The following is a 72,089-nucleotide window of genomic DNA, read 5'->3' on the forward strand; positions in this document are numbered from 1 at the left end:
ACAATAGTGTAACATCACAACTTAGAAAAACACACTATAAAATATCAACTGAAATGGCTTAACTCAATCAAAAGATATGGGTGCTTAGCAGAGAAGCTGCAAACACCAGTTAACAAGTCCGTGTTCTGACCTTGTAGGGGGTTAAATCCTTAACCTCCAAAAATTGATTTTACTAGTTGATAAAAGTACAAAAGCTTACAGGGTCAATCTGAATCTTTAAGATAAAATGAACAACTTAAGAGCATAAGATTATTATTATTGTAAAAATCTATCTCATAAAATTACAAAGCAGTCTACTGAAAGTGAGACGATCTCGTCTACTTCATCAACAATTCTGGGAATCATTTATCTCACATAAAAGTATTTTAATCTTTGGACTTGTTCACAAATATATTCCTGGTCATAATCAACATTTATTAAAATAAAGTCATCCGGACACCTCCACAGGTACAGTTTGCCTTTTCGAAGGCCAGTACAGTACATATATAGTCAACTGAATCTGCATGTAATAACCCTACTTCCTTTGACTTTAATTAGATAATGTCCTTCTGGGGTTTTAATTACATCATATTTCCCACCATTTATCAGTTCTTCAAGTGCATTCCACTTTGTTGGAACTGGACATTTAACTTCAAGTAATGTGTCACCATTTAAAATTCCATCTGGACTACTAGAAAGCCACTGTTCCTCAATTGAGACATACATGCCGGTATCTAAAATAATATTACCTAGTGACCGTAGCTGCTCTTTAGCCACAGGTTTTTGCTGAGTGCCATGTCTTGTATATTTGTTCCCTGTAAATTTGGGATGCAAATTGTCCCGGATGAATGATGTTGCATCAGTTGTGTCTTTAATTGGCACTTAAGTTGCAATGCTTGCAGTTATGCGCAATTTCCTTGCATCTTTCCATAAAACACTGCTACTTTGACCTTTTGTTCCAAGTTCCAAGTTTTTCATTTTTGTGTCATTAAGTTCAATAAATTTGTTGAAAAAGGCATAACATTTCCTACATGAACTAACAGAAATATGTTCACCACGCTCATAAATAGACAGTCACTAATAATGTAAAATCGTGAGATGAGAGTATGCATTGTCCCTGTGGTGTTATGAAGAAAAAATGATATCATTTATACCAGGCTTGATATAAATATAATATAATATAATTCCTGAAAACTGGATTTAAAATTAAAAACATACAGACTTAAAATGATTTATGATAAATATACGGACGAAAAATATCTTTGGAATATTACTCTATAAGAAATATTGTACAAAAAAATGCATTCAATTATTATAATCCAATTGTTAACCATAATAGTTTAACGTTACCAGTTATGTAAATACTACAAGCCCTTGAGAAGAAGTGAAAATTGATCGATCGATGATGTGACCGTGATAACTAGTGATGCGAGTACTTAGATATTATTAAAAAGGTAGATAACTCTGTATAAGTACGTCCGTCATATTGTCATGACTTTTTTACTGATATCTATATTTATATATATTTCTCACGAAAAAACATGTTAATACAAATAAATGTTCTTAATACAACATTTTCATGAAATTTCTTTGATACTATTAATATATATATGAAGCGATAACGAATGATATTTTTCACTCGATAACGTAATCGTATTTAAACGCAGTAAAGAACGAATTGGTAGAACATTACAAAGAATAACTATAATTAAGCTATCTAAGATGTAAGAGTACGCTCTATAAGAACTGCCTCTCAAATACAATTAACTAATTTTCTATCTCCTTCAAAATTAACACAAAATATAAAATGGGTGTAAAGTTTGCAAGATTCTCTAAGAAAAAGGAATGTATAAGATAACGATATATATTTTTTTTATTTTATGGATATTTGAGAGTCCGCAAATCTTTTAGGTATATTGTTGAAGCTGTGTTATATCTAAATACCAAGTTCATTAACTTAATAGGTGAAAGAAATAGATTGGAAACCGGTCCTACTTCCGAGTTTGGTTTAGATTTTGTGATAATTATTTCAAAAGTCCTGTCACATCTGCATATCAATCTGTGTAGAACATAGCATATATCAAACACGGATACATTTCTAGTACAGTTAATACACTTTCTTGTTGTGATTTCTTCTATTCTATTGCTCAACCCATCCCCTAGTCTTGGACAGTGGAACAACAATAGAAAAACACCCTGTTTAGATTAGTTGAAAAGGGACGTTACTCGTCAGATGGGTAATTACACAAAATAAAACAATTAACAAAATTACAAAAACACAAAGTATACCCACTTAACAGTACTCGCAATTACTAAAAGCTATTTCAACGTCCATGTTCAGCTTATAAATAGACTTTGTTTCCATACAGGCTATATCTAACAATTATAATGTTCTTTTCAAAGCCAGTGATTGGTTATATTCTATTCTCGTTCATCATTCAAACTTAAATTAGGTATGGGTCTTCGTGCTATCTTTCAAGCTACAAGGCGTTGAAAATTGCCAAATTTTGCATAGTTTATTTATGAAAAAAACTTTTTTGTGAATAAAATAAATCTATGAGATAGAATTTTAAAATAAAATATATGAGAAGATAGGTTTTATAATATGCCTCAAGAAAATAAAAAGGTCACGGATTTTTTTTTTCCTTCTTCAAGAAAAAAATAAAAATTTCCTTAATATTCCTTAATAAAAATTTTCACTATTATAGAGTTAACTTCCCTTAAATGGCTAAGTTGAAAAATTTAATCCAACAAAAACAAATTAAAAGACGTTCTACAGGATCACCAGTCCTTCACCTTTCATTTTATTCCAAAATTACCAAAATACATTCTAAATAGTTTGATATTTACACCTATGCGTAGGAACTAATTTGTTTTAAATATGTACTACTTTCCAGTATGTTCTTTTTGACTGGACCCGAGATGGTGAGGTTACATCTTACAAAGTCTTACCCGAATTATTTTTGCAAAGATTCCGCTTAAACCGGTGCTAGGGGCCGTCATAAACTTGCAGTGAGATGCGAGTTATTTTGCTCCGTGTTGAGGGCCTCATTGTGACTTTGAGATGAAGAACGGCAATAAAAGCGCTGTTCCTGTGCTTTTTGTGTTTGTTGCTGTGCATATACAGATTTTGTGTCGGGGATGGTTACCCCATATCCTTTCCATGTTTCCTATTTTGGTATTGTTTGAACAGTGTTAATAATGTAAAAAATTACTTATTGTTCTATATTCAAACAAACAGTTTTACACATTAAGTGTCAATCTGTGTCAAAATTTGCAGATTTAAGCAAAGAACTAGACCGCTTGTGTACTGCTATTTTACAACACAAGATGGCCGCATACAGTTCATCTACCTTAAATATCTTCAACACAACTGCCCTTAACTTTCTCAGCTGGAAGAACTGACAATCACAAATCCTGGTCGTGTTTATTTCACTTTTCTATTTCAGTTGACGAATGTTTAATAATTTTGTTATTACAAAATTTAATTAATTCGCGCAAACGTAGTAACTTTACAACAGGTAAACTTCGCGCAAACGTAGTGCGTTTTGTCGCACAAACGTGGAAAATTGTTCGGGCATACGTAGAAAAAATTTGTGCAAACGTAACGCGCCGAGATACAGATTTACGTCTAAACATGAGACAACTTTATGACAGACTTTCTTAAACCCTGCTGACTGCCATTGGCGATTGCTAAATAAATTGATCACCAGATCTAACAAAATGGATCTTAATATTAATTAAATACCAAACAGAAAACAATAAACTCGTGGAAAAGATGGTATACCACAAACATGAGGTGCAAAAATTTGTACACCATATCCGGATTTCGACAATAAATGTCTCTTCAGTGATGTTAGGGATCGAAACGGTATTTGGAAGGCCATATGATTTACCTCAATTTAGGATAGACTCTTGAATTTTAAAGAGTCGAAATAGGATGAACGGATCATATAAACCCGAAGGAAAATATAATACAAGCCCAAACGAAAAAATATAAAAAGTCTAAATTGAAAACAAAGTTCAAACCTATGATTGCGTTGGATAAAAACCGCAATTTTTATACGTGTGCATGCAAAACAAATTTCTTGGTAGAGGGGTCTAAATACAGCACAAACAACAATTTCCAAAAGACCAAAAAAAAGTGAAAAAGTCTATTTTAACAAAACGCATTTGACTAGCAGGTCGAACAACTGATGTTCTTAAACCCTGCTGACTGCCATTGGCGATTGCCAAATAAATTGATTACCAGATCTAACAAAATGGATCTTAATATTAATTAAATACCAAACAGAAAACAATAAACTTGTGGAAAAGATGGTATACCACAAACATGAGGTGCAAAAATTTGTACACCATATCCGGATTTCGACAATAAATGTCTCTTCAGTGATGTTAGGGATCGAAACGGTATTTGGAAGGCCATATGATTTACCTCAATTTAGGATAGACTCTTGAATTTTAAAGAGTCGAAATAGGATGAACAGATCATATAAACCCGAAGGAAAATATAATACAAGCCCAAACGAAAAAATATAAAAAGTCTAAATTGAAAACAACGTTCAAACCTATGATTGCGTTGGATAAAAACCGCAATTTTTATACGTGTGCATGCAAAACAAATTTCTTGGTAGAGGGGTCTAAAAACAGCACAAACAACAATTTCCAAAAGACCAAAAAAAAGTGAAAAAGTCTATTTTAACAAAACGCATTTGACCAGCAGGTCGAACAACTGATGTTCTTTAACCCTGCTGACTGCCATTGGCGATTGCCAAATAAATTGATCACCAGATCTAACAAAATGGATCTTAATATTAATTAAATACCAAACAGAAAACAATAAACTTGTGGAAAAGATGGTATACCACAAACATGAGGTGCAAAAATTTGTACACCATATCCGGATTTCGACAATAAATGTCTCTTCAGTGATGTTAGGGATCGAAACGGTATTTGGAAGGCCATATGATTTACCTCAATTTAGGATAGACTCTTGAATTTTAAAGAGTCGAAATAGGATGAACGGATCATATAAACCCGAAGGAAAATATAATACAAGCCCAAACGAAAAAATATAAAAAGTCTAAATTGAAAACAAAGTTCAAACCTATGATTGCGTTGGATAAAACCCGCAATTTTTATACGTGTGCATGCAAAACAAATTTCTTGGTAGAGGGGTCTAAATACAGCACAAACAACAATTTCCAAAAGACCAAAAAAAAGTGAAAAAGTCTATTTTAACAAAACGCATTTGACTAGCAGGTCGAACAACTGATGTTCTTAAACCCTGCTGACTGCCATTGGCGATTGCCAAATAAATTGATTACCAGATCTAACAAAATGGATCTTAATATTAATTAAATACCAAACAGAAAACAATAAACTTGTGGAAAAGATGGTATACCACAAACATGAGGTGCAAAAATTTGTACACCATATCCGGATTTCGACAATAAATGTCTCTTCAGTGATGTTAGGGATCGAAACGGTATTTGGAAGGCCATATGATTTACCTCAATTTAGGATAGACTCTTGAATTTTAAAGAGTCGAAATAGGATGAACAGATCATATAAACCCGAAGGAAAATATAATACAAGCCCAAACGAAAAAATATAAAAAGTCTAAATTGAAAACAACGTTCAAACCTATGATTGCGTTGGATAAAAACCGCAATTTTTATACGTGTGCATGCAAAACAAATTTCTTGGTAGAGGGGTCTAAAAACAGCACAAACAACAATTTCCAAAAGACCAAAAAAAAGTGAAAAAGTCTATTTTAACAAAACGCATTTGACCAGCAGGTCGAACAACTGATGTTCTTTAACCCTGCTGACTGCCATTGGCGATTGCCAAATAAATTGATCACCAGATCTAACAAAATGGATCTTAATATTAATTAAATACCAAACAGAAAACAATAAACTTGTGGAAAAGATGGTATACCACAAACATGAGGTGCAAAAATTTGTACACCATATCCGGATTTCGACAATAAATGTCTCTTCAGTGATGTTAGGGATCGAAACGGTATTTGGAAGGCCATATGATTTACCTCAATTTAGGATAGACTCTTGAATTTTAAAGAGTCGAAATAGGATGAACGGATCATATAAACCCGAAGGAAAATATAATACAAGCCCAAACGAAAAAATATAAAAAGTCTAAATTGAAAACAAAGTTCAAACCTATGATTGCGTTGGATAAAACCCGCAATTTTTATACGTGTGCATGCAAAACAAATTTCTTGGTAGAGGGGTCTAAATACAGCACAAACAACAATTTCCAAAAGACCAAAAAAAAGTGAAAAAGTCTATTTTAACAAAACGCATTTGACTAGCAGGTCGAACAACTGATGTTCTTAAACCCTGCTGACTGCCATTGGCGATTGCCAAATAAATTGATTACCAGATCTAACAAAATGGATCTTAATATTAATTAAATACCAAACAGAAAACAATAAACTTGTGGAAAAGATGGTATACCACAAACATGAGGTGCAAAAATTTGTACACCATATCCGGATTTCGACAATAAATGTCTCTTCAGTGATGTTAGGGATCGAAACGGTATTTGGAAGGCCATATGATTTACCTCAATTTAGGATAGACTCTTGAATTTTAAAGAGTCGAAATAGGATGAACGGATCATATAAACCCGAAGGAAAATATAATACAAGCCCAAACGAAAAAATATAAAAAGTCTAAATTGAAAACAACGTTCAAACCTATGATTGCGTTGGATAAAAACCGCAATTTTTATACGTGTGCATGCAAAACAAATTTCTTGGTAGAGGGGTCTAAATACAGCACAAACAACAATTTCCAAAAGACAAAAAAAAAAGTGAAAAAGTCTATTTTAACAAAACGCATTTGACCAGCAGGTCGAACAACTGATGTTCTTAAACCCTGCTGACTGCCATTGGCGATTGCCAAATAAATTGATCACCAGATCTAACAAAATGGATCCTAATATTAATTAAATACCAAACAGAAAACAATAAACTTGTGGAAAAGATGGTATACCACAAACATGAGGTGCAAAAATTTGTACACCATATCCGGATTTCGACAATAAATGTCTCTTCAGTGATGTTAGGGATCGAAACGGTAGTCAAATGCGTTTTGTTAAAATAGACTTTTTCACTTTTTTTTGGTCTTTTGGAAATTGTTGTTTGTGCTGTATTTAGACCCCTCTACCAAGAAATTTGTTTTGCATGCACACGTATAAAAATTGCGGGTTTTATCCAACGCAATCATAGGTTTGAACTTTGTTTTCAATTTAGACATTTTATATTTTTTCGTTTGGGCTTGTATTATATTTTCCTTCGGGTTTATATGATCCGTTCATCCTATTTCGAATCTTTAAAATTCAAGAGTCTATCCTAAATTGAGGTAAATCATATGGCCTTCCAAATATCGTTTCGATCCCTAACATCACTGAAGAGACATTTATTGTCGAAATCCGGATATGGTGTACAAATTTTTGCACCTCATGTTTGTGGTATACCATCTTTTCCACAAGTTTATTGTTTTCTGTTTGGTATTTAATTAATATTAAGATCCATTTTGTTAGATCTGGTGATCAATTTATTTGGCAATCGCCAATGGCAGTCAGCAGGGTTTAAGAACATCAGTTGTTCGACCTGCTAGTCAAATGCGTTTTGTTAAAATAGACTTTTTCACTTTTTTTTGGTCTTTTGGAAATTGTTGTTTGTGCTGTATTTAGACCCCTCTACCAAGAAATTTGTTTTGCATGCACACGTATAAAAATTGCGGGTTTTATCCAACGCAATCATAGGTTTGACCTTTGTTTTCAATTTAGACTTTTTATATTTTTTCGTTTGGGCTTGTATTATATTTTCCTTCGGGTTTATATGATCCGTTCATCCTATTTCGACTCTTTAAAATTCAAGAGTCTATCCTAAATTGAGGTAAATCATATGGCCTTCCAAATACCGTTTCGATCCCTAACATCACTGAAGAGACATTTATTGTCGAAATCCGGATATGGTGTACAAATTTTTGCACCTCATGTTTGTGGTATACCATCTTTTCCACAAGTTTATTGTTTTCTGTTTGGTATTTAATTAATATTAAGATCCATTTTGTTAGATCTGGTGATCAATTTATTTGGCAATCGCCAATGGCAGTCAGCAGGGTTTAAGAACATCAGTTGTTCGACCTGCTAGTCAAATGCGTTTTGTTAAAATAGACTTTTTCACTTTTTTTTGGTCTTTTGGAAATTGTTGTTTGTGCTGTATTTAGACCCCTCTACCAAGAAATTTGTTTTGCATGCACACGTATAAAAATTGCGGGTTTTATCCAACGCAATCATAGGTTTGAACTTTGTTTTCAATTTAGACTTTTTATATTTTTTCGTTTGGGCTTGTATTATATTTTCCTTCGGGTTTATATGATCCGTTCATCCTATTTCGACTCTTTAAAATTCAAGAGTCTATCCTAAATTGAGGTAAATCATATGGCCTTCCAAATACCGTTTCGATCCCTAACATCACTGAAGAGACATTTATTGTCGAAATCCGGATATGGTGTACAAATTTTTGCACCTCATGTTTGTGGTATACCATCTTTTTCCACAAGTTTATTGTTTTCTGTTTGGTATTTAATTAATATTAAGATCCATTTTGTTAGATCTGGTGATCAATTTATTTGGCAATCGCCAATGGCAGTCAGCAGGGTTTAAGAACATCAGTTGTTCGACCTGCTGGTCAAATGCGTTTTGTTAAAATAGACTTTTTCACTTTTTTTTGGTCTTTTGGAAATTGTTGTTTGTGCTGTATTTAGACCCCTCTACCAAGAAATTTGTTTTGCATGCACACGTATAAAAATTGCGGTTTTTATCCAACGCAATCATAGGTTTGAACGTTGTTTTCAATTTAGACTTTTTATATTTTTTCGTTTGGGCTTGTATTATATTTTCCTTCGGGTTTATATGATCCGTTCATCCTATTTCGACTCTTTAAAATTCAAGAGTCTATCCTAAATTGAGGTAAATCATATGGCCTTCCAAATACCGTTTCGATCCCTAACATCACTGAAGAGACATTTATTGTCGAAATCCGGATATGGTGTACAAATTTTTGCACCTCATGTTTGTGGTATACCATCTTTTCCACAAGTTTATTGTTTTCTGTTTGGTATTTAATTAATATTAAGATCCATTTTGTTAGATCTGGTGATCAATTTATTTGGCAATCGCCAATGGCAGTCAGCAGGGTTTAAGAACATCAGTTGTTCGACCTGCTAGTCAAATGCGTTTTGTTAAAATAGACTTTTTCACTTTTTTTTGGTCTTTTGGAAATTGTTGTTTGTGCTGTATTTAGACCTCTCTACCAAGAAATTTGTTTTGCATGCACACGTATAAAAATTGCGGTTTTTATCCAACGCAATCATAGGTTTGAACGTTGTTTTCAATTTAGACTTTTTATATTTTTACGTTTGGGCTTGTATTATATTTTCCTTCGGGTTTATATGATCCGTTCATCCTATTTCGACTCTTTAAAATTCAAGAGTCTATCCTAAATTGAGGTAAATCATATGGCCTTCCAAATACCGTTTCGATCCCTAACATCACTGAAGAGACATTTATTGTCGAAATCCGGATATGGTGTACAAATTTTTTCACCTCATGTTTGTGGTATACCATCTTTTCCACAAGTTTATTGTTTTCTGTTTGGTATTTAATTAATATTAAGATCCATTTTGTTAGATCTGGTGATCAATTTATTTGGCAATCGCCAATGGCAGTCAGCAGGGTTTAAGAACATCAGTTGTTCGACCTGCTAGTCAAATGCGTTTTGTTAAAATAGACTTTTCACTTTTTTTTGGTCTTTTGGAAATTGTTGTTTGTGCTGTATTTAGACCTCTCTACCAAGAAATTTGTTTTGCATGCACACGTATAAAAATTGCGGTTTTTATCCAACGCAATCATAGGTTTGAACGTTGTTTTCAATTTAGACTTTTTATATATTTATATATATATATTTATTTGCATTCCTTTAACAATCATTATAATGAGATTCAAATATTGCGCCCAAATAAAAGTCGCAAGGAGCTGTCAAATCTTGGACTAGTATAATAGTCCCAGGTCAAATATAATGTTTTGTAGTTTTTGTCAAGCGGAAAGCTGTTTGATTTCCCCTTTACATAATAGGCCGACAATAATTACAACTCAAGACAAATGTTTTGCGTCTTTTGCAATTTAATTGAATCAATTTCGTTTCCGATTTGGCATATCATCCGGTTATAATCGCCATACATTTCACTTTCCGCTAGACAAATGATGGCCAATATACGTCTGTTGGATAAATTGTATTGCCAATTTTCCAATAATTGACTACTAACAAAAACCCCATTAATTCTTAAAATTAGCCTTGCTCATAACCTACCGTTTTGAATTGAATGGCGTAAACTATGAACAACGTAAAGGGTAAAATACAATTAATAAGAACGAGATTTTGATTGTTATAGACAAAATCAAATTTGTGATACAAGTATATGGATATTAAGTTAGTTGCTGGTCCACTTCCTTTATCTTTTTGAGAGTAAATAACCAGAATAAAACTATTGTGTTGGAAATTAAATTCTCATTCATCGGGAAAATGTCCTCCATCATAAAATTTTCCGCTTTAGTTCATATAATCTGTTCATTTCTTTAAATAGCCGTTTTTCAGTGAAATAAATTAAATAGAACCTAATGGCTCTTATTAGCGTATAATCATTGTCCAAATAGCAATAGTGTCGTGAAAAGGCAAATCCAATTACAGAATCTTTACGTCGTATGTTATCTAAACTTAATAATCAAAGAATAAAAACTAATGGGATTCAAAAATTGAGAATCACAAAACTTTCCATGATTACCCATATATATTGTATAGAATTTGAGATGCGCTTTTTAACAAGTCATTTGAAGAGGGACAATTTACTTTGACGAATATCTGTACCTTTTTTTTTTTGTACTAATTCGGCTTTAAAAGTTTTTGAAAGTTAAATACCTTTATTAAGTGTTCATATAATATATATTAATATGCGGATCAAAAACTTAAAAAAAAAAAATTGTTAAGGACCATCCAAAGCTCGATCCTATGCTATATTATATAGAGAATATCATATGGCTTTTTCAATATCACATCCGTATCAACCCAAGACACCAATACACCTTATCGCTATTTGTCCGCCATTACTTGACATCACACAAGTTCCCGTAAAATTTTGACGTCATAATAGAAAATATCTGACGCCACAATGAAAAAGTGATTGTTGTATGACGTCAAAAGTTCGAGCGGGACTGATTCTCGGGTCAAGCGGGATTAGCGATAAGGTGTATATAATCCCAAGAGCTCTGCTCGAGGGATTATATTGGTTGAGGGTTGATACGGTGTGTGATATTGAAAAAGCCATATCATATACACTTTATTATATACATATACCTCACGTAGATGTGTTTTATGTGACATGACGTCATACAGATAAGGGGGGTTGAAATGACGTCATACAGGTTAGAGGTTTGACATGACGTCCTACAGATTAGGGGTTTGATAAAGCATTTGCAACAGTGACTGCAATCGATGACGTGACGTCATACAGATTAAAGGTGTGATAAAGCCTTTGCAACCGTGCTGATATCGATATCATCATATCAACACGGTTGGTTGATACAGCACACTTGCCAATGATTGTATTACACATACAATTTATCTGTATTCACTACTAAGTATATAATAAAAAAATGTATATACATTTAAAGTTTTAAAAAACATTTATTTATTTATATATTGATATATAGTTCATAACCTATCCTAATTGGAACTTTCTGATTAATTATGCCATTTAAGACTCAATTTTTTTCATCAAAATTAATGTGCATACAGAAAATTTGTTATTGTTTCTATGTAATTAAGCCTTAAAGTTCGATGTAAATTGTTCTACTGTCAGCAGGTATGTGCAAGTTATAATTCAGTACATATCGTGTTTCAATAATCTTCATCTTCAAAGTAATAAAAGTTAAGAATTCAAGTTGAATTAACGACACATAAATTCCGTATTGTTAATTTCTATATTAGAGTTTTATTGTCTGTATGAGTGAAATAATATATTCAAAGTACCATTGAATGAGTTCTGAATGAAGTTGTTATTAATATTATGTTTGGTGTCTTGGGACTACTTTCACTAACAAGCTTTCTAGTAGTGTGTCACTTAAAGCAAATGATAACATTTTGCAATTTAACGACTGATAAATTCAATAAATGATCCCGGTATACAAATATTCACTTTTAAAATTGATGGAGCGTGACCGCGTTTGATATTGCATTCATTAACGACATTTTAGTTGTATGTGATACGTATTTTAAAAGCATTAGACAAATTAAGACATCAAAGAGAGTTGATGTTGATGCGCTGACTAAATTAACTAATGATTCCAACATATTTATTCGTACAATAGCATGGGTATAACTAAGTTGCTTTTTAATGGTAAATGCTTTTGATATACCGGATAGTTTTGACACGGACCATTTACCTCGTGCTAAAGCACATAATCGGACGCAATTTACAAAATATTAATATCTGTTAGGTAGTACTCGTACCATGCAGAACCAATTGGTACGCTTATATCAAAGAATAACAAATGATGCAATTTACTTTTCATCAGTTTCATCCATGACATTAAAATTTATTTAATAATGAGACTGGTTTAGTTTTTTTTGAAACATTAAAAGTGGTTTGTGTGATAGGCATTAAAATCGAGCGCTCAGAGTAGCTTTTTAAGTTTTAAACATATTCCCGACAAAATGATCTGGGAATTCTAATTTTATAGTTTTGCGGCTGAAAATGTCACAAAATTTGATAATTAAATGATACAGATCTCTTTAGAGCTCATGTTCATTTGGTTACATAATAAGTTATTTAACAGTACGTTGAAAAATCGGATTCTGCAATTAGAATTACATGGTTTTGCATGGATTATGTGTAGGAAAATGCTTCCCATGCAATTGTAGATTCTGAAAAATAAAACATTATAGTGCATAGTTTTTCAAAATCTACAAATTATGAGACATCCTCCTCTTGAAATCTGTTCCGGACCATATACGCATTTGGACCTTACGCGTATGGTTATAACCACATTGTGTTGTTTTGTATTACATGTTGATTGGGCAGCATTGGTGACATATAGTTCCCATTGAAACCGTACGGAAAATCATGTCAGGTTTTCGATGGACTTTTTAATTTTATTATTTTAATCGTGGCAAATATGACAAAACTTGTAACATATAATCACCATAAATACTCTTTTAAAAGTCACATCTTCAACTTTTTGATTGTAATTAATATAGGCTAATTTTAACCATATGTATCAGAAAGGATTCTACAAGGAACCTCATTAAAACTATATCCATGTAGCATTCAGTCGTGGTTATTTGTTATATTGATTTTATTCATATAGTAATATTCATTTGAAGAAAACACATTTTTTATACATTTTGTTATATATTTTTTTCTTTGAATAATGCCAAGGATGAGTTGATGAAATTAATATACTAAAACAATCATTTTACGTATCTTCCAACGCCTTAAGTTTCACCCCTAACGTTTAGCTGGCAAATATTTTGTATTCATTCTTACAATGATATACTGGTACACGGCAACAATGCTCCTCGAGCTGGAGCCATAATGACCTGCTATTTCTATGAATTTTATTTAACGCCATCTTGTTCCTGTGGCTAGAAGGTCAATGTCGTGATCCCTATAATCAAATAAATAATAACACTGTATAAGAAATAATAGTACTAATGACGAAATAAATAAAACCAACTAACAAAATAAATATATCCTACCCCTTAAAAAAACCCACAAAAACAGTACCAACGTAAACATAAACCAACCAAGACAAACAGTCTTGAACACAGGTGCTCAACAAGTGTAAGCATTTTTTTTACTAAGACAGTCATACTATAAATATCGAAAATAGGTGTGTATTCATTCTTGCTAACAATGAAACAAACAAACATACAAAAACTATATTGTTATGCTAATCCATTATGCTATACTTCAACTTTGTAATATCAAAGCAGGAATGCAGAACAATTTTTCACTTCAAAATATGACAATTTGTTATACTAGATTCTTTTGAAAATTGGTTATGGTCTTCTTGGCATTTAATCCAAAGCTTTTCTAACCTATACATGTAGGTATGCCTATTACTTGTAGCAAAGGGCAGGGTTAAAGGCAAAATTATCCGTGTTTAAATGAATACCTCATCCTCGTGAGATGCGGAATCTGCCAGCCCTTGCGACACATTACATTTGCGATGAAAAATTACTTTAAAACATGGGCATTTTTACAGGGAAGCTGGCATTAGGTCTACTTATATGATATGAATGCATTTATATATAATTACATTTCATGTATGTGTCATAAGAATACGTACTTTTGATTGGGTGACAACAATCTCGAAGCATCGCAAAATCATATTTTGTTTCTCAATAGAATGCAACGTTTATGACTGCACGTGCTTTCCATGCCAATGTCATAACCATGCATAGGAAAAGCATGATATATCTCTTAACTTTATGGTTTTAGAATATAAGTGTAATTATAAGAACTGAATGCTTCTTTTTGTAATTTCATAGGGTTGTAAAGCGTCGATCTTTCGCACATTTTTAGTATGAAAATGTGCTTCGGTCTATGCTTTTCATATACACTAATACCCTAATAAATTATAAAAAGACGCATTCAGTTCGCCGAAAAGTAGTTTGTATCCTGAAACTTGCATTTAAGTCTAAAAATATGAGACACAGAAAACTGAGGATCGAGGGTGTTTGAGAAGATAGAGCACTGGGGACATTTGCTTCTGCTTGGTGGAAATAGATTATAGGTCGTGCAATACATGTGGAGCTTACAATTCTCATAAAAAGAAAATTTGATACATTTGGTTAACTTGATCGTTTTTTCTTCGCTTCGAAGCCGCCACCCCGTGCAATGCAAAGCCAGCACCTCTCGTGTGGGCGTTCTACACGGCGAATCTTTTGTTGTAGAATATTACAATTGGGATAAAGCTATCGAGGGTCTCGGAATTTTAAAAAATAGCGTACATTTTTTGCACGTCGTACATGTATGCATGTATTCAGCACATATCCTCCTTTCATGGTAAATACATGTACTAACAACTCTTTATTACATGTACATATACTTAACCGTTAGATGAATTCATGGAAGACATGTATGTATTTACGATAATTTCATGGGAATACATTTAACGGACAATGAAATTGAAAATGGAAACGGGCAATGTGCCAAAGAGACACCAACCCGACCTCAGAGCAAAAAAACTGCCGAAGGCCACCAATGCGTCTTCAACACAGCGAGAAAATCCCGCACGCGGAGGCGGGCTTCAGCTGGCCCCTAAATGTATATTTCTTAAATTATCGTTGACAGTATTAAAATTCTTATTTTCAATACAATGTATAATTCAACTACACCTTTGAAGCACGAAAAGGATGAGAGTAGCAAATTGTGTGTGTTATCGATGCAATTTTAAAAGAAAAAATTCCTGACTACCATCATGAGACCATCTTAAGACATGGATTTTGATTTTGTCCAAACTTTACGATTCATTTTGAATTTATCTTAACTTAAGACACTTTCAAAAACATCACATAGGACTAAGATATGTCCGGAGAATATCTTAGGAAGTCTTAGTGCTAAAACAATTATCGAAAACCAGGACGCAGAGTTCATTACAAAAATCGTTGAAAATACTTAAAACCATCAATTTGACGTTTGAATCATTTACAGACGAGCTTTAAGATCTTATTCGGTAAATCTAAACATTTTTTTACTATTTAGTACTAATTGGTAGTTTTAAAAGGACATAAAAGTTTTAAACCTATTTCAGTAATTTTAACATTTTAAACAGCTACTGAAAATTCGTTTTTATTTCTTAAGAGGCTAATTGCATTGCTGCTTTCAAAGTTAAGTGTGGTTTTACATCTTAAACGGTTTTATTTAAAATAAAGTAATCATGAATTATTTTGATTTGTGATATTAAAACTTGAAGGATGTTTGCAAGATTTAATTTTGATTGAAATTAACATGGTTGAAAACTTTCTGGTGTAAATCATATAAATGTGACAAATTATAGTGTCTGTGGATTTTAACTAACAGGATTATATAAAAGCAGAAAATGAAGAAATGATCTTTTAAAATGTATCATATTTTAATAACTTAATCAAGGTAGACTTAAAGTGAATTTTGCGAAAGTACAAAGTGACAATTAGATACAAAAGAATGATTCTGCCTTTGAACATTCGTGAAGTAATGTCGCAGAAAAGTACCAAAAAGGATTCTAAAACGATTTATTAACTGTTTAAGTGGCGAGCTTGTAAACACAGCAGACTCTAAGTCTGCACAGAGACTTGTTATCGCCGACATCATCCATAATATTACTTAACATATGCAGAATGAGTTTAATCATTAAAACACTTTAAAGAAATTTGAAAATCTAAATTAGGCATAGCTTTTACAAACTGGTTATGCTGCTTACATTAGGCGGGATCTGCTTTAATTAATCTTAATTCATAAACATATAAAAATTTCCATATAGATATTAATATTTTAAATCCAATATGTCATTTCACCATTTTATTGACAGAGACTACCAATGATCTGACACCAACACTGGATTCCTTTATGGACAAAAAAGTAAGTTAGAAACCAGCAATTGAATATAGAGTCGAATACACATTTAAAACTGATATATAAGCAATCAGATCGTATTCGATTTTGCATGTCAGTAAATATAATCAAAGTACTGACGTACTATTAGCTCGGATGACCAAAATATATGCAATGAATATGTACAAACAAACAAAATATCCATAGTCCATTATCAGAGTTTAAAAGTGAAACATTATAAAAGAATGCAGCTCTCCTGACAGAAATAACAACTTTATGTACAGCTTTTTTAATTAAACTAAAAGTTGCCCAAATCGTATTTGACTACCAAATCACACTTTGGAATTTTAGGTTCAAAAACAATTGAAATGTGACAGTACATTTCGCTCAACTTCTTTTTACTCAAACAGTCCATAGTTTTACTAATACAGGGATCAACTTGATAAAAATAATCCCCGATCAGTATTTGGATTTTATCGTATGAGGATTCTGTGAAGCAGAGGCCTGGAAAGGTATAAATAGAACTAAAAGACGAAAACAACACCTTATAAATTGCATGCGTCAAAAGCGCTTTTCTGGATTTACCTTCATCAGGAACGCGCAAAGCCGAATTTTCGAAAGCCAATGATGTATAAGAACCGAAACAGTTGAAGAGCTATATGACCTTAAAGAACCTTAAAAAAATAGCCCATTCATCCAAGCCTGCATGAGGGAGTTGAAACCAAGGTATTCATTGATATCAGTAGAATATTAATTTCGTATTAAAGAATATTTTGAACACTCAAGTACTGTGGGAACTCTGGGATTCTGGCGTTATCGACGTTATATCTGAAACAGTGCAGTTTTGGCAAATGCTTTCTTCCAAATACTAAAAACCAATAGCTGTACCTCCACACAAACCCTTTCAAAATTATATCAAGCGAAAACCAGTACTCCACAGCTTCATCGTCTTCTATAATTTTACGACAAAACAGTGGATGAAGTCCGATTTTGATGATTCTTTATTACGTTGGTCATGTTAACGTTAATAATTTTTGGTCGTATTTTAACAAACACATTGCACTTAGGAACATTTCACTATTTTCACGCTCAAATAAATAAATAAAAAAACATTAGATATTTAGCATGTTTATGCCCTAAATCGTTTAAGACAGGTATAAAGTCAAAATAAAAGTACATTGACTTCAAATTTATCGAAAAATCGAGACTTTTGTGGAAAATTTCGTACTTTTTACCAGTCCCATTCAATTCTACACACAAACATATATCAAGTTATGTCTGCCGTTTACAAAGATTCATTTCATACTAAAAGCGCTTCTCATTTTAAGATTTGCATGGTTATCCTCAAATAATGAAATATTTGTATCATGATTACGTCATGTCAATTTCGAATATTTCAGGAAAGCATCGTGCTAACCTTACTAAGAACAATAAGTTATGGCATGTGAATCAACAGCTTGATATACAAGCTTTGAGCGCAGTTTTTTTTTAATAAAACATGTTTGATCATGTTTCGCATTTTTGGACTTATATAGAATTGATTTATATACATTTATGATCACTAATTTTATGTAGTGATGAAACACTGTTCGAGAAATAATACGGCGTTGTTACTTACTTTTCCTATGATATAAAATAGGCAATAAAGAAATTGCGTCTTTGTGATTTGCCTTTTTTTTAAACTTTTTTCCAACTTTCGTTTTAAAGCTATAGAAACTTTATCAAAATAGTATTGTGGTAGCCCTTTTTGTACTGTGCGTAAATTTGGAAATTTGTGCATGCTTTTTGTAATGCGTATGCTGAATACAAACAATGCTATCATAATATAAAATGTGAGTTTTAATTTTTGTGAAACTTACCTCGTTGTTATTATCGCAACAATTCAAACGAGAAATTTATGTACAAAATAATGAACGAAAAACAAATATTTTACACAGCAACAAACGACAACCACTGTATTACAGGCGCCTGACTTGGGACAGGCACAAGAATGTGGCGGGGTTAAACATGTTTGTTGGCGCCAAACCCTCCCCCTAACCTGGGACAGTGGTGTAATAGTACAACATAAGAACAAACTATAAAAATCAGTTAAAAAAGGCTTAACTCATTAGATGAATACAAATAGAAATACATCTAACAAAAACACTGAGTAGACGTGGACGGGTACTTATACATCCACACAACAGAAAGACACTAAGTACAGATCTGAGAGTTCTCGCAGTTACTAACAGCTAGTTCAAAGCCAATAACAACTAATGAAAATCAAAGTACTGAAGTACTGAACATCGGATGACCGCAAGTTCTTGTGGATGGTCAAAAGCACTTGTCTCAGAAAAAAATCACATCTCTTTACCTAAAACTGAGGTTAATGTACAGAGATATATTTTTTTCTGAGACAAGTTCGTGCATGGATGATGAATAAATGACAGGAAATTCAACCTCTCCGTAATAACTATTATATTGTAGTGATACAAATTATTATACACTGGTTTGTTGTTATATATTATATTAACATAACAGTTACATGTATATATAATTTTCATCCATTTGTACATCATTCTATTCTACTATTCTAATAATAGTGTAGTGCAAGTGCCTGGTGGACACTCTTCTGTAAAAATTCGATTTTTCTAAAGATCGGATATGAGAAGCCACTCATATTTTTCCGCAAAAACAAACTTCCATACAGAGTTACCGGTCCTTGCGGGGATTGCCGCAAAACGTTCTTGATATATTCTTCCGCATGCGTTAACACAATTTTTCGGTACGTGTGCATAGATATTATCAATGATTTTTTACTTATACATATATATCTAACGACAAAACATTTTCATATTATTAATTTATGTTCTAAACAAAAAATATTTTTGTCAGTATTCATTGAAGGGATGTATTTATAACAAACGATAAGGAATGTTACTTTTGCACTCCTTAATGTCTGCGTATTTATCATGTTTATAGATAGGTTACAAACCCGAAACGAAAGTTACGTAATGGAAATCTAGGCGATAGCAATACATCGGAATGCCCTCACGGTCATCGTGATGTAAAAATCATGCATCTTAGACTAAAATATCAATCAGTACACATCCAACATCCATTGGATTTAGTGTAAAGACGTCATAAACAGTCAGAGAAAAACATGACCTTGTGCAATGCCAAGATACAGGTATCGACAGAATGTAGAGCCATGAATGTGCATATGTATATACAAATAATATTTAGTTTACTTTTAATTTACTGATAACAAAATCAATATTAAAACCAATGAAAACAATATTCAAAGATCTAATTACAGTGTTGAATTGGTAACCTTTTAGAATAAGTTTATTTAAAGGATCGATAAGTGTACCCGGATCGTTCCCAAATTTCCGGGCTTGGTAAACAACATCTCCGTAAAAATGAGGATGTGCTATCCCGTTTGAAATAAGTTTTCTACAGGTACAAACAAACTTCAAAACCAAATATTTATATCTATGGTAAAATTAAGTAAAGGTTTTAAGTAATTTGTGGTAACGAAATTCCTGCCTTAATAATTTACCAGTAGTACATAGATTACGTTCATTGAAATCCAAAACGTAACAACAGACACGGGAATAGCGAACGAGGTGTGATATATAAACACCGTAAGATGGTGCCAAAGGAACATCACCATCTAAAAAAGGAAAATTAACAATAGGGAACGAAAATTCGTCCCTTTTGTCGTAAATTTTAGTGTTGAATTTCTCGTGTAAAACTGAAATCCCTAAATCTAGGAAAGGACAGTTATTACTGTTTATATTTGATTTAATTAAAGTAAGTTCCTTTTGGTAAATTTCGGCAGTATATTTAGAAAATTCTTTGATTATTTAACGAAAAAATATCATCAAGATAACGGTAAGTGTTGTTGAATTTATCAATTAAATGCAAATTAAGGCCGTGTCAATGTGAACTAACTAACGACAAATATAAGTTGAATTTATGTACGTAATGGTTATAATTCATTAAAGTTACAGGTAGACGAATGTCCAGTGGTTAATTTAATACAGGTGTATTAAAATTTAAAGGGCAAATGTCCATAGTGTTTGGAGCACAAACGTCCTATCGTGTTACAGGTAAAAAGCGCAAACGTCCTGTGTCCATATAAACTCAATAGTCATGTAATTTGGCCAATTATGATTGGCATTGAAGAGGAGGGGTCTATATACAATTCCAATTATTGCCCCACCTTTTGCGTTTAATTATTCCGTGATCATGAAAGTTGTCACTGACTTTCTAATATAATACTGTTACTTAATTTAAAAGACAAAACTAGCCAGTAAAATAAAAAAAAAGTAATAACTATTAATCGTGAAAAAATGCTCTAAATTAAGATGTAACCAAATTTTTTACAGTTCATTTTTGCATATGTACCCAGACATGAGAATAATTGGGAACTATATGTCAGTGTGTATAGATTACTAATTTAGTAGATTGTCTGTCTACTTTCAGTTTGGGAGGTCGGTGCCTTAGGAAAGAATTGAAACTGTAGTTCCAATCTTTCCTAAAAACAAAAACAAAAACAAGAGGCTCTCGAGAGCCTGAATCGCTCACCTGTATTTCAGAGGAGAAGATTTTTAAATGTTAGCAAACTTGATGAACAAATTGTGTAAAATTGTCTTTAAAGGGCAATAACTCCTTAAGGGGTCAATGGACAATTATGGTCATATTAACTTTTTTGTAGATCTTACTTTGCTGAACATTATTGCTGCTTACAGTTTATATATATCTATAATAATATTCAAAATAATAACAAAAAACTGCAAAATTTTGTTAAAACTACCAATTCGGTGGCAGCAACCCAACAATGGGTTTTTCAATTCGTCTGAAAATTTTAGAGCTGATAGATCTTGACCAATTGAACAATTTTACTCAATCCGATTTGCTGTAAAAGCTTTAGTTTTTGAGATATAAGCTAAAAACTGCATTTGACCCCTATGTTCTATTTTTAGCCATGGCGGCCATGTTTGTCGATGGATCAAAACTTTGGATACAATTTATAAACTAGATACCCTAAGGAACATTTAGTTAAAGTTTGAAGGTATTTGGCCCAGTAGTTTCAGAGGAGAAGATTTTTGAAATAGTTTACGACAACAGACGACGACAGACGACAGCAGACGACGATGACAGACGACGACAGACGACGGACGACGACGGACGCCAAGTGATGGCATAAGCTCACATGGGGCCCTTCGGGCCCCGGTGAGCTAAAAACGGACGCAACTTGGAATATAGATAACAACATTGAGATATATAAAAACCTTTGTACAAAATAAATGCATGCATGTATCATCTAAAAATTAAAAAGTTTAACGTTATCAGTTATATTAATACCACAAGCCCCTGATATTAATCGATGTATATTCACCTTCATCCTCACGCATGATGAATTATGTTTTACTATATAATTATGATTATTTTCTCAACAACTTATGATATGTAATTTGAGCTCTAACAGAAGTACAATTAAGTGGTGAAAATAAGCCTGGATTCATTTAGCAAATACGTTATCGATAAATCGTGAAATATATAAGATGTCAATTTATTTTATTTTCAAACTTCATGCTTGGGTAGGTGCTGATTCCTAAGTCACTAGACAAATAACACACTCAGTATAAGCATTACACTTGTTTGTCGAAAACTAATACAGTTAGTCTTATATAACCGATTATTATCCAACATCTTTTACTTATATTTTAGCATTGCACAATGTTATTCGTTTCTCAGTCTGTTTATGAAGTATTTACACTAAATCCCCTAGATGTGTACTGATTGATACTTTAGTCTGGGAGAACATGATTTATTAATTAATTGTAATTGCCCTTGAACTAGCTTTCAAAAATCGTTCTTTGTAAAAAATTACTCTGATTAAAAACAAAAATTATCTGAAACTGACATTATCAAGATGCTTGATTTCTTGATTGACAACATATTTGTTGCGTTTGGAGGACGTGTTTTTCAACAAACAATCGGCATTCCTACGGGAACCAACTGTGCTCCTCTTCTTGCCGAATTGTTCGTGTACTCATATGAGGCTGACTTCATACAGGAACTTCTTAGGAAGAAGAAAAAAAAGAAGTTGGCAGTATCCCTTAACTTCACTTTCCGCTATATAGATGATGTTCTCTCACTAAATAATTCAAAATTTGGTGACTATGTTGAACGCATCTATCCCATCGAATTTGAGATAAAGGATACAACAGATACAGTTAAGTCTGCTTCATATCTTGACTTACATCTAGAAATTGACAATGGGGGTCGGTTGAAAACAAAACTTTACGACAAAAGAGACGATTTCAGCTTCCCAATTGTGAACTTCCCATTTCTATGTAACAACATTCTAGCAGCACCTGGGTTTGTACTAACATGAGCAACACGACGGGTGCCACATGTGGAGCCGGATCTGCTTACCCTTTCGGAGCACCTGAGATCACACCCGGTTTTTGGTGGGGTTCTTGTTGCTCAGTCTTTGGTTTTCGATGTTATGTTTTGTGTGCTATTGTTTGTCTGTTTTTTTTTTTTTTCCTTTTTAGCCATGGCGTTGTCAGTTTATTTTTCGACTTATGAGTTTGAATGTCCCTTTGGTATCATTCGCCTCTCTTTCAGTAACTGCGAGTATTCTTATTTCGGTGCTTGTTCCTTTTATTTTTATGTCAGTTGGTTTTTTTTGCCTCGTACCGATCTTTTGAGTTCAGCCAATTGATACTGATTTTTACAATTTATTTTTACGTTGTGCTGCTACAACACTGTCTCGGGTTTTGAGAGGGTTGAGCGCTTACAAACACGTGTGAACCCGTCACAATCTTTAAGTGCCTGTCCCAAGTCAGGAGCCTGTAGTGCAGTGGTTGTCGTTGGTTCATATCTGTCATATTTGTTTTTTTCGTAAAAGTTTTGTTATAAATTAGGCCGTTGGTGTTCTCGTTTAAATTGTTTCACATATTTCATGTCGGGGCCTTTTATAGCCGACTATAGGTATGGTGTTTTCTCAGTGTTGAAGGCCGTACGGTTTCTTATAATTGCTTACATCCACTTCATTTAAACTCTGGTAGTTGTTTAATTAGCAATCATACCACATCTTCTAATTTAATTTGATCTATTTCCGGGATTTTATACAATCATCACAAGTAACACGGCAGATTAGTGTTGGCGCAGTTTTTGACTGGGTCCGTTGTTTTCTTCCGTATTCATTTAATGCTTCTAAAGGACATAAAATTATAAGATGCTACTTCTATTTGGTACGATAAGTACTTCATAAGTCTGTATGTAGATTGTTTCTTCTTCGTGGTTCTGCTAAGTTTTGCCCACAAAAATGTGCTTTATGGCTATAATGGGTATCGTTTTAGAGGGTATTGCAAAACAATTTAATAATGTGTTTAGGGCCTAAACATTATTCTAAACACGTATTTTGTAACAAGTTTTAAGTTTAAACTTACATAGGAATGTGTTTTGTAGCTACATGTATACATGCATATCTTGTATGTGCACATAACAAATTTTGTATTGCTGGTATAATTGAATAGTAATGGCTATTTTTCTGTAGTAACAATGATAATAAGATGGCACCAATAACAAATTAATTTGAGATATGGGTTTCTGTAATGTACCAACAAATTAATATGTAGAAAAGTTATAAAATTTTTATAACACAACTGAGTGAATTTCACATTTATTTCCATTGAAAACATATTGTAGTCTTAAGTGTAGCAACATACACATTTGTCCATGTTTATTTCCATCAGTTTTTTTTTTCTTCAAATTGACAATAGTTCATAAATACACAGTTTATTCAAATAATTGTTCCCAGTTCTATGATATCTGATAATATTTTCTATCTAAAATTCTGATATGTTGCAAGATTACAGTCGTAGTCTCTTCCTTTTGTATTGTTTTTTTTTAGATTGGCCATCCTGACCACCAAAACTCAGGTAGAGTATAGTGTCGGTCCTTTAGGCTGTCTAGTATTTTAGTATAGCTTCTGATTACAATCTATATCACTATTTGATATGCAACCATATAGTTATTTACGATCAGTGTAAATTGGCTTAATCTTATATGTAGACCTACATGTATGGAAATAATTGGAAGCAAAAGAGAGGACTTTAATAGGACATTTTTAGCGAAAGTATAACACATTTAAGCGCAAGATTTTCAACCTATTTTAGCGAAAAGTGAAATAAGCAATACTCATTTTAGCGACAGAAATGAATTATAGTAAAATGATGAATATATATAGCACCAAGATAGCAGCACAACATACACAATATCGTGTCCATTTAAATACAACACTTAAGGTCTGAAAAGTTAATAGAAATGTGATAAGTCAGTTCTAGCCTGGAATCTATATCCCAGCGAACGTACGTAGTGGGCTCTTGATATATAACCAGTAAAATGATGTTCAAACAAGAATGTGTCCATACTACATGGATGCCCCATTCGCACTGTCATTTTCTGTGTTCAGTGGACCGTGAAATTGGGGTCAAATCTCTAATTTGGCATTAAAATTAGAAAGATCATATCATAGGGAACATGTGTACTAAGTTTCAAGTTGATTGGACTTCAACTTCATCAAAAACTACCTTGACCAAAAACTTTAACCTACCTTGACCAAAAACTTTAATCTGAAGCTGGACAGACGGACGAACGGACGGACGCACAGACCGAAAAACATAATGCCCCTCTACTATCGTAGATGGGGCATAAAAATTTGCGATAGGAACTGTTCTTTCTCTATATCTTGTCTAGATGAAGGTGCAGCTTCATCGGTACTTCTTATTCTAAGATATGTTATTGTTGGTATTTGCTGATAGTACCAAGAAAAAACTATCACACTTTACTCTTTTATTCCCTGTTCGTTTCAACATTTATTCTTATGCTTAACTAAATTGTAAATGCAAATAACTTAATATTTAGCTAGTATAAATTACTGTTTACGGTTTTAGTGTTATGATTATAATTCAACCGGTAAGTTTTCGCTAAAATGAGTTATCGAAATTACAGGTGAACGAATTATTCTGGCGCTAAAATGGGCTATAATATCTGCGCTAAAATGTTCTCTAGTAGTTTTAAATTTACCCTAAAATGTCTTGCGCCCATACAGGACCTCCAAATTTTCACTGGGACCACCAATTTTTGATGCATTACATTTGGGCTTAAATAAAAATCATAACGTTAGTGCGCAGCTTTTTATTATACATTTGCGCGCATATATTTCACTCTATGCTTGCGCGTTGACGCAACTTCACAAAACATAACTTATTTATACTAAAGCGTTCACTATTATTTAAAATCAGGAAACAGAATACTATAGGAAACAGAATACTATTCACACCTCAACATTCGCAATTAAGTTACAGCTTACGGGATTTCTCAGATCACTTTATATATATATTTTTTAAGTCCCTCTCAATATGATTTTGAATTGCCGTTTCTAATGCCTGCGTCACGCTGTCACGAAATTGACGCCAGATGGACACACGGTAAAGGAAATGTTCAAATTCGGGTCTGATCGTTAAAAAATCGGGGCATTCGTGACGGCATTTTAAGCTATCGTATGACCGCCAGTGTCCTTTAGCCATTCCCCCCCCCCCCCCCCCCATGCTAATTTTTCCGGGGGGAAGAACTGGATCGATCCCATTTTCCCCCCCGGAAAAATTGACATGATCCAACTTTTCCCCCTCAGCGTGATTGGAGAAAGCTAGGATCAAGCCAACTCTTCCCCCTAGTAACACGAGAAGCTAATTTCCCCTGGTAGTAACGTCGGCGACGTCAGTTGGAAATTAATTATCCATCAAGGATAGCAACTTTCTTTTAAATATTTTTGCGTTACAACACAATTATCGTGAACACATAAACATACCAGTGAACATGCTCACAGACTGGTGGACCCAAAAAAATATTAGTGGACACACACAAAGACTGGTGGATGTGAAGACAGGCTGTATGTGGACATGTTAACAGACTGGTGGACTCATAGACAGACTTGTAGACATGTCGACAGACTAGTGGACACATAGCTAGACTGGTGGCTGAACATGCTAACTGATTGCTGGACATGTAGACAAACTGGCGGACACTTAGATAGACTTGCAGACACGCACAGACTGGTTGGACATGTAGACAGACTTGTATGCCTGTAGACAGCCTGGTAAGTATATACACAATATTGTGAACATGTAAACGGATTTGTGGACAAATACACAAATTGGTGGACATGTTAACAGACTACTGGACATGAAGACAGACTAATGGACATTTTGACAGACGAGAGGCCATGCAGAAATGAACTCAGATTTGTGGATATGTGGTGAAACCACCATACTATCTGGCATGCACTCGCTAATGGACATTGACGGCTGTACAAACATAAAGTTCAATGTTTAATGTATAGGGTGACTCCCTAAAAATAAGTTGTATACCGATGTCCGTTTTTCAGAATGTTAAATATATGAATGGATTGAGATTTTCAGCCTTTAGTATATCAATGGGTGGCAATTTTATTAAACAATACATCAATGAGTCAAAATATCTTTATGGATATTAAATAAATTTATTCCTGCTGTGAAAGTGGTAATCTCCAATTTTGACAGTAGCATTTTATCATCCACAGTAAATATGAATAAATCGAATTTTTGGACATAGTCTATATATGAATAGGGGTATTCTTTCGAATGCAAACGGCACCCTTGTAACAAAATATAGGTGCCCCAACCCCACTCCCCGATCCCACACCTTTCTAGTGACACACGTGTCGACAAAACGAACACAATTTGTACCCAACATTTCTTCTACGTAACCCACGCCGAAACACAGATTATTTTAGCATTCCATAGAGCATTCATTCTTTAAGAAAATATGGAAAATATATGCAATAAATGAACGTGCAATTTTAATGTTTATCAATTTTTGTTGGGGAAATAGTGGCATGGGGGGGGGGGGGAGTGGCTATATGTATACGTATTGTCAACTTTCCGCCGGGTAAGAATTGCAATGATCCAAAAATTTCCAAGGGGAAAAATTAGATCATGACAGTTTTCTCCCCTGGGTAGGGGGGACAGGCATGGGGGGAAAAATCGCTATATAACACCGGTTGAGTTTTTCACACAACGTCGTGAGCGGTGACTTAATCTTTGGCATGCCAAACTATTTCCGAAAGGCCTTGTGAATGTTCATTTTCGTGTTGAATTCGTATGTTCATTTTGCACTTTGTAAGGCCATCGTGAGGGCATCTTGTCAAATCGTGTCATCTCCGTCTTTACTTCGTGTGGTCATCGGTGCCATCGGGCATTTTTCGCCTCATGATGCACGAAGACAATACGAAGGAAACAAGAAGCTGCCCAATTTTCTTACGAAGGCAACAAGACTACGCGAAGCCCTCGTATTATAATACGATGACATCGAAATGGGACCCCGGTGTCGGCGAAGACAGCTAAATTTGAGTCACATGTGTTATATAACGTCGACATTAAAAAGGCCAGCCTCAGAGCATCTTCCTAAGAAATCCTGAGCAACTATACAGAACAGAGGCGTGTATAACTCCAACAACTTCAATCACAATTATAATCACAGTTTATTCCCTGCAGAATGGCATACTTTGATGATGAGACAACAAGGAAAAAGAAGGCAGCAACATTGCTTTTTTATGCATCTCAGAGAACATGATGAGCAACTCTTACAGGCACAGTACCTCCTCTTACAGATAAAAATTGTCTTATTTCACTTTATCATTTCTTACCATTTGCCTTTCTAACATTCGATAATGTACTTATCTTGTTTTGCTTTTTATTTTCCAGGGCAGGGGCAAACCGAGGCGAGGGAGGAATGTTGGTCAGGGAATGGCTGTCTGACAAAAGAAGAGAACTACTACTAAAGGAGCTGAAGACAGAAGATGGCAAGGCCCCCTACAACTAAACAAGACTCCCCAGAGGCCTCTACGATGAGGTCCTGCGAAAAGTAGAATGAAGAATGGAGAAGGACACATGGTACAGATAATCTCTCCCTCCTGGATTCAAGCTGGCCATCACTCTACGACACCTGGCCTGCGGTAACAAGTATCCAAGCCTGTCCTTCAACTTCAGAGTTGCTCAAAACAAGCATGTGGCGATCATCTGTGCTTGGAATACTGGCTCTGTACATGTGTACAGAAACAACAAGGGCTTCTTCTCCATTGTAATCATGGCCCTGGTCGACACTGACTACAAGTTTATCTGGATTGATGCCGGTCCTGATGGTTCCAACAACGATGCCAGAATCTACAATTGGTCAGAACTGAACAACAAGCGCTTGATGAACCCGTTTTCCATCAGAAACATGGATCACCACGAGAAAATATTTGATTACAGACTCTTCAGATCCTGGCGTGTAGAGGAGAATATCTTTGGTATTTTGTCACACAAGTTCAGAGTTTTGCTGAAGACCATTACCTAAAGGATTTGACATGTAGAAAAACCATAACAACTAGTGTGATCCTTCACAATCTCATTAGACTTAGATATCCAGCCACCCACTACAACCTGATGGACTTGCAGGACCAGAACCAGAATGTCATCCCAAGGGCATGGAGAAATGACAAAGTTCTTCTTGATGTTTACCATGAGAGGACAAGGTTCACTCGAACCCAGGAGGGGAAGCAAATTAGAAGATACGTGGGTCACTGCTTTGCCTCAAAGACTGGTTCGGTGCGATGGCAGGACAGGATGATCCCGTAATTTCTCCCACAAAATCAATACGTAGACTCTGACTTTGATTGAAAATTACTTTAATATAGAAATAAAAATAACTTGTAAAATAAGGATAAAGAAACAACACATTAAGCAATTAAATTAAATTTGCCACGTTCGGTCGAAGGTTTTATACCATCGGGAGGTCTCGTGACGCCTTCGTGACCTAGTTCGAACGTATCGCACTCTCAATATGAAGTCGTGTAGCCATCGAGTGTCCTTCGTGTGTCCTGCGGATAAACATCTTAATAAAAATTCACATCTTTGTGTAGCCTTCGTGTCGGTGGTTAAGGTACCACCGTGTGACCTTCTGTAGTCATCGTACTTGCTTCGGGCTGATGATTGGCTGTTGACCAAGTTCGGGACCATCTTCGCGTTAAATTCAAAATTACATATTCGTATATATAGCCATCTGGTGTCAATTTCGGGACAGTATGACGCCTGCGTCCAGTTTGCGTCCAGATCTTGCCGAATGCGAACCGTCATGTTTTAACACGAGAGGGGTTCACGCTTATATATTGGCGAGTTTTGGAAGCTTCTATGGGCCATTCGATATCCTCAGAAACAAGAAACCCGGAACGTCTCGAAAATTTTCTATCATTTATATAGGTAGTTATCTATGTCTTTGATAAGGCCCCCTATTGATATGTTACCACGTGACATTGTAAAGTTCATTTGTAGATCGGAAAATAAAAAATTAAAGAATAGATTGCAGTAAGAAAGCCATTTATATATGCTTTTGACTGCATATGCGTTTTTATTTGAAAGTGTTTATAATTCATGTTTTGAAACGGTCCCTGTACGCATTGTTTGTGTAGTATTACAACGTGCTACTAGTATTGTCCATTGTGACAAAACACATAGGAATAATATACTGACATTAAATTATGTCCCAGAATAAACTGATTATTTCTGAACGTTTAACATGTCATATTTGTAATTCCACCATAGCCTGAGCAAATGTCGGAATACAAGAAGAAAATGAACAAAACGATATTACTGTTAAAAATATTTATCTTAGGTCGGAAAACAGAAAGATAATTAAACAAAACGGTCTTGTGTCTAAAATAGTTATTTTCATTAATAGATACTAACATTAAAATTATTAAAGTTTAACATGAAACTAAATTTATCATTAATAGAATATAATTAATGTTACATTATCATCCTGCGGGTTTTAACAGTGAATACATTTATGAAAATCATATGCAACATATCAGTAAAGAACACAAATAAATTAGTATCTAATGTTTAAACCGTAGGGAATGAAAAAAAATGTTGCATGGTTATAATTCACAAGAATTTTTAATCCTTGCATTTCACAACAAACGTAATTAATATTTTACAATAATCATAATTACTACCTAACGTTACTAATTTTATACCATTTACGTATGGTTTGATAAGTCTCTGCTTATATTTTGTATAGAAACAAAATATAAAGTTAGAATTGATGAAGAGATTGATTTCATAAAAAATTGCCATTAGTAAATACTTGACGTTTGTGTTTATTGATAGTATATTTTAAATTTCTGGAAAAGATTTATTAACAGTTAGGAATGTATGTTAACAGGAGGGATTGTGCCTGATATTCATATGATGAAGACATAATCTTTCAATCAGTTTAATTGAGGTCTGGAGCTGGCATGTCAGTAACTGCTAGTAGTCTGTTGTTATTTATGTATTATTGTCATTTTGTTTATTTTCTTTTGTTTCCTATTCTGACATCGGACTCAGACTTCTCTTGAACTGAGTTTTACTGTGCGTACTGTTGTACGTTTGTTTTTTCTACATTGGCTAGAGGTATAGGGGGAGGGTTGAGATCTCAAAAAACATGTTTAACCCCGCCGCATTTTTGCGCCTGTCCCAAGCCAGGAGCCTCTGGCCTTTGTTAGTCTTGTATCATTTTTAATTTTAGTTTCTTGTGTATAATGTGGAGTTTAGTATGGCGTCCATTATCACTGAACTAGTATACATATTTGTTTAGGGGCCAGCTGAAGGACGCCTCCGAGTGCGGGAGTTTCTCGTTGCATTGAAGACCCATTGGTGGCCTTCGGCTGTTGTCTGCTCTATGGTCGGGTTGTTGTCCCTTTGACACATTCCCCATTTCCATTCTCAATTTTAATTGAATTTTAATTCTTTTTTTGTTTTTAATAGTTCAAATTTATAGCATCTAAATCTTTGCAATGATTGTGCGATTTTGAAAATTGTATGCATTGTGTTGACCAGCTACCCTTCAAACGTCTTGCCGTTTATTTACATAATATTACTTATTATTACACCCTGTCCACACGACACAATAAAATTGGATTTAAAATCTGGTTTGACAACAATATTGGTTTGCGTTGACACAAATTCCGGATTTAATGGCAAAGAATCCGGAGTCAAACCACTTGAGGTAGGCGGTTTGCCACCTGAATTCAACTAACATTAGATTTGAACCTAGAATAAATATACGTGATGACGCAAATGCATATTCTTATCCGGAATATCAGTGCGTATGCTTGCCATTTACCATTTCTTGCGCAAGAAAAGTACGTGCATGCGTAAACATTGATTTCACACGTGGTAGGTGATTATTTGTTTTTCTTATCTAAATCTAGGACTAGGCAGTAAGAGCTTAACGTGATTTTGAAGCGTGCTCATCATTGAGGTACTCCGACATCTAGTTGTTTTTCTAATCGTTTTCTTTCTTTTTGAGTGACTATCCTATTATAAACTTTGTGAAATTTTCGAAATACTAAGGATAACCCGAGGAATAGATTACCTTAGCTGTATTTGGCAAAACCTTTCGGAATTTTGGGTCCTCAATGCTCCTAAACTGTGTTCTATATTTGGCCTTTTTTAATGTTTTGTAGTCGTAACGCGCGTCTGGCTTACGAAACTTTAATCCTGACCACGTGTCCATGATTAGTTTATTGACTTTTACCAAATATAGATTGGTTCTTTTGAGTGCATGTTCGGGTATTCACAAGACTTATGAAAACAAGATATTTTTTTCAAAACGAAGTCTTCCTGTCGAATTTTTGAATTGATTTAAGTTACTTCAGGAAATCCTTAAAATTTGAAATGTTTTATCTGACCAAATAATTGTCAGTATATAAGAGGTCCTAATAAAGCTGGTGTGTTACTCTCAAGAACAAAATACGAAATATTCTTATAATTTGTGTCACAGAGTTACACTTCACATGGAAATTGGACTTTCAATTTCTCTATACAACCTCTTCCATGAGTACAGACAGCTTCAATGAGTATAGGAATAATTTAAATCATCCAGGAAACAAAATATGAAGATATGAAAAATGAAATAAACGCATCCAGATTATGAAGCAAACTGAGTGCTGAACTTTATATCTTGATCGATCTGTGCAATTTGCTTTAGACATCTATAATGTTCTAACATGAAATTTCTTGCATCCACCTAATTAAAACTCAATAAGTGTTAGAAGTCAAAATTCAGATTAACATCAGAGTTCAGAGACATAATTCTGAGGAATATAAGTTACACAATTCCATATATATATATATATATATATATATATATATATATATTAGTCAACAAAAGCAACGATACAAGCCACTAAATTCTTCATATATAATGATATTGTATACACGGTACTTAGCTAGAAAAAAATCGCCCAATTGTTCTAATAATTACACAGTGATATTTTTTTTTCAAAACCATTGATTTAAGGCAAAAAAGGGAAATTTTATACTCGCACTTTTAATGACTAAATTTTTTTTTCAAAAACCTATATCAGAACTGAAAACTTGAAACTAAACGTAGTTTGATTACAATTTTGAATGCCTTCGCAGACATTGGAGTACTTAATTCTTATCTTCGAAATTCAGTGCCGATTTTTTTGTTATCATATCCCGCAAAATGAATTGGATCCCTGTGTTCAATAACACGTATTTTTTTTAATTTTCCAACCTATTCAGGTTTTCTGAATCATATGCATGTGCCTTTTTTTGTCTTTTTTGTCTTATTTGTTTCTTATTATGAAGGATTTAACAGTTTTACCTACTTATTATATGTGGTAAATTGGAGTCCAAAATTATCAACGAATATCATATTCGTAACATGACAGGTGTCACATGTGAATCAGCGATCCCCAACGTTTTTGTTTTTTTAATTTTTTTATGTGTCTTGTTGAGCAGTCTTTAATTTTCTATGTTCTGTTTTCTGGACTTGTTTGTCTTTGATTTTGAAACTACCTGTAGTATCGCAGCAGTTTATTTCCTTCACTAAACAACCAGTTTTTTCTAATGATTTTTTATCTTAGAAAATCCTACACTTTACATGACCATTATGCTTAACGACAATGTACATGTAGTTGAATGACTTTTTATGAAGAGTTTCGTCATTTGAGTAATGGTGGTATGGGAAATCTTATAGAGACAGATTTCAACTATCTGAAAGTTTTACTTATCAGAAGTGGAAACGTTCCCGCTCTAATGTACGGCTACGAAATATGGGTAATGGTAACGTGATGAATTAAATCATCGAAAGGGTTCACTTTTAAGTTTTGTAAGATGCTTTTCCAAACTTAAATCATCAACATCGTCTTTACTTGTATGGTGTATGGCAAACTTGGAATGTTTTTTCTTGAAATACAAATATAAATTAGAATTGTATCCTTTTGGACAAAATTAATTGTGGGTAAAAGTTTTAAATTATCTTCAATAACATGTAAACTAATTTATCATTTGAGAATTGTCAATACTGTGATATCTCATTGGTTATCAAATATAATAGAATAAACTCAACACTTATATATATGGTTTAACGTCTATATAAGGAACACACAGACTTTTATTAACAAAAAATTGGTTTGTAAAAATTATTGTTCAAAGTATCAAAGATCAGTTTGAACAATATTGGCATAGTGAAATGGAAAACTCACCAAAATCTATTTGTTACAGGCTTTTCAAACAAAAACTGAAATTTAAGAGTTCTTTTAAAACTTTAGATCCCAGAGAAATTATTAAATTCTCTAAAAATCTGGATAACAAATCACAAGCTTCCTAGTGAGCATTGAAGATGGCAAACCATGCAACGTGAAAATATAATTTGCATATTGTGCAACTGGAATTAAATTGGAGACGAATTCTAGTATACGTAATATATATTTCTTTATTATTGTAAACCCAATTACAGTGGTATAGAATATACATATACACATGAAATTACATAAATAGTATAAAATATAAATTCAAATGTGAAGAAGATGCATAAAGATGTTACTCAGGAGCCTCTAAGACATTCAATAATTATTCGCATAAATTTACACAACGTGTTTAATTCATACGAGTTGTTGCTATTCATAAGATCTTGAAATTTTAATATATTTGGTCTGTTTACAAAATGATGCTTTAAAGGCGTTTGTCTGGTTTAGGAATTTTGTGTTCAAAGTTTTAAATCTACTAAAGGAAGCAATATTTTTGTCATCTAGAATATTGAAGTAGAATTCCAAATTTAGACTGCTTTTAGAGCTTTTGGAGAGTTCTGAGGGTCAGTTAATCTTGATTTAACAGTATTATACAACCAGTTCCTTATATTTAGTGTTTCATATATTTGATAGCCCACAATTTCTATTCTTTTTACATTCTTACACCAAGCTATGCTTCAACTATAGCTATCAGTAACAAGATTGTAAAGGGTAACAGGAAGTTTCTTTTCTTCTCGAGTTACAAGCTTTGCCCAATAATTATTAGTTTGAAATTTGATAAAAATATCCAGTGGGTATCAACCAAATTCCCCATATATCATGAAGTCAGGTGTGGATTTTTTTTTATAGATTGAGTAGTAGTTTCCAAATTTAAGATAAACACGTTTTATAATAGAGGTATTACATATCCCCAGACTTCACATCCATACAGTAATACCGACTTAACTTCATTTGAACTTTGGTGGATAGTTGTATTATTGGCAATCATTCCACATCTCCTAATTTTTATATTAACTAATTTATCAAATAGTTCTAGTTGACATTTAATGTTCAAATTATGTAACCTCCCCTTTTTTCAAATATCGTACATAGCCCTTGTTGCTTTCTCAGCTTGTGCCTTTTTTGCTTTTGTGAAACTTCCGTGTGAAAACATCAAGATATGTAGATTTTTCAACAATATCTAACTCAATATCATCATATTAAAAAAAAAAAACATTCTGAAGTGGTCTATCTTTAGAAAAAACTACTATATTGCTTTTTTTACATTAAATATGCATGCATGTGTGGATTGTGTATATATTTGGGGTGTAATATTTTGTTATTCCCTTTCTTTACATCAATTTCTAGTAACGTCAATGGTGTTTGTTGTTTCACAGAAACAACGAATATAAATCTTCAATCAAGAAGTCAGAAACGTTCGGAAAGTTTTTAACAAGTAAATAGAAGAAAAACAATTGTAAGCGGCCGGAAAGGCGATGGTTTCCAAGTGATTGCAGTGGATCACACTCACTCTGTACATGAGGTTATAATGGAAAATGAGGTTAAAAATTAATAATAAAAAAAAAGTTATCTTTAGCAAATATGGGTTATTTTCTTGGTGATTCGACTATTTTACAAATGGTGGTCTATTGGATAAAGCTAAACTGTGGTAAAATCTGATAGTATTACTTGACTTATCTGGACACCAACGGTTTTGTTGTGAAAGGTTGGCATACACCACTTCACATATCCAATTACAAATAAAATCAAAAATAAATTAACCATGAAGAAAACTTGTTAAAGGGATTAAAAGTTATCTTCCTAATAAAATTGTTATTATCTCTTATTCGAACACGATCAGCAACCAAGTGTTCGTTTCAGACCCTTACTTAATGACAATAATCCCGGAATTTCATCCACTTTTCTTTCATTTTGTAACTTCCTCATTTTCCAATTATTTGATTGATATCAACACAATGAAATTGACACTTTAATTAAAGTTGTTATAGGGTTGAATCTGTTCACAATTTGTGTTTATTGTCATTTCGTCTTGGAACGAAGATTTTAAATCAAAGCTATAAAAGAAGCTAATGTTGCATTCTAAAACTCATTAATGAACAATAACAACGATAAACACTCGAAAACATCACAAATGTTTACAAACATTAACCAAAGAGTAAATGGGTGAAATGTTCTCTCTGGTGACTTCATTTTTACAATAGAAACATATTATAGATCACTCTGTGTTATGGGAGGGATTCAACCAGACACCTGTCAAATAGTGCTGCTCACAGTGAAATATCACCTATCATCGAATTGAATTACAATTGAATTAAATGTTACAGTAATCTTATTTGCTTATCTATTAGGTTCTTGGGGGGTTACAAAATTTGAGTTTTTCCATTCGCTGAATTGCAAACTAAAATGTTTTGATCATAGTACATATTTAATTTCATTGATATAAATGTATGTATCATTTTATTTTAAAAATGTTCGAAATAGATAAGACTTTGAGGTCAACTTTAATGAAACTTGTCAACAGAGAACGTTTTGAATAGATTAAAAACTCATATTTTGTTTCGGTAAAGTGACTCAAATTATTAAATATTAGAATGTATTCTATTGTCCGTTTAATTTAGTAGAGCACTTTATTTGGCCCGAAAATGTTCATAAGACACTATTCATATGTCAAGATTTCAAGAATTTTTTCAAGATTTTATTCATAACCTCAGACACATACAGGTGTACAAGAGGACAATATAATTACAAACATAAAATAATACATAGCGAGACAGGACAGACAAAACACAAATACATATAACAGCAGACCAGTAAATTTGTTCATGCTTGAATTAATTACATAATAATATGGTATAAACTTTGATCTAAGAGTAGAAATATCATCATTTTTACAGGTTAACAATACATGAAACTCATCACCTATTCCCTCATTACATTAAGTACATATATTTTCTCGCGGAATTCCTTCCCATCTCCCCGTCTCAATAGGTAACTCCAAGTTCGAACATCGAAGTTTAGAAGTATAATATCTGTCTCTAGATAACAATCGTAATAAGTATGGTTTCAAACAAAAGAATAGTATTCCCCTCTGGGTGCATTGTGTATCTGTGAGAACCAATGATGATAGTACTGATCTGTTTAACCATACTCTTTAACCAATCATTATTTACAACTAATTGATCGTTCCATATAAAACATAGACCTGTATCTTCAAAAAATAGATTCTACATATTAAATCCACTTGAATTTGGAAGGATTATTTCCATGTAATTTAATCATAAGTCTAAGAAGGATATTTGACAGTTTGCTCTCTGCTTTAATAGTTCCGCACCATAATGATGCCATCCTAAGTTTTATAGAGATATCCAAAGGAACCCGACCTAATTCCCCGTTAGCCATAAAATTTGGTGTACTATTCCGAACACCGAGAAGATTTTTACAGAACTGCAGATGCATTTTATCAATATTCTGTTTATTTTCAAACCCACAAACCTCTGATGAATATAATAATATAGGTGCGATTACAGCATCGAAAAGTTGTAACTGAATATCAATTGGTAATGATATATGTTTTATCTTTCTGTAGAGAACAAACATTGCTTTTTGTGCTTGATCAAAAATCCTTTTTCTAGCAGTACAAAAATTACCGTTGTAACTAAACGTTATTGTTGTGTTTATCAAACGAAAGGTACGACACAAATTTGATTTTTATGTATACGGTAATGCTATAGAAGTTGTAGATTCTTACAATTACTTAGGAATTTTTGTTATATCTATATTAACGTGGAGTTTTCATATGTTACAATATTGTTCAAAAACATCAAGTGCATGTTGTAGTTCTTCTTTACTATCAGACATAATAACCGTGCCATCTGCGTACAAATGACAAAGACTCTAACGAATACTTGTCACAATTCTTCACACTTTTTTTATACATATTCTAAACCTTTGACTTTGTCAGATAGTTGGGAATTTGGACTCACATATCGGTATCAGGGCTTCAAAATTCTTGCATTTAGTGCACAACAGCAAATACTGCCAAAATAGTCTCATTTTGAATATCTCTTCATTAATATCAAATATATGATTGTGTGGATTGGGTTTACAGAATAGAGAATAATGGACAAAAAGTGCAAAAGAAAAGGGCAATAAAAATACAGAATACAGAAAAATAGGTTGAAAATAAAGAATAGAGAATAATGAGGTGTTGATATATAAAAAATAGAGAATAAGGAGGTGTTAAAATATAAAGAATGGAGAATAATGGGCAAAATAGATGAAGAATAGAGAAAAATATAAGTCAAGGCGAACTATACTCCACAGAATTTTTAAAAAATTTACATGTGGATTCTGCTTGTAAAAATACATCAGACAATACAAATAAAAAAGGGGGTAACCGTTTTCGTTTTTCAGATACAAGCTGTTGAAATTAACAGCATGATACGCCAAAAATACAAAGGATATATAGGGAAAATCATAAAAATCGGCAGATATTTTTACTTTATCAAGATTTTCTAATTCGTTGGTCCACAGAATTTCTTAAAAATTGATATGCGATTCAAAAAATGAACGACGAATCCATTGGTGCAAAGAAAGTCCTTAGCATTTCTTATATTTCGGAGTTATTAATGAAAAGCAATTCTCTCATCGAATTTTAGCCAATTCTATCGTTTAATGTTTCCTCAAGAAGGAAAACTTAAGTTTCCCCTATATTAACAATATAAAGTAATTTCGTTAATTTCAATGTGTTATTACGAAAAAACAAGGTCCGTGATCCCCAGTTTTTATATTGAAATTTGAAATTACATTGACCCAGAAGTCTTTTACAGAAGTTTAAGAAAAATCTATCGTCCAACATTTAGACACCCCAGCTACCTTAAATGATGTCGATGTAAGCAATTATTATAGGCAAACATACGGCCTTCAACAATGAGAAACATATATACCGTATATAGTCGGTTGTAAAAAGCCCCGACATTGTAGACATTATTTTCTTCACCCCTCCCCCTTCTTCCCCTACCTTATACTACTGCTGAATGATAAACAAAAGAACAACAAAAGAAAACAAATTTCGCTATCCCGTCGAAATTGGAATTTGATAAAGAAAAAAATAACACGTTCTATTTTTATCATACATGTGTAGTTTCAGTTTCAACCATGGTTCTAAATTTAGATTTTACTTTCGCCAAAAATTGCGGACGGAATAGAAGACACCTGTTTATTTTCTGCACCTTGAAAACTAAGATTTGGATGACATAGATTTTACTTATTCTGAGATAAATGTAATAGTACTCAATTCTTAGTTTCTGTGTAATGTTTTGTGGACGGAATCTGATGGGTTTTTTTTGCTGTTGGCTTTGTTCTTCGGCTTATAAATGTTGTACTAGCGGTCGATTACCACTTAGTATCTTTTATACTTTTTACATTTATATAATTAATAAAATATAAAACATCATAATATTTTTAATTGCATAAAAACGGACATGCCTACGTCTTTCTAGTTCAACACACAAATTCACATGCAATATAATTATTCGTTACCTACAATTTTACGCTACACTGACACTCAGCCTACACTGTGAATTTCATTCAAAACTATTGTTTTTCAAAAAATATAGTGGGGTCAATTCTGGTTTGATTTTAATGAATTTGATACGAATAGAAGCAGAATTGTCACTGGTTTATTTGTTTATTTGGTTATAATTTTGTTGTTTAGGCGTTTTTACCTTCTGTTGAAATAAACACGAGTCGTATTGTGTACCTGCTCCTGCGTGTCTAAAACAAAAACAGTGGTAATAGAGTCAAACTAACTCACAATAGGATACTCAGATTTCTGATTGGAGTCATTCTGATAATTTCTTTGAAGTTTTGAGATAGCACAAGAATACTTGGTTGGATTCATGATAGACCGCACGAAGTCATTTCTCTTTCATGTGCCCATTTTCCCACGTTTTTTATCCTAAATTCCGCTAGAGGCGTGCAATTACGTGCACTTCGCCTTAAGAAGGAACGACGGGACATCCACTTCAAGGGAAGAGAATTTAACAATAGAAAAGTAAAAAATCTTTATTTTTGGAATTACCCATAAGGAACATTAATATATGGGACTAAAGAAGACAAAAGACCACCTTTAATGTTTGAATTTGTAACAGTCAATTCGGTTGGGTGAAGTGGGAGGTATATAAGAGCCCCTGAAGTTGTAAAGATAGTAAAATTCTATAATCTTTTCAAAATTATGTTAATTTATTGATACAGTATATTAATATTATGATATATTTAAGGGAAATACATTCAATATTAAGATTTAATCATATATTTACATTTACTAAAGGTATAACTTGAAACTTTATCGTACAATTCGAATGGTAATAAGAGTGACAAAATCAATCAAATATATTTATTAAAGTTATGTTCACCGGTATGTCAACATCAACACGTGTATTTGTTTATAATTAATACTCGTCTAGAATATAAAAATAAAAAGATGTGGTATAATTGCCAATGAGACAATTCTCCGCAAGAGACCAAAATGACATGGAAATTAACAACTATAGGTCACCGTACGGCCTTTAACAATGGCAAAACCCATACCGCATAGTCAGCTATAAAAGGTCCCGAAACGACAAATGTAAAACAATTCAAACGAGAAAACTTACGGCCTGATTTATGTGCAAATTAATGAACGAAAAAGAAATATGATATACAGCAACATACGACAACCACTGAATTACAAGCTCCTGACTTAGGACAGGCACATACATAACGTGGCGGAGTTAAACGATGTATTATTTGTTATCTTACCTCCTATACATTTCTAGGAATATGATTGGTTAAAAGCAACCATGTGGAGACCGTGTATATTTCATATTGGGTTAGTAGGGTTCCATATTGGGTTAGTAGGCGGGGCTTATTTCAATACGCGGTTAGTAGTGGTGTTACGTCCCTTTATAAAAACAACACGGTGTTGAGGAAAAATCTTAAAAGTTTTCAACAGACGAAGAAATTGATGATGAACGATTGAAATCAACTTAAAAAACACATTTAAAGCTAACAAGTCGTTATTGTTGGCATTTGTTTTTGTATAGACAAAATGGAAGTAGGTTCTTAATACCAACGGTACTGGAGACTTGATCACTTTGATAGGCCACTAATCTAAAATACCACATGTTAAGATAGTCGGTAAGATAAATTCGTTACATAGTGTGCTAGTGACCTAATACGATATATAGGGGGTCAGTAAATTCCATATGAAATTGGCTAAATATTTCATATGTGGTTAGTAGGCGTGGCTATTTGAAATAAATTCATAAAACACATTAAAAGCTAACAATATAATACTTCCATGAGTTGAGTAAGAACTGACCATGATATTTGAAAAAGGCCATATAAATAGTTCGTGCTTTAGTTTTGGAGGTTGTGTGCGACTTTAAGATATTATCTTGAGATATTGTATTCGAAGTTCGCTTTTGGTGCAGCAAAGTTTTCTCGCTCTCCCACTCGATGAAACGTTTTTTTTCTTATGTTATTTTTGATTTACATGATTAAGAATGTGTGTATAAACTGAATGTTTAATTTTGATTAATAATTTGTAGTTGTGTACATAATGAAAATTGTTTTTATTCTTGTAGATAAGATTTTTTGTTTGTTACCTGCAGCGGCCCCGACAGACAGTAATTGATGAACTTTATTTTGCATTTTTTAATAAAAGCATAATAAAAAAAAAAATAAAGCTTTGATGCACGCTGTCAGGCGAGCTGGTCTCATATAAGGGTGTTGAGTTTATTTTATAAATAATTTATGTTCGTTTGAATTTATGAATTAAAACATAACATACACAAAATATCTTTATTGGTAATTTGGAGCCAAAATCGTTATCATCTTCACGGCTTAAATGACATCATCGTGCATTGTTTGTGATTGGTACTAAGACAAATCGTGAAGGATCAAAAGCAAACTAATTTATATTTTCATGTGTTTAGTTCATATGATTTTGCATTTATCTAAAACCCAAAAAGGGAAAGTTGATTTATTTTAATATCTTTTTCATTTTAGTCCACTTAAATAAAAGCAGTTTGCATAAAATATTTTTAATCTGTGTTATGGATCTTCATTTTTAACAAAAAAGCGTTAAAGTCATAAAAGGATAAAAAGTATAATGTCTTATTCAATTTGGTGTATCACTTGAAAGCCTTTTACATTCCTTTGATGACAAATTCACACATAATCACTGTAAATTTATGAAATTCGTTTTTGAAGTTAACGATTCATCATGTTTCTTAATATTACTTCTATCTGGCAAATAGGTTTAGGAAAATATTTGAACACAAGGCACAAATACAACATTTTTGAATGACTCAAAAGTCCTGAAAATTGTACTGTGCAAACATTTGGTACAAATTTTACTAACTTCAGTTTTAATAGGAATCAATTTCGGTATATTTCACCAGGTACTCCCGAAATCCAAATGTTTGAGGAGCCATAGAAGTAGACATAATAAAGACTGTCATAGATTTAGCCAGAGGAAACGTCGGGAAGTAAATATAACATGTATATATTTTTAATATCGAATGTAAAATACACTTTAAAAACATTAAAACAACTTATATTATGCAAAACATAGAAAACAAAGCAATAGATAGTGTAAAAGAAATGCTGGACAATCCTAAATAGCTGACATGGGTGGCTATCGAAAAATATACAATAGCAAGAAATTAAAGCATATCGATAAAACTAAATGAAGAGACCTGTTTTTGGTTGCTTCTCAAACTACTCGATCAAATTAGTCAGTATGACTGTCTCCTGAATTTACCATGCACAGTGTAGTTTGTTATTGCCTTTTTTGTTTTTATCATAATATAGTTCGGATTATCTGGGAAATTTTGGGAAAAAAACGATTCCTGATTGTTGATTCTCATCATCCGATTCCGGGGTTGATGTCAATACTTTATGTTTCCCATGTAACACTTGTTGTTGAGACAACAACAGTCAATCAATCTTCATCCATCATGTTTTTTAATGCATACTAAATAAATGGCAATCGAACATTTTGGCAGGGTCTGTCGTCCGTTGGGTCCGATGGGTCGACAGAGAGCATAGTTGGTAAGATCAGAAATTTTACATTGCAAAAGACATAGAAGACCCCAAGATTTATAAGTGCAAAGTGCGTGGAATTCTCCGAATACAGCATTTAATTAATCTAATGTGTAGCTCTTTTTTTATTGTCCAAAATATATGGCTTATTCTTGCACTGAGTTCTAAATGTTTCTAGTCCGCTAATTTCTAAATGTTTCTCATCTTAAAACAAGACATCACCTATCTTCAACACGTCATAAATTTCAAGCGTCCGAAGCGCTTTTCTGGATTTACCTTCATCAGGAACGCTCAAAGCCGAAAATTTGAAAGCCAAGAATGTATAAGAACCAAAACAGTTGAAGAGCTTTATAACAAAAAGGACCTAACACAATAGCCAAATCCATCTAAGGTCAACTTTGCCTGAGGGAATTGAAACCTTAGTTTCTTCATAATTCAAAAATTTATAAACGGACAATTTTTGAAAGGTTTCCTATAAATGTTTGTTTCTTAATCTACCATTCTCCCATGATAAAATGATATACGCATTCATTTATACGATGCTTATGATAACAAGTGTCCTTGTGGTCTGAATTGTTTTAACTGAAGAGATAATAATCACCGTAACCTTCATTAAGCTTAATCAGTAATGAATCCAAAAAATATTCAAAAGGAAGAATTATAACACGACGTGATACTTTCAAATGTAAGCTTTAGATCGTAATAATATACAACGGCTTTAATCCCTGTCTGGTATTCTTTTCCTTTCGTTTGCTCTTTCCCTGATTTCTTTTCGCATCAAGTGCTCATAAAATTCCACAGTATTGTAATTTCAAAGTGGGGAAACTGATACAAGCTATCAAGTCCTAAAACATGAGTTACTATCATCCCCAATTTCCTTTACTATCGCTTGCGTCCTTTGTCCGGTAGAAATCACTTTCATAATATCTGTTTCGATTTCACCGGGTTATGCCTTTCACCAATTTAGATTTAAAAAAAAAGGATTTATAGCTAATTATAGTACTACTTGTCTATATCATCACGGGCATGATAGTACATCATTTTAAGGTAAATATTTCGAGAGAAAAAAAATTGACCGTTTTGGGCATCTGCCTTCTTGGAATAATTGTAACGTGCATCAGTTTAAAAGCAGTGTTGAAAATATGTTATGGTGTTCGTTTGGAACCTGGTTAGATTATTCTATTTTTTGTCCAACTTCCCTTGAAAATAAGAATATATCATTAGTTTATCGAGTTTATCATTTTATCTCTTAAATCAGAAATAGTAGCTTTACTGATATTTCTTTCAAATGAGATATTGTATCCCTTTTTAATAGATTCGCTCGACACTTCAATACTTTATACCCACAAACTGATGTGAAGATAAGTCAGGTATGAAACGACAATTAGAACTTTACAACGCGGATACTCACGTAAAAGACGGCATACTATTGAATTGTATTGTTATTTGGTGAAAAATTATTGGAATTGAATGCATACATTCATGAGTATTAATTTAAGTAGCATTTTACTCATTTTTGTCAGACGCAGATAAGAATATTATTCTATTTCATATTGATTTGAGTAATTGAATGATCATTTAGATATTTTATCTAATTCATTTTCCGTATTCATAACGTGAGAGAGTATTGGAGACTAGGTTAATCCTGGAAATGTCTTGATAAGCATTAGCATTCTCAAAAAAAAAATGTTTGTCTACAAATAAATTCTGGATAATTTTTAAATATGCAACCGAACTAAGGCTCTCGCGCGCTTTCACCGCAATAATGCTCAATTTGATACCGTTAAAACAGAAATTTTCAGACAAGTTATAGTAAACATTATAAACCCTGATTTTTAAATTCAGCATATTATTTTGGGACATATAAAATGATTATGAAATCAAAGACCGATCCGTTATTAGCTATTTAATTATAAATCCAGCCGACAGCTATAGCAATCGGAATGATGTTTGAAAGCATTAAAATAATGGTAGTCTGATAGTATTCGAAAAGTAATAAATATGTTCAGGATACATGTAGAAATACACAAAAATGATAACATGAATCCAAAACATATTGGGAAACCAACACAACCACCAACACCGGACTCCTTGGAAGTTTTCATTTTGTGACATCTCGAAAATAAAACCTTACATTAATCACATTCTCTGTTAAGGGCATACTATTAGTTATCTTGGTGTAATCAGGGGTGTACAGAATTTTACACCGGTGTTGGACAATTCATACACCCATTCGGCGCCTGAGGCGCAGCCGAAGGGTGTATGCATTTTCAACACCGGTGTAAAATTCCGTACACCCCTGATCACACCAAGATAACGAATTTATTTCTTATTAAGTTGCAAATCCTTAAGTCGCCGTCATAGCAAACGTAGATAAATGAATTACCTCCCTTTTACTGACCACGAACGTTACCAAAACAACGCATTGAAACAAAATATTCGGCTTAATGTTTTTAATACAAAAATGAACAGATTACACAAATTATTGTTGATAATATTGGAAATTTATTAAAAGGTATTAAATCATATTTCTGTGTGTATTTAAATATTTATTATTTATCCCAGGCTAAACTAGGGTGGGGTGTTATTTACACCCTGGTAATAAACCAATCAGATTACAGGATTCATGCCTCAAAAGAAATAAAATACAGTTACAGGGGAGGTAATGACGTCGCTAACGTAAAATGTTATTTTTCGCGACATCAAACTGTGACATATCGAGAAAAGATGCATTTTTCGACTGGTTTTTATCATTCAGACTGATTTAACTCGAAAACGAGTTCATGGACCCCTCTTTTTAAAAATGACATTTGGCTTGATTATGTGTGAAGATTATTTGTTCCAATTTTTATAAACATTTCACCGATGTAAATTTTTTAAATTAGATAAATATACAGAAAGAAATGCTGGTTTTTGACTAAAATCAGGAAAGTGTGATAAAAATGAATTACTTCGAAAGAATTGTTACACAAATTCAAAGACAACTTATGTAGACAAGATATTGGAAAATGTTTTTACAAAAATCCGCTCGCGTTTATCTTTTAAAACAAAAAAGTTTGGTATGTCTTTCCAAAGGATAGAAATATCCAAGAAACTGAAATTTCCAGTAAATGTCAAAAATTTCGACTCCATTTATCTCTAAAAGTAGCACATGAAGGTATATTTTTTATAACATATTCGAATTTACTAGATGAAAAATAGCTTGTATACAAACTTTCGTAAAAAAATCACCTTGGGATCAAAACTTTCTTCTTGGCCGGATCTGTATCAATATCATTTCTATAAATAATATAAAAATTGAATGACCAGGAAGTCACATTTGATATTTTCTAGATGCACTAGACCCCTTTTTCCTTAATTTTCATCCATTTTGAATATCAGTTTAGCACTTTTGGTCCTCCGTATGTGGGAGGTGGTCATGTGATTGGTGCTCAATCTTTATTTTTATGTATTATAGTGTTTTTGTAAACTTGTCTTTTCGTCGTTGTCCTCTAAGCCATGTTTTGTTTGTTTTTCTTCGACTTCGACTGATGGTTTTTGAATTTCCCTGGGATATATTTTAACTTTTAACACAACAATAAAAGACAAAGTAAAAGCCGATAAAGTTTCTTCATGTGCTATCTTGTAATTTTACTGCACTTTCATTTCTCACATTTTGGCAGTTATCTATAATAGATCGAGGGAAACTAAAAACAGTAGAAATAATCAGCAAAATCAGATAAAAAATTCAAAAAAACAAAAATTCTAAATCGACAGAATTTTGTGCCATAAGTGATATATATAAAGCACAAACAACATTTTCCAAAAGACCAAAAGAAGTGAAAAAGTATATTTTAACAAAACGCATTTGAATAACAGGTCGAACAACAAATGTTCTTAAACCCTGCTGACTGCCAAATCAATTGGTTATTGGACTCGTTAGGAATCGAAACGGTTATTGGAAGGCCACATAATTTACCTCAATTTAGTATAGACTCTTGAATTCAAGATTGATTCAAGAGTCTATCCTAAATTGAGGTAAATTATGTGGCCTTCCAATAACCGTTTCGATTCATAACATCACTGAAGAGACATTAATTGTCGAAATCCGGATATGGTGTACAAAAATTCTTTGCACCTTTGTTTGCGGTATACCATCTTTGCCGCAAGTTTGTTGTTTTCTGTTTGGTATTAAATTTATAGTTAAGATCCATTTATTACACCTTGTGATCCGTTTATTTGGCAATCGCCAATGGCAGTCAGCAGGGTTTAAGAACATTTGTTGTTCGACCTGTTAGTCAAATGCGTTTTGTTAAAATATACTTTTTCACCTCTTTTGGTCTTTTGGAAAATGTTGTTTGTGCTGTATTTAGACCCCTCTAACAAGAAATTTGTTTTGCATGCACACGTATAAAAATTGCGGTTTTTATCCAACGCAATCATAGGTTTGAACGTTGTTTTCAATTTAGACTTGTTTATATATATATATATGAGTCTAAAAGATTGTGTAACAATACCGATAAATAGATGGAAAACAAAACACTAAAAAGTGTTGAATATCATCGCACAAAGATGGAAAAACTGAACAGATGATATAAATTATACAATAATTGCAAATATTTCGGCTCAACAAATGGCCTTCCTCAGTGTTAAAAGTTTTACCAATACTGATATATAATGTATAAGGTGTAAACATAGATCAGTAATAATACAGGTAAGTTTTGGTCGATTGATTTTAATCCAAAATCCTGAATATCATAATATAAACATTAGACTGTAAATTTAATTATTTCTTTCTATTGATTCCATTACATTATAACATATGGTATTATGTTTCTTGTTTCTCATTGGTTTATTTGGTCACGTGTTTCCTAATATATATTTGTATTTTTTCACTATTTTGACATATTGACTCGATGTTTCTATTTTTAAAAATGATATTGACGCAATGTTACTAAAAATAGTAACATAGAGTCAATATCATTTCCAAAAATAGTAACAGAGTCAATATCATTTCCAAAAATAGTAACATAGAGTAAATATATTTTTTAAACTTACACTATTTACATATGTAATATATAATTAAGAACTTTTACTCAGTCAATACGTTATATATAGACCTGTTAGGTTATATTGAACCTCGGACTTCGTCCTCGGTCAATATAATCTGAACAGGTCCATATATAACGTATTGACCTCGTCAAAAGTCCATAATTGATAAATATATTCTTGTCAATTGTAAAACGAAAAGAAGATACAAGAAGGCAATTCAAAGCATAAGCCCTATAAACAGACCACATCAAGACCAAAAAGACATAATAACAAAGCATATAGAAAACTAAAGACTGAACAAAACGAACCCTACCTAAAACTGGGGATTAACTCTTGTGCCTCAGAAGAGTCAACAGTTCCTGCTTTACTAGTAAAACTAGCCGTGTTTAATTAATTGATGAGTGTAACTATTATCAAAAATCAAAACTCCATGTATGTTTATATTCTAGATCTTTAGTTGTTTCTGTTTACTTTATTCCCAACTTAATGGGCTTGGGACGATTTAGAACTAGAGATATTTTAGAAGACTGGCCGTTGCCCTTTAGATGCCTTTTGGTTATTTTGTCGTTGGGTTGAGGTCTTGGCATTTACTTACATTTGCTTAATTATAGAAACATTATAATTATCCTCGTATATCGTCTATTCGGTTGTCCTTAGCTAACATTGGAAGCATATGGAAATATGAAGCTCCTGTGATGTCTATTGTCCAATATTACTTTGTAAAATAAATAAATAAATGATTTATGCAAGTTTTCATGGTGTGCTTTTACTGTACGACTAAGTATTACATATGACAGATCTAATTCATCTTCAAAATAATAACATTTGTAGAGTGTTCCTATGCAGGATGGATAAAACAATCATTTTTTTAACATCTAACAAACTTGTAAATGAAAACAATTAGTCTGTGTTTTCTGTCAATAAGCACACAAATGCACGCTCAATACAGATATAAACCAAACAACCTATGAAAATTAATTTATGAGATGTGTGTATACAGTATTATCAATGTCGTTTAAAGTAATTGTTGCGTATGTGCTTTTCGTTTTTTTTTTTAAGTACTTTATTCGAACTTTTTCATGTTAATTTGAAAAGTAAACGGTTAACTAGATTATATGTTAACCTATAGAAGCACTGTTTATTCACTCTTTAGACCCTTACCGCTATTCGAAACAAAACCGGACCTGTACAATTTAGGTTAATCTTAAAATGACCTTATTCATGCAAAACCAAGTATTCCTGTTAAGTGTCTGTAAAGGTAAGATACATAGTTCTACGAACGCATTTTCCTTGATTTGTACATGCGTATACTAAGTATGTATTAACACGGTTTTATTTCACATTTTGGAATTCAAATGATATATTCAACTTGTATAATGTGTATAATACATACAATATGTGGTTAATAATAACTTTTTATCACATATACTTAAACACTTTTTATATTTATTCTTAGCAGCGGTTTCACGTCTTATCAGAAAAGATGCATGTTTGTTTACATTTTGCATCATATTTACTAGAAAAAACACGATCCAAACCGGACACTATACAAGTATACCTACCGTGAATATGTTCTGAGCGTCTAAGAAGTGTCCATAACTCTTTGCATTCATATTAAGATGGTATACCGCAAACATGAGGTGCAAAAATTGGTACACCATATCCGGATTTCGACAATGTCTCTTCAGTGATGTTAGGAATCGAAACGGTATTTGGAAGGCCATATAATTTACCTCAATTTAGGATTGACTCCTGAATTTTGAAGTGTCGAAATAGGATGAACGGATTATATAAACCCGAAGGCAAATATAATACAAGCCCAAACGAAAAACATATATATACGGGATTCCTCTGTAGAACTAAATTCTCTATCGGAGGCTTTATTTGTTAGAGGCTGTATTTGTCAGCGATTTGTATATGAGCCTCAGAATTCATTTATCACATCAAAAGGACTTTTCGCTTTTCGTTCGGTTTCAAGTGGTTCTGAATGATATTTTACATTCCGGTGCAATTATGGTTGTTCAATCAGCACAAAACAAGATACTAATTTCTTTAAACGAAGATTTTGTTTTTTCTGTACACATGCATTCTCTTTGTTTTCGAGCTTAATAGTGTCCATGGCTTGCACCCATACGTTGGTCGGCCGGTCGGCTTCAACATAAACTTCAACATACCATACATAAAATTACAAGAAACCCCAATCTTGTTTTTTTTTAATTTGTTAAGCGGTTCACAAGAAGATTGTTTTGTACATATTTCCTTTATTTACAAGTGTAAAACAGTCCAGTGCAAGCGGCCATGTTCGACACCAAAGTCAAGTACAACACTCAAGTAATTACCTTACTAGGAACTTTAATCTTATATTTGGTTTCAACTGTTCTAAAGAAGATGTTATACATATATTTCCTATAGTGTCCCATGCACAATTGAATCCCCGTTATATCATTCGACTCGTTGGAACTAAAGCAACACCACTTTAAGTTCTATACCAGAAACATTTCTGCCATATCTGATTTCAGTATAGTTGGAGCGGTTCTCAAGAGGATTTTTTTGTTTTAGGCCGGGTTAGTAATTTTTTGTTATTGGCTGTGTGAGTAATGTTTTTATCCGAACGAACACACTGTCTTACAACCATTCTGCTGAGTGTAGTCTCATTTTATTTAACAAATTTATTACGGTTCGGGAGAAGCCCTATGTTTTTTCGACGGACAATGGATGGATTAATCAAGTGATCTAAATGAAGTGAGTATGTTTCAAGGTATGATAAAGTAAATGTAATTTTGATGATACCTGGAACGATATCAGCTAAATACAGTTTTAAAAGAATAAAACATCATGCCTCCTATCCTGGTCTCAATGGTACCCCATAGTCCGTGCAGATATAAGATATGTATAGGCAAAACACTTTAAAATAATGACTAAAAGGACATATGATAGGGGTACCATATTGTAGGAAAGCAACAGCAAGCCTTTCAATCGGGCAACAAGTTACAACAGGCATACAAACTTCTGACCTCAAATGACCCAAGTTAAACTTCTAATGGACTCCCTGAAATCTAATATCCATGAACCGCATTGGGCAATACTCGTGAAAATTAGTACCCTACTGTGTTAGACCTTGCCTGTGAAGCAATTTCTTTTTTTAAACTGAAACCAGGGAAAATATCCTCGACCAATCTGATCCAGGAATTAAATATAATTGCTAGACAGTTAGGAGTCTCTTGACGCTATACAAGACCTCACTTGACTTGAAGTGTCCTCAAACTCCATTTCGCTTTAAGTACTTTGTTTATTTCTATTTTTTTTTGTATGGTTATGTTTTTGTTTTTGTGTTGTTTTTTTTTTTACATCAAGCAACAGCAAGCACCTGCAACACAAGTAACACAAGCATTCTGAGAGTATTGCATGGCAATACATAGTCCCCTATCGGTTAAATTCATTGTACTGGAATAAAATGCTAACTTGATCTATATCGTGTCATGGTATAAACTATATAACAATATCAAATCAATATCTTCAAGCATGGTGAAAAAAAGTGCGGAAAACTGAATATTTGAGTGAATGTTCTAAGTCCAAGGACCATAACTCTGCACAAAATCATCAGACCAGAACAAAATTCGAACTTGATCTGTAACTTGTCATGATAAAACAATACACCAAATATCATATCAATATCTTCAAGCACGAAGAAAAAAAGTGGAAAACTGATTTGCCGGACTGACGGATGGACAAACAGACAGAAAGACAGACAGACAGACAGACAGACAGACAGACAGACAGACGGAGTGCAACCCTAAATTCCCCTTTGACTTCGTCGGTAGGGGACTAAAAATGACATTCACCGACTTCTGAGCTTACCTAATGACAAACTAAGATAATCTTATCACAATATATGCCTATGGTCAACCAATGAGAATAGTAACCTAGTGTCAATGGTACCCCATAGTCCCAATAGATATAAGATACGGAGGTAAAGAACTAAAATAATCATCCACCAAAATTCAATTTTCTTTTTTATATATATATAGTTTACACTATAAATGTGTAACAACATCCTTTAGGTTTAATTCTATTCCTTGTATTTTTCTGATCCTAGATTTTGAACGTCAACTCCTTTATACACCTTAAAAACAAATGATTGGTGTCTAACCAAAAGTTTCAAGAATGAAATTTCGCAATTATTAGTTATATTTAATTTAGTTGAACATTTTATCTTTTTTTTTTCTTCACAGATATCATTTGAAGGCCCAAAGATCAAATAAATTTTCATAATAAACACAGTCGGCTTAAAACTTTGTCGTTAAAAATTGCCATTGCTTCTTATCATAAAAAGAACGCCATGCATTGAAATTGTGCCATGCTCCACTGTTTCATGTTTGGCATAATTATTGAATCAGCTGCACAGAGGGTCCCAAAAGTCAATCTTCATTCCCCGGGAAGGCATGGAATCAAATTACTGTTAATGTTATTAATAAATGTTAGCGTGGAAGATTTGATATATAACAATTAGACAAGTCGTTTTAAGATAAATTTTTAATACCTGAATGAGTTGAAAAACATCACATTTAAGTATTACATGTAGAATGGGTGTATTTAATTTACACCAAGATATTATTTTCAATGCAGAATGATAGTTTTCAATCATTTAGGAGGGGATTTTCAGCGATTTGACCATATGTTATTCATAAGCATGATAAATGCAGGGTATCCAATGTCATTAAACGACATCTTGGTGTAAATAAGAATGTGTCAAAATGTAAGTTATAAAACATGATTATTATAAGAACTCCATATTTTTGGTGACTGGTGGCATTGAATCTGTCATAATAAATCAATCAACGCATACCTAACATACGATGAATGGAACTTTGCATGCTTTTAAAAGTGCCATAACTGTAATGTAACTTATAAACTTGTTTATACTTTTAGGAAAATAGGTTACAACATTTTCTTGATTTCAATTAATCTCTTGTCGTTAAATGGATATAGACTTAGCGTACATGTACAAATGTTAGGGACATCAAAAGATCAATGTAGGATAAAAAACTTAAATCAAATAGTTTGGGGGTGGGGGTTAAAATTGCGGCAAGTTTTGTTTATCCAAAATCGATTTTACATATATCCATATTGGTCAATCAATTTTTCCCCAATTAAGTTAAGAGGGGGGGGGGGGGGGGGGGGGGGCAGTGAAAAAACTATGTGAATTAAGTTTTTGATCCTACATTGAACTTTTGATGTCGTCCCTTAGGATTCATTATTCGATTTCATTGTTAATCTAAATATTAGCCCATTTTATATAAATAGAATCAGAACTATCTATACACACGTGCAGCTTTTATTATAATTCCTTTGCATATTTGCATATTTGATAAACAATTTATTATCAGCTCCCCAGTATTGATAAATGATATAAGGACGTTAACTTACACGTGTTTTTACACTTTGCCAACAATTTAAGTGTTATTTGCATCACTGTCTAAATTATTATGAGTACTTTGTCGAAGTACCTGCCATTAACCTTCCGCGTATCTTATCATTATTTAGAAACGTTAACGTTTGTGTCAGGGGTGGTATTTTCTTTTCAAGAGAAAATAAGAATAATTTGTCATTCACACATACTCGTCTATTCTAAATTACCCTCACTGATGCGTAAGGAAAACTAATATTTTCATTTCTAGCAGACATTATGACTTATCCATCTTCGAAGCCATCCATTTTATTAAATGCAGCAGAAAGACGTGCTGCGTTCAGAACACGGTAACACAGCATTTATTATTCCTCTGAATGCTGTTTTACTTAACAAATGTACATGTGTGCGTGTTGAGGTTTGTGAGCGTTTTTATTCAAACATAAAATATTTAATTTGCCATTTTGCATAACCAATAGGAACAAAATTAGATAGTCATTTTTGAAATAACGATTTGATATACATGAATATATTCATATAAAACCATTCAACATCATATAGTTTCCTTATTTTGTCGAAATATTACGAGTTCGGGCTGTTTTAAATAAACGAATATGTGGGATTAAGGTCAATAATACAAGAACCCGACGAAAAGAAATTACCCCAAAACGACATCTACGACATTTTTACCAAAGACGAACAACTGGATCTTTCTTCACTAACTGTTAGATACTTAGATTATATCTAAGTGTCCTTACAAACAACGTTATATTGCTAGGTCTTCCAGGTGCTCCACGAAACCTCTTTCTAAATTTTCACATCAATTTTATCAGCAATCAAAGCCGGACTTAAGAGTTATTGTGTAACTCCTACTCTAGGGGAGCTGTGAATCAGATGTGAATACTAAAAAAATCCCAAGATCTTTTACCATCTAAGTCGTTTTCCTCTTGCAACAGTATCAAAACATTTGACTTGTTTACCTTTTACACTAAGTTTTCCCCATTCCAAAGTTGAAAAAAAGACAAATTGAAAGAATTAGTCCTGTTTTGTTTCATAAAATACAAATGACAACGTAAATACGAACATATTGTATCAGGGAGGGATAAAGCTGACTTTGTAAAAATAACATTCTGATTCAAACAAAAAAAATCTCTGAAACTGACATTATCAAGATGATTGCTTTCTTGATTGACAACATATTTGTTACGTTCGGAGGACATGTTTTTAACAAACAATCGTCATTCCCATGGGAACCAACAGTACTCCTCTTCTTGCTGACTTGTTTCTTGATTCATATGAGGCAGACTTCATACATTAGCTTCTAAGAAAGGACGAAAAGAAGCTAGCTTATCTTTTAACTTCAAGTTTAGCTATATAGATGATGGATTTTTTAAATAAGAAAGTTATTGTGCAATAAAATTGATTTTTAGATAGCTGAAGAATATTATAGCCTTCAAAGTGGGTTTATAGTAACATCAAGATTGTTTTTTGCATGTTTTATAGGCCATTTTCTGTTTGACAGTTCGTATTTTCACATCCGAACCGCCCATGGGTCCAGAAATTATTGTAGTGTTTTTTATTTTTTGACGCTCCAACTTTTCAATTCAATTTTATGGAAAAATGTGGTAAAATGCATGGGCTTTTTCTTACATCTTGATAGATAAATATCAATGGTTTCAGAAAAGGTATCAATCTATGGATTGAAATTCTACTTTGCACCAAATTTTGGGGACTTTTTTGACATTTTCACCCCCCCCCCCCCTTTTGCAATATCAAATAAATGCAGATTGTTACCATGGTTACACCAAAAAGAGATTATATTTCAGCATTTTAACTATTGGAAATCAAATCTGTGGAAGATGCTGTTTCCATACATATGCACATACATAAAACAAACTCTTAAGCCTTATTTGTTAGAAAGCAAGGAAAAGATGGTGGTTAAAAATTATGAGTGTCAATTTAATTCTTTTTCCGAACTGTGTATTGCTACCATATACTTACACGAGTAACATGACTGGTGCCACATGTGAAGCAGGATCTGCTTGCCCTTCCGGAGCACCCGAGATCTCACTTAGTTTCTCGATTCGTGTTGCTCATGCAGTCATTCCTTTTCTGTGTTGTGTTTTGTTTACTGTTACTTGTCTTTTTGTCGTTATTCACTTTTGCCATGGCATTGTCAGTTCGTCTTCGTCTTATGAGTTTGACCATCCCTTTGACATTTTTCGCCTCCCTTCTACAGGGCAACTTACAGTCTTTTGAAATATTGACAGGTGTCTATTCAAAAGGTCAAGCTCTAAATCGGTCCAAGTCTGTGGTTGTAAAATCTATACCTTCTTTTTTTACGAAATTCTTTTTTTTTTTTTGACATTCGAGGAAAACATTTTTATGTTGGAACCCCATGTTCTATAAGGAACGCCCCTTACGAAATTTATGTGTCCGCCCCATGCTTTATATCTGGACATTTTGGGGATATGAACACAAGACAACCTGACATTTATGATTGTTTTTCAATTAGAACTCTACATCGAATATGTTATTAAATAGCTTGTGTTAAGTACAAATAAAAGGGATATTGCAGTTCCGTGAATGAATAGTAGAATACAATTGAGCCTCAGGTTGATTTAAACAATGATATAGACGTTTATGTCTTTTCTCTTTTTTATGTTTAGTTGGTCTTTTATACATTTAGGTTAGTTGATAACATAAATGATATAGCCTGTGACCACAAATCACCATATTAAGCTTTTCACTTGATACAGGGTGATGCCACGGATATTATTTTCTTACCCTCCCGAGCACCTAATTGATTTGAAATCTTTTTCTTACCCTCCTGAGCACCTAAATGATTTGAAATCAATCCTGTGTTTCTTTGGGTTCATTTTGTTCGAGTTTCAGAATTCAGTGCTGTATGTTGTTGTTTGTGTGAGTAAATGTATTAATGAAATGAACATCTTATGATGGGAGAAGTTTTAATAAGTTTATGCTATAAATTGTTTCAGTTCCGATGCACTGAATACTGCATGAGCTGTTTATACCATTGGGGACTCACAATCCACTAGTAGCGGTATTGACCCAGTGCTAGTAAATGAAATAAACACTTAATAAATTCCGTGCGTCCGTACCGCTTACCTTCATCAGTAACACTCTAACATTCAGGAATGGGTTAATACGCTGAAACGATAGGAGCTATTTGAACAAAAAGTTTTCCTTCTTTTTCATCTTTTAATCTTGTTTTTTCTTCATTTTGTTCTCTATTTGGGGATGGCGTGAGTACTTTTTTTTATGTAAGCGGCTGTGTGACATAGAAAATTGTCCGTTTCTGTATATTTATCGTAAAATCTTTTGACATATTCATGTTTAGATGAACCAAATTAGTTGAAACGTATTCAAATCGGATTTACTAGTATAAAACAGATTTATTATTTACATTTGTTTAATATACACTGTCCAATTTATAAATATTTAAAGCATAAACAACAAGGAACGTAGATAAGATTCTGTTGATATTACCGACGATTAAGATTTCTGCTACACTGTAAAAAGAGAAGTGTATTATGACCCCAAAAATGATTGCAACTCAGCTACCACATTTAGGGTGTTATGTTTCCTAGTGTAACTTAACACGAAAACTGGTGGCAGCTTGGTTGTCACCATTCATGGTATAAGCTATCCTCGAGTTAAGGAGTAAAAGAGTAATTGTTGTTAACGCATCACCATCTTGATCGTTAGTGGGTACCTTAAAAACCTATGGTTACGCCAAATATAAACTCGGATTAATACACCAAAATATGAGCATCACTATACACTTTGATAGTGAAGGGATGTACTGTTTTCAGGGTACCTCTTACTCCTTACCTTAAATACAATATATATTCGTGCTTCGGGGTTTGAACATTAAATCGCATGGACTTACTATTTTCAACATTTTTCAACACTCTTCAGCGCTCATCTTTAGCGTTTATTCGTCGAATTCAATGTGAGTTATCTATCGATCAAAGCGCAGATATGGCTGCCAAACAAACAAATTTAAACTGCTGGGTTGAATTGGTACAATCTTACAATCTATTGGGAAATAAAAATATTAAAATCTACGGAATATGAATTTTCTTTAAAGAAAATCGTGCAAATTAAGTGTATGACCCAAAATGACAAGAACATAATTCTGTCCAAACTAAGCTTGCCCTTTCCCAACCCAGAACAAAATGGTCGCGTCCTACAGAAAAAATACTACACGATTTGGTGAAACATTACTCTGTTTTGAATACCAAAAAGGTTCACATCGAGCACGGTTCATGATATCAATTCAAAGATAATCGTATAAACCACACATATTTTTCTGGAATGGATCATATGATGTGGACCGTTTATTCTGAATCTTACACGAAAGCTAGTTGTGCCTTAGTAAATTATTAGCACTTTTAAATGATATGTTAATGTGAAATTACACTTGAGTGAAATTACACATAAAACGTGTAATGGTGTTAAACGATCAAACACTTCAATTTTCTGGAATATGGTAAAAACTTTGGTATAACGTTTCGACGATATTTGAATGTATATATCTTACAAGGAGGTAAAACTTATTCGAATAGCGAGATGCACCAAATCCATACTGGTGAGTTACAGGACGTTCTAGGTAAGCTAGCTCACATTTTCTGGGTAGGCTGAGGCACATATAAAAACAAACGTTTCTCATCAACATTTCTATTCTAATTTCTAATTCTCTAAATTCTAATTACAAAACAATATCCGGAACATAATAGGCATAATATTGCAAGAAACTATACAAAGAACAATAACTCTATGAAAACTCTCTGACCATGGCAATCTACACTCTAACATCCCCGCCCAACAAAAAACAAATCCATTTTGTTTCAGATGGTCAGTGAGATTTCATAACATTAAAAAAAAATTATTCAAACAGAGCAATCATCATCAAGTATTACTACTTTCGAAGACTCAAACTCAATGCTATGATATCATTTGCATGGTATATTTAGACTCACAGTAAATATTTATCAACAATGTGAATAACACTGTAACATGTATGTTTACCCTTAGAAAATGAACAACACTGCAAACCAAGGATGTTTTCAACGGTATTAATGAAAATTCATAAAAATACGGATGATTTTACGAGAGTACTCTTTGTTATAGGTATTCCATGTGTGACATTTGTTTTGTTTTCTCATTGAACCGTAAATTCGTTATCTTATAGGTTGCATTTCTGTAAATATTGACAATGCAATTTCCCATAGGAACTCCTTTTACGGCTAAAACTGTACCACTTTTACTATGGAGTTTTGAAAAAAATCATATCCTAGAATGGAAAGTTCATATGCACTACAATTTTTTTCAAAGGTCAAAATATAGGGCTGTGCGGCATATTTTCAACGTTTATATGCCCCGAACTTCTAAGAGTTTAAACTAACACTAAATTTCTTAACTATCCCTACCTTGACTGTAGGATTACCACAAAATTCAATATAAACAATATGCATATGTATATTTACTGGTAACATTCCCAAGTTATGTCTCTATGAGATGAAACATAGAGATCATAACTGGGAACCAGTATGTAAACAAAATTAATTATCTATGAATATTCTATATCTCCCCAAAAGAGGCGTGGTTTGAGAAATGTATTTACAAAGTGCAACCTATAGGAAAGTAGTCATAATTTTACATGTGTAAAACAGTCATCAATAATCAAAAATTTAATATCATTTGTACACAATAAATTGAACTAACAAAAAATGCATATAAACAAATACACACACACACACACACAAAAAATCATATTTTATACTTTTCTTTTTTTATCTTTTCTTATAATTTTAACTAGCTACTTTAATAACAAGCAATTTAACGACTAAGGAAAATCAACTTATGCTAAAACGCAAAACTAACTGCAAAAACTAATTAATAATTATAGAGTCTATAATATGGAAATGCAATCATTTCTACTTGTAATGTCAACATATCAATTAACTAAGTAAATTTCAAATGCTGCATAAAGTCCATGAAAAGACATGCATTGTCTATACGTCTTAGTCTATATCTGGAGGTGGTCTTTTGATTATAGATTGTTTTGCGGCTTCATTCAACTGATTCTCCACGGTCCATATCGCATTTTGTGCAGGTTCACCTTTATATTGCACTTAATATTCATAACATTCGTTCCGTTTTCGTTGAGCCAAAATGCGTTTGACTCTGTAAAAAGTATTGTCAGTCTGTTCACTTATATTGCCTAGTTCTGATCGATACCGCATTGGCTTACGGATTTGTCTCACGGGTCTTGTTCGTAAATTATTGTTAACTGAGGGTTCACTATTTGGTTCGTCAGAGACGACATTACTAGTAGGTTCAGAATTAGTGATAGCTCTTTTTTCTATTTCATTCAAAGTTTGTTCATTTTTCACTGATATTTGAATAATTGGTTGGATTGCTATTTTAAGACGGTCCAAATGCACTGGATTCTTAAACAATTTACCACAGTCCTTTTCTCGAAGTTTAACTAAATGTGGCGATAAAATTTCATGAACAACATATGGTCCCGAGTACTTTGGTTGAGGCTTTTTTCCTGGTCCAACTACTTCTTTCAACATATATACAAAATCACCAATGTTAAGTTTAAGCGGATTTGTCTTTTTGTTTTCGCGTTCCTTCATAATTTCACTTGCTTTTTGTGCATTAACAACTGCTTCTTCTCGGATTAGTTTCGGTTTGTCTATTTGTTGTTTCATATAACTATGATAATCACTATGAAGCGATTTAAGGTCTATTCCAAGTTTTGAAACGGATAGAGGAAATTTTGAACGAAATCCGTAAATCACTTCGTACGGCGAATATTTTGTTGAGTCGTTTGGCGAGATATTGAAAGAAAATGTTATTGCAGGTAACAGATTGTCCCACTGTATTCCCTTTTTAGTATAAGGTGTTAAACGTTCTGCAACCGTCCTATGTGTACGTTCGCACAATCCCAGGCAATGTAGTATAAAACTTGGGGTAAAGTTTTGATTTACTTCTAAAATTTTGCAAAGCTGATCAGTGCATTGTGAAATAAATTCACTACCTATGTCACTTATAACGCAATCACACACGCCAAAAGTACATACTAATTGAAAAAGTGCATGTGACACTGTAACTGAGTCTGAATTGAGTAACGGAACACAAAATAATAGTTTGGAAAACATATCAACTGCTGTGAAAACATATGCGTTCCCTTTTTGTGATATTGGCAATGGTCCAAACAAGTCTATCTGCCAAGTTTGAAATGGTTCTCAGGCAAACATTTATTGTTAACAACCGCAGTTTTGGCATTTCCTAGATATGATTTACAATTTTTCCTAGCAGTAGACAGTTCAGCGACAGGTATAGGCTACATGCTTTATCAAAAACACCCAAGTGATACAGGTGAACAAATCCGAGTGGTACGGTTTGGGTCTAAATCGTTGAACTCATGGCGAAATCGTACGGACCAACCAAATTGGAATTACTAGGAGTTGTTACAAGTATAGTTGACTGTGCTAGTTATTTACGCGGAGACAGATTCACCGTAGAATGTGAACATCAGGCGTTGCGATCGTTATTTCAAAATCAGTTTAAAGGAGCAATTTACGACCGATGAACAGCTGTGTTACAACAATTTAATTTTGATATCAAATACAAGCCTGCCGCTGATATGCAAGTTCCCGATGCACTTTCAAGAGTCGAAAATGCGCCACTACTGGACGTTAATGCGGAAGAATCACTTAATGAAAATGACCCCCATTTTCCGTATTAAGTCGAAGAAGTTGGAAACATTTCATTTGTTAATTTTGCAAAACTCAGTACTGACGAAATCGAAACGGGTTATACAGCAGATACCGAGGAGGAGTCGAGTAAATTGACATTCAAACAAGAAAGTATTGATTGACATTCGTCATTACCGTGCAATTCAGTGACTTTAGCCGATGGTGGGATTACTTCGATTTACCCTGATGATAACCGAACTACTAATGAAAACGATTCACCACTTATCGATAGTTCTTGTGACGTAGATAGTTCCGAAAAAAATTCTTTTTTACAGAGGCACCCGACGGATTTATTCGATGTATGTGGAAATGAAAGCGTTTCTGACTGTGCTTGTGATACTTTGTTTGTAAATAAATATGAAAATGAGACTGATAACTTACGCATTGATGATTATACTCATATTTTACAAAGGCATCCTATTGATTTTATTGATTCGTGTGGACCTGAATGTGATCAAACTGGTGATAGTTTATATTTACATGTACATAACTCTGGATTTGATACTGAACTTGATTCACAAAAGTACAGGATATAAAATTTGTTGGCACAGCTGATAAGTCACGTGATCAGCCAATTGATTTTAAAAGAGAAAATATAAACATTTACAAAGACTAGACGAAACATTACTTCCAGTTATTCTTTACTTAGAAAATGGAACATTACCGAAACTTCAGAAGGAAGCTCCGATGATTCTTGTAAATGATGTTTCCTGTTCTTGTGACCACACAAATTTAACAGATTTCTTTAATAATCGAGTAAGTGGTTCGGCCGCTGAGCTGTAGTTTGGAATAAATTTCCGAAACCAATTAAACATACCTAACGCACGACGTAGCTGTTTAACATTCTGTGGAGGAGGAAATTCATTCAAAGCCCTGACACGGGGAGGTGGTCGGATTCCTTCTGTTGAAATATGGTGTCCTAAAAATATTGCTGATGAATTTGCAAAAGTATAATTCTGTGGATTAAGTTTAAGCCCTGCATTACAGAAGCGATCAAAAACTTCTTGAAGATCAGACATATGTTGTTCGAAAGTTTCGGAGCAAATGAGAACGTCGTCCAGATAACATAAGCAAGATTTAAATGTCAAACCTCGTAAAATCTTGTCCATTAACAACTGAAATGAGTTGGGAGCTGTGTGTAAACCCATTGGTACTCTCAAAAACTTGTAAGTCCCGAAACATGTATTAAATGCGGTATATTTTGAACTATTTGGTGACAACTTCATTTGAAAAAAATCCACTACTCATGTCTATTGACGCTATATAATTTGGAATTCGTTCCGTAAAAGATCCTGTTAGCTCTTGTATATCCGTTTGGATATTTAAATAACGAAAGTCAACACAGAATCTAAACTGTCTTAAACTAGTAGTTTTTACACTTATTTGTTCAGAAGAAGGTTTCGAACGTTTTGCCAATAAAACAACTGGGCTCGTAATCGGCACCTCTTCAGTTGTGTTGAGTTCACAAATAACACCTTGTTGTAGAAGCTCATCAAGATGGTGTAGTAATACCTCCTTTCTGTGAGGGGTTAATCTATACGGTTTTTGATGTAAAGGTCGCATATCTGGTTTAAGTATGATATGGTGTTGAGCAATATCAGTGCAGCCAAGATTCGGTCTATCCGTTTTTACAAATACCTCCTTATTGTCACATACTAAATGATTTAATGCAATCTTTTGATCGTCCTTTAGATTCAGATTAATTTCAAAATTTAGAAATTCGCAATTTATGCTGTCACCTTGTTCAGTAGGACATTGTTTCACTAAATTAATATTTTGTACAACAGGAACATTGTTCGTGCAATTAACATGTCGGACCTGGTACTCTTCGGTCAATTGACTAAATTTGGCAATGATTTTACCTTTCGGAATAACAACAGAATTACTGCCGGGATTCAAAATTTTAACGGGTACGGTTCTGTCTTGTGATACAGTAACTCCGGCTTTACCAGAAATTAAACCATGTGATAATATCTTGAGTACTACTTTCACACATTCCTTGATATAACCAAAGTGAATATTTCTCGGTAGTCTACCCCATATTATAATTTCGCTGTGTTGATCTAGAGTAATGCGTTTTCGACACCTTATGTTTGCATGTTTTTGAACAACTTCGGACTCTCCAAAATCAATAGTAATTGTATTGTCTTTTAAATACGATGTACCCAAAATAAATGGATGGGACGTTTGCTCCAGTATATACACTTGTAAACAATGTTTATCCCCCTTATAGTACATTTTCACTGTAGCAGTACCTTTTACCTGCACATTTTGGTCATTAGCCAACTTTATATTGTCACCATTATTTACATCAATGATCGATTTACACGCTTGTGGAATAGAATTGTATAATCTTGTGGACATAATACTGATTGAACTTCCCGAATATGGAAAGCCAACGGGGTCAAAATTCTTATTTCGTAACTTGTCAATTTGTAACTTGTATCTTTGTAATTTGAAAATTCTTACTTCGTAAATTGTCAATTTGTAACTTGTATCTTTGTAATTTGAAAATTCGTAATTCGTAAATTGTTAATTTGTAACTTGTAACTGTGTGATTTCAAAATTCTTTATTGGTAAATTGTTTTGTAACGTGTCGATTCGTTAAATGTCGATTTGTAAATTGACAATTTGTATGTTGATGTATTGAAACTTGTCGATTCGTTAAATGTCGATTTGTTAATTGTCATTCTGATAGTTGTATTATGCTAACGATCATTATGACGACAGATGGCGCTCGGTTTCCTCTTCGGTGTATAAGCCTCCTGTAAGTAGGAGCACTTCCATGTGGAGTATATACCTAAGTAATTTTATAAATCAATTATGTACAGCATATACAAATAAAAGAAAATAAATAGATAAACACATTGTTTGGTTTATATGGCATATATACCAGGGACTCGGTTTTATATAGAGGTGACCTCGAATAAACATGTATGTCTTCCGGACTGGTCAACACACCTAGCTGGGAGGGGTGTGTCACTTCCTGTATTTAGGTATATACTGATGTGTCGCTGGAATGGGCTCACTTATCAACTTCGCAAATATGTTACTGTCACTTGGCAGGAAATTTCTTCTTAATAATTGACCGGGTCAAAATTAGACTAAATACATGAAATAGAAGACTAAGCTGGAAAGTTCATACTTATATTGTTCGGGGCCGCAAATTTTGGACTAAATGTATGATGGGAGAAATGGGTTTGACACCATAGCCATTATTCCTTAATATAATAATTAAGATATTGGAAAATAATGTAGTTTATATCTAATGATTTTTTAATACAAAAAGCGCTGAAATTGAGGAAAAATCTTTATTTATTTGGCTCTTGAGTAATGAAGATAAAAATGTTTTATATCATGTACTTTGCAAAACAAATTGAATGAAGTGTTATTTTAAATGAGTCACTTAATTGATGTATACTATATATTAAAACTGTATTAGATATGTAATATTTTGTAATAAAATCTAAAGGAACCAAAAAACTTATCAAGGACCTAAAATGGACTACCCATATTTTCATCGTAACAAAGAATGCAAACTCAACCGTGACTAGGGTTCCTGATAAGGAATTTGAAATATTGCCCACCAGCCGAATGCAAGAAAACCGCATATATTTCACTTGTCAATATTGGAGTATGAAACAATAGTATATGTGACCCTACACATCTACGAACATCAACAAGCTTGAAAGAATACAGCGACAAGCTGCAAGATTTATAACGAGGAGGCTACAAATCCAGAGAAGATGGTTGCGTCTCAAACACGCTCTTCAAAGACAAACAGACAAAACGCTTAAGCCATAAGCGAATATTTCTGTACGAGATGGTTGAGGGGCTGGTTCTTGCTATAGAAATTGAAAAATTTTAAAAAACAAAAGCTCGTCCAAAAAGAACAATTGCTGCCTAGGGATTTGACAATTATCAGTCAATAAATATTGTGGAAAAACAGATCAAGAACTACACAAAGTGTTTTGAGATTTTAACGATCAAAATCCCACATTCCAACCCATTTTTCGTAAAAACGGTAATCGAGTGGTACATCCTTGAAGACACTGTAGTGCGCACACCGAGCGTTGACAGCTTCAGATACTGCTCTCGGCACCGTCAATAACTTCTCAGCTTCTTGACCAGAAAAGTTTAGTAGGCATGTACAAATGAATGTTAATATATATATATAACATTAAACACGTCTAAATTGAAAACAACGTCCAAACCTATATATATGATTGTGTTGGATAAAAACCGCAATTTTATACGTGTGCATGTAAAACATATTTCGTTATAGAGGGGTCTTAATACAGCACAAACAACATTATATAAAATTATAAATATATGTCACCCCTTCCCCCTGAGACCTCAGTCAGAATCAAAATAGTCCGGTAATAGCATTTTAGGATTAATAGAAACCGTTTATTACCTGGGTTTTCACGTACTGGTGTAGCCTTTCATATCCGACTATATGGATTGGATTTTTCTCATTGTTGCCTATAATTGCTTACATCGACTGTATTTGAACTTTGTTGGATATTTGTCTCATACTGTTTATTACCACATCTTCTTATATCTATTTACCCGAATAATTCAGTCGCAATGTTCCGCTAATCTACGACTACTTCATTAACTTCGCGAGTAGGAGAGATCGATTACGTGAAGGGAATGAACTATATGGGTTGTATTTTTCATATGGTTTCCGTTCTCGAACGATACGCCACCTGTCGTCTTCAGAAAACAAATTAAAACCGGGTTTCTGTAAACATGCCATATAAAAATAAAAATGTTATTATTCTTTTTGTTTTCTTTTAGATGCATTTGCTGTACATTATTGATTTAAATTACTTGGGTATATATTCCATATGGAGGTGCTCCTACTTACAGAAGGCTGATTCACCGAAGAAGAAACCGAGTGCCATCTGTCGTTATAATGATCGTTAGCATAATACAACAATGACAATTTACAAATCGACATTTAACGAATCGACAAGTTACAAACATCAATATACAAATTGACAATTTACGAATCGACATTTAACGAAACGACAAGTTACAAAACATCAATATACAAATTGACAATTTACGAATCGACAAGTTACAAAACATCATTATACAAATTGACAATTTACAAATCGACATTTAACGAATCGATAAGTTACAAAACATAAATATACAAATTGACAATTTACCAATAAACAATTTTGAAATCACACAGTTACAAGTTACAAATTGACAAGTTACGAAGTAAGAATTTTGACCCCGTTGGCTTTCCATACCCGAATCAAGGAGTGCTGCAACTTGTACAGAATGAAAGTTAACATGTAAATAGATAAACTTAGAGTCTGTTTGTGCAATCGAAAAATTTTCGTTGTTAGAGTAAAACTCGGATGTATCATTGTCACTATAACTACTATTCTCACTAAAGCTAGGTACATTATCAGTATTGATCAGTATTAGTCAAAGTATTTACAATTCCTGAATGACGAAAAGGAGCAGGCTCTCAATACAATATTCGGCACAGTTTACCTTCCTGAGGGGCCGTGCCTGGTGTCCCCCAGGAAATTCGGGTTTCCCTGTTGAGCGAATAGATCGTGATAACATTCAGATGCTGTATGGTTGGGTTTAGAACATATCTGACAAACAACACGATTCCTATTATATTTATCAGTTTTTGCTTTGAATTTTAGGCATTGCCCTGTACCATGTCCTGACTGATTACATAGCTGACAAGAAATTTCAGTCGATATCGTTCAACTTCCATTCCAATTGCAATACCTTTTAGCGTGTTTGGTACAACTACAATTATAACAACCTGATGACTGTCTTTGATAACTTTGTTGAAATATCTTATCAGGGGTCAGTCTCTTCATCATGTTAGTTAACTCAGAAATTTGCGATTTCATCTCTGATATATCATCGGCATGTGGAGCATTTCGGAATGAGGGACCTTTTCCGACAGCGACGCATTGTTCGTGAATTCGATATTTATAGACCGCGCCTGCTTTGGCAAGTTACAACGCTTCTGATTGAGTTTTAGGATGACTAGTCCTAACATAAAACGCTAGTTTCTCAGGTAGACCATTGATGAAACGAAACATAATTTCATGTTCAGGTTTGGCTAATATTTGTCCCTTTTCTTGAACTTGACAAGAAAAATCTTCAATTACCTATGTTGGACCCAATTGCATATTGTGAAAAGTTTCACTTTCTATAACTACCGGAGGATGCTGCCAACCAATCTGAGAATAGAAAATGAAAGGATATGGAGTAAATGTACATGGGACAAAATCGCACACAATACATAGAAAACATAGAAAATTATCAATGAACAGGGCTTTTATGCCAACCAATCTGAACATATTTGTCAGTAAATAGTCTTTTTACAGTGGTCCATGAAAGATCCGGGCTACGTCGGACCGTTAAACCAAGTGAGGGCAGGTCCTTCTAAATGAAGATGAAAAGCAGCAACTGTCTTTTCATTTAAAATGTCTAGTTCGTGAAGCTTACAGAATGACTCAAATTCTCGTAGAAATTTTGTTCCATTGTCTTTAGGATAACCCGCAAATTTTCGGCATGAACCCAATTTTTCCATTACTGCAATGCTCCTGTATTTTGAACTTGAATTTATAATTGAGGGAGTACTTGTGCTAAATGTTACTTTCTTCTAACTTTCGGAATTGAATTTAATATTTTGTCTAGCGGAAACTAATTGTTCATCAATATCAGCATGTGTTAATACAGTTTTTGTGAAGTATGGCTGAATGGGGTCTATTTCAGGTGTTTCTGGAGTTTGTACCACTAAATATTTTTCTGCAAAACTAGAGTCAGAATCAGACCTTGTACTTGGTGTATATGTTTCGCCCAAACAATTTTTGCTGAGGAAAGTGTCACTTAAAACGGATTTGTCTGAAATGTTATTAAATGACAGAAATGTTGGGTTGAGGTAGTCCAAATTATTATGACGTCTTGCACTTTGCTATTTTAATTTTTTTCTGGGACGCCTTCCTACGACGTCGTAGGAAGGCGTCCCAGAAAAAAAATTAAAATAGCCTTATTATTATTATTTGGACTAGGGTTGAGGTAAAAATTTTCATCGTCACTGCTACTTTGATTCATGAGTGTTCGAGGGAAATGCATTCCAACATAGTAAGTTCAGAATAAAACGCTGGACAGTAAGTTCATAATAAAACGCAAAGCAAAGACATAAACAAATTGTTTTTCTTGTTTATCGTGGCCAAGCCGGAAAACGAGGTGCCATGTGGCGATGATGTGCTGATGCTGAGTGTCAAATTTTCAATGTTTATGTAGGAAAATCTTACTTTGTGTTCATACACTATTACAACGATGATGTATTAAAGTTATTACTAAATTCGGGTACCTCCACCATCTAGGGAAGCTAGCTTACATTTTCTTGGTAGGCTGAGGCACATATAAAAACAAACGTTCTCATCAACATTTCTATTCTAATTCGAGTCTAAATTCTAATTACAAAACAATATCCGGAACATAATATTGCAATCTACATTCTAACAACGTTAAGTAAGCAACAGCCATACTTTAAAGTGTAAAGTTAGGGTTAAATAACACGTAGGAGATACATAACACGATTGCTGGTGTAAAACAATCAAACACGCCGATTATTGGAATAATTATCCTAAATATGGTGTAAATTTTGGTTGAACATCTTTTATCACAGTGTACATCTTACACGGAGGTTACACTAATTCGAGTATTGCTAGATGCACAAAACCAACACTTTTATCTGTCAAAAGTTAGTGAGAAATCACATCTAGGTGGTACATAACACGCAGATTTTCTGGAATAGTCCTATATAGAGGCTTGTTTAGGGTATATTGGGATACGGGATATTTGCCATTTAAATTTAGGGATATTGGATATTTGTCCTAAAATTAAATGGGATATGGGATATTGATGCATTTTAAGGGATATTGAATTTTGAACATGAAAAAAAAAATGTGGAATTTAAAAGTTAAGTACAGAAACATTTACATCTCACTTGATAAAATGCCAAAACTAATTTACTAGAAAAGGTCATTTTAGTGCTTTGTTGATTTTCATTGAGTTTATTTTCATTACATCATAATTACAGACAAATGAAAGCAACGGCAGTAAGAGTTACTGGTGTGTAACATCTTGTTTATAGCATATTTGTACATAACCGCGTGATACACATACTGCACCAACAGACATCAAAAAGGGTTTTTTGATTTTTTGGCCTACCATGAAATTGATGGTACATTTATTTACGATGAGATTCTTAGAAATGGTACAATTGATTGTTAGAAAGTTCATGGCATTTCTCCAGTTACAACAACAGATGAACATGGAATAACCTCTTTAAGGATATATTTCTCAGATATAGATGATAAAACAGTAAAGGAAATAAATGTACAGACCAAAGTTGTCAATTGATTGGCAGATACAGGTAGAGCTGGGAGTGAAGATGGATGTCAAACGACTGCTCAATTTCAGCAACCTACTTCTGTGTGTTCAGAGAAGAATCGTGCTTGTATGTGATACTGCTGTTGGTCAAGTGAAAATGATAACCCCTAGCAGTAGTTTACTCATATATTTAGAAATTTTACACAAACTCTTGTCAACATTTTGGTTTACTAAAGACAAACAGAACTTCTAAAAAGATGATGCTATTTCAAGATCCTAGCTGACATTGATGACTTTCTTTGTCTTTGTGACATTGAGATTAAAACAATGACATCAGAAAACCATGCTCTTCAAAGTCCAGATGGTGCAAATTCAATGCAGACGAAACATGACATTTCACAGTTAATCACTGCGTTGAAAAGTCTTAGGGATGTTGTGAATGAAACAGAACCTTTATTCAAGGCAAAATTCTCGATGAAAAGTACATCCACAACCATTGTTGAAAATCTTTTCTATGAGATGAGAGCAATTGATAACATACCAGTAATGATACAATTCGCTCGCAAATTTTCAAATTGTGTACGAGATCTATTTAAAAAAATCACACAGATGTGTTTCTTGTATTATACCAGTGAGTATTCACATTATGAAATGTTTTCAAGTTATTGCTTGAATTATCATTCTCTTGAGGAAATGTCTCATCCCAAAGAAGTAAAACTTTCAGACACAAAAATAAATGCAATGAGAGATGGAAAGTAGAAAATGGACAGTGTGTTCGCCAGTTAACGATAAGAAACATGAGCACCAAAGACCACACAGGAACTCTTCTTTTGCATTGTTATTTAAGGAAACCTCCAGATGTTCATGAGCTAGATTTTTCAAAATTAAAAGTAGATGTACCAGAAACTGTAGGTACTACAGTTGAAATCCAGGAAACCAGAAATGTAATCTACAGCAAGGGATCAACAGTATGTGTTTTTAAACGTGATATCAAAGGTCTACCATCTAGTCATTTTTACATTGTCATCACATCAGATTACTATAAAATGCATGATGATGCCAAATTTGTTTCGGGAAAGTGGTTTGCTCAGGACAAATTCCCCCTCTTGATTTCGTTGAGTGTACTATGCAGAAACATCAGAAACATTTATAGTAGAGAGTGTTATTGAAATTTTATCATTAGCTAGATGACTTTCAAGCTGAAGACGATGGGATAGTAATTTGTGCGACTGTCATACAAGTGAGAGGTTTAGCTAGCTATAAAACCAGGTTTAATCCACAATTTTCTACATATAAGAAAATGCATGTACCAAGTCAGGAATATGACAGTTGTTATCCATTCGTTTGATATGTTTGAGCTTTTAATTTTGCCATTTGATTAGGGACTTTCCGTTTTTAATTTTCGTCGGAGTTCAGTATTTTTGTGATTTTACTTTTTATGAAGATTCCTTTTATGCTTGCATGACAAACGTGTGTATAGCTTTTAATATAGTTTACTTTGGCACAAATATCGATTTTGTCATCAGCAAATTAAAACATATAAATTTGTGTTCTTTTCAAACGGTGTTTGGGATGTATAAATACACATCCACGTTCATTTTCTATATAGAGATTACTCTATCTATATATAACATTATACATATTTATTAAAAGGTTAACTCCTTACTATCCTACTGCCTGTCGATACTTTTAGTCTGTGATGCATTTATTGTTTTTGGCTTTTAACTAGCTTTCTGTAACTGCCAGTACGCTCAAATCGTACTTTCGTGTTAATTTGACCTGTTGATACAAGTTGTATATACGTGTTCAGTATGACAATAAATTTTCACTTTTGTTCTCGTACTATGAATAACAAAATTATTTATTTTGTAAAAAAAAAATATTTCCGTACTCCATGTATACCTTACAACAAAATTATTTTAATCTACCTGTGTACGTTATTTTATTTTGCGGCATTTTGTCCAAGAATATGGTTGTCTTTCTGATATTGATCTACATCTAACCCCCTTGTTTTT

The sequence above is a fragment of the Mytilus californianus genome, unplaced genomic scaffold, assembly GCF_021869535.1.
Source record: "Mytilus californianus isolate M0D057914Y unplaced genomic scaffold, xbMytCali1.0.p SCAF_3, whole genome shotgun sequence".
NCBI lineage: Eukaryota > Metazoa > Mollusca > Bivalvia > Mytilida > Mytilidae > Mytilus > Mytilus californianus.